The sequence below is a fragment of the Nansenia antarctica genome, assembly GCF_963989245.1.
Source record: "Nansenia antarctica genome assembly, chromosome: 6".
NCBI lineage: Eukaryota > Metazoa > Chordata > Actinopteri > Argentiniformes > Microstomatidae > Nansenia > Nansenia antarctica.
In genome coordinates this window covers 41,056,519-41,128,607 of record NC_137676.1, presented here as the reverse complement: position 1 = coordinate 41,128,607, position 72,089 = coordinate 41,056,519, and the positions used below count along the sequence as shown (strand labels likewise).

The 72,089-nt window shown below is 44.4% G+C and overlaps 3 protein-coding genes across 3 annotated transcripts; 2 read left to right on the top strand and 1 right to left on the bottom strand.

The window, feature by feature from the left end:
- Nucleotides 1-27,481: 27,481 nt before the first annotated feature.
- On the top strand, nucleotides 27,482-28,165 carry LOC308160543 (UBX domain-containing protein 10-like; the record flags this gene model as incomplete). Its single annotated transcript, XM_080534484.1, has 1 exon — nucleotides 27,482-28,165. One exon carries the CDS (start codon nucleotides 27,482-27,484, stop codon nucleotides 28,163-28,165), a length of 684 nt encoding a protein of 227 aa, XP_080390610.1.
- A 676-nt stretch (nucleotides 28,166-28,841) lies between these two features.
- LOC308160542 (ATP-dependent RNA helicase DDX19A-like) lies at nucleotides 28,842-31,691 on the bottom strand (the record flags this gene model as incomplete). The annotated part of the gene is made up of 9 exons (XM_080534483.1): nucleotides 31,561-31,691; nucleotides 31,343-31,435; nucleotides 30,896-30,998; nucleotides 30,551-30,665; nucleotides 30,125-30,302; nucleotides 29,647-29,884; nucleotides 29,344-29,506; nucleotides 29,008-29,199; nucleotides 28,842-28,903 (listed from the first exon to the last, which is right to left on the bottom strand). The coding sequence occupies exons 2-9, from the start codon at nucleotides 31,402-31,404 to the stop codon at nucleotides 28,842-28,844; spliced, it is 1,113 nt and encodes a 370-aa protein (XP_080390609.1). The 5' UTR covers nucleotides 31,405-31,435; nucleotides 31,561-31,691.
- Nucleotides 31,692-43,810: 12,119 nt separating this feature from the next.
- LOC308160541 (UBX domain-containing protein 10-like) lies at nucleotides 43,811-44,494 on the top strand (the record flags this gene model as incomplete). The annotated part of the gene is made up of 1 exon (XM_080534482.1): nucleotides 43,811-44,494. One exon carries the CDS (start codon nucleotides 43,811-43,813, stop codon nucleotides 44,492-44,494), a length of 684 nt encoding a protein of 227 aa, XP_080390608.1.
- Nucleotides 44,495-72,089: the final 27,595 nt, after the last annotated feature.

Below are 72,089 nucleotides of genomic sequence, written 5' to 3'. Positions count from 1 at the left end.
CGGTTCCATCATACAAAGTACATTATATGTCATTATAACAATGTCTGGAAGTAGATCTTCAATCAAAGGAACGGCCTTGTGTTTCTGGTAACAAGGAGTGCTATTTGATTCTTTGATGGTCATCAGTCTTGCACGTGTTCTTGCCTCTGTTCACAGCGTTAATAGGTTTTATTAACTTAAGACAATTTTAGCATTATCATTACACTACACCCCTCCTTTTCTTGACTTAAGTCTATAAAATCTTAGGCTCTCCATCAATGGCTTGTGGAATTAACCTGCTCAGAAACAGTTGGAAACAAAAATACAGATGTTAAGCATAAGTTTGTTAATTGGGTTATCTGGACTGTTGTTCCCGTCCCTTAGAATTCCTAGAAGAAAGTTTGTAAGTTCGTGCCATGAATTCAGCTGTTTACTGCTGATGACACTGTTAGTTGTGTGCGTCAGAACAATTGAACAATTACGACTACATAAAAGTATGTGTAAGTCTCTCTTGTCATCATCATGTCTCTGTCTTAAATCATAAGAATTAACATTTCCATTGTTTGTCACATTGAAATGTCATTAGTTTGTCTCATTTCTCATGTTTCATCCGGCAATAGCTTCCTTCAGCATCTGCAACTTTCTCTCCCCACTTCTGCAATGGTTAACTTAGACCAGATCTTAACAGCATCTCGGTCTCTGAGTCCTTCGCTCAATGTCTCTTGATTTCCTTGATTCTGTCAGGAAATAGAATCGACAGGCATTGTCAGAATACATTCCAGGTCTTTCTTGCTGAATTGTGTTTTCTCCATCAGAAATGTCCTCCTTTGATGTTTCATAGAGTCTTAGAGTCTTAATGCGTATTTCCCTGTTCACTAAATCAATCAAAATGTTATATGTCTACTGAATTAATACAGATTTGCATGATAATTTCAATATGAGACAAATATGTCTATCTATGTATGTGTATGTGTGTGTGTGTGTGTGTGTGTGTTTGGTTACAGGAGCAGTCTCCGTTCTATTAATAGCCTAGGGTCAGAGTTTTAACACTCTCGCCCTGTTGTGATGCTTGGTTCACAAATGTGGTTGTTATTCATTTCATTCTTAATGATAACATTCTGCATGCCATTCATACTAGTTTGCTTCCCATGATGTTAATAGACATGCGGTTTTAGTAATCAATTATGTTGATTGAAACTTCTCTTAGAGTCTTTTAAATATTATGGCCAAATCTTTTCAAACTTAGTTTTCCTCAAAGTGCTGTGTTTTCAATCACGTATTTAAGGTCTTGTCCCTAACTTAATACACAATAAATATCTCAGTCTGTACTGTTTGTCCACAGTATTTCCATTACACAATAGACTTCTGCTTTGTTTCTCTACAAAGTTCAGAATCTCAATAAATCCTAACTCTCAGTGTTTTGACCACCGTCTTTGACTATACAGCGCCTTCTATTCAAACTATATTTTAATTTAGTACTTTCCAATATCAATACATCTCCTTTTTGAAAAAATTTGAGATTCGTTCTAGAACAGCAATTCAGGTTAAAGCAAATAATCACATTGTGTTATCATGCCTTACCTGTTTCGCTGAATCTAGCATCCTGTTCGTTAGAAGCCATCTGATATATGGAGAACTTTCTTGGTCAGGTGGCCGGAAATGAGATATTGATGACTCAGAGAGAAGGTTGAATTGTAATCATTGTATTAGGCAGATCTGGGTTGCATTCTCTTGTACAGATGTTTCCAAGGCAGCATGCTCTGTTAAGTCCAAGCTTCAAGCATGGCTACGACATAGGAGATGTCGAGCTTGGCTACGGCTGGTGCCGAGCCTGGCTGTGGCATAAAGAGATGCCAAGCAAAGTACTGATGTTTGTTACAGCTTATATACAGTTCTCAGAGAGGGAAATAGCTTTTACCTCGTAACTTACAATACTGACATTAGTTCCCATACATGGCTATCCTGTGTTCATGCTGTTCTGCTCTGCTGACCACTGGCGTAAGGCTCCTATGTCCTTAGAGTTAAACTGGTCTCACTGTTACTTGATATGGTATATGCCTGCTCCTAAGAATGTTGTTTACTACTGAGAGTGGGCACACTTAAAGTATGTTTAAGGTTAAACAATGAGTATTGCAATATTCGATAGGCACACAAGTTTGGCATGTAGTCACACAAAAACGCATCATTACAGTCACGATCCAACTGTTCCTAGTTGTCATGGTAAGCTCAGGGGGTGTTGATTGGCTACCCAGGGTACATGGGGGAGTGGCCTGCCTGTTGGCGGGTCTCTCGAAAGGTATATGACAGGTGCTCATATGTTACCTGAGAGTCGAGAGAGTCGAGAGAGTTGAGAGTGGAGTTACCGGAGAAGAGAAATACTGATTGAGACACCTTACCTAGAAGAGAACCCCTTGGACAATTATTATCAAGACTATTACTGTGTGGAATAGTGGATTACCCCCGAGGTCGTGTTGTGTCGTGTCCGGTTTTGTTTGTTATGTTATATGTCAATACTGAATGGGAAGGAACACCCGACTGAACGAACGTGCGGGCTGTTCAGTATCCCCGCGGACAACGCCACGATACATCGGAGCCAGGTAAGCCATTTCCCCTTAACATCTACCTGGGTGCTGTCAGCTAACCCTGAGCTAAGCTATACACAGGGGTGCACATAACTGGTGCGCCAGTGCGCATGCGTCGCCAAAATGCATGCTGCGCGGTAGATCAGCCGCATAAAGGCGCTCTTGCGCACCAACAGCTGGAACCGCTGGGAGAGGAATTTACTTCCTCAAAATCCAACTGCTGATTGCTGACTGCTGCATCACTGCAAGCCCCACTAAGTAACTATTTGCCGTTCCCTCAGCCGAAGGCCCGACGAGTAATCCATCACAACAGTCGACCGACGATGACCACAGCGACTCCCCTCACGAAAACATTCGGAAAGTATCGTAACTCGTACTTTCATTCCGCGTATCGCGTATCGCACGGTTATCACACCGCCACGTGAAAATTCAGTCCCGAACGACTCGTCGCAAAAAGGAAAAACAACACCAAGGGACACGTTTCTTTTCTCTGAAGCTTTCAAACGTTCAGACGTTTGTTTTACAGCTTCATTATCGCACCTCGACCCCTGACCCAGGGAATATGGTTGGGAATTCTATTAGAAAAAATATATATACTTTGTTGCACAATCAAAATAATGACCTATTTAAAGTGATAGCCTACAATATCCTCTACCATGGTTGAAATTGAGACAGTGATAACAGCAGTCAAGAGAGCAGTGATGATGATGATTAAGCTTGTAGCATAAATAAATGCTTAGGCTGTAACTTTTTGTTGAAAAGTTGAGGTCAGTGTTTACAGAACAGAGCAGTGCTTAAAGAGATGTCCGTTTATTTCAGTGTGTTTAAAGAATAGACATTCAGTTAGTGCTTAAAGAGATGTCAGTTGATTTCATTGTGTTTAAAGGAGTCTGACAGACTTTCATGCTTAAAGAGCAGTCATTTGATTTTGCATTTGTTTATTTTGTTTTGCACACAATCATTTGTTCGTTCATCTTTATTTATTAATAAATGTCGTTTTGCTAATATAAGTTATCCATGTATCCCTTTTTTATCCATCCTGTGGGACGGGTCGTGACTCGCGAGCTCGGGGAGCACCAAGCAGCATCCCTAGGTGCTCCTCTGAGGACTGGCCCCAAAAAGTTATGTGCACCCCTGGCTATACACCTGTGTCCGGCCTCGGCCCTGTGTGGGAACGAGCCCATTGACTATCAATGTACGCACATTGCTGTTGGGTCGTGACAGTAGTAAAAAAACTAAATTATAAAGAAATAAGTGCAGGTGCAAAAATAAGTGATACCCAGGTTGCATTGGTTAACACTTAATCAGCTTGTGAGTAAAATAAATGTTTATATCTTTGCACTCCATCATATTTCAGGACCCTCCTTTCATGACTTTCCCTAGATATGTGAGTTCTACCACCCAGTATCCTTACATTTTCAATATCACTTTCAATATCACTTCAATATCACTTCAGGATAAGCTAGCTATTTTGCAGTTTTTCTGTGTAGGAAGCAGGCTAATTTACAAGCGGCCAACTAGTGGTCGTTGTGTGTAAATAGCAGGATAGCATTTTAAAGAGGCGGTTCTTCATTAAGCAGGTAAAAAGGCACGGCTGTTCTAGTGTTAAATCAAGTAGGTAAGTAGAATCTGGTGGGTAAATAATTGGGTACCAAATGAACCAGTTGAAGGAGAGATCTTTAGGAAAGAGTTTGGGTGGGACTCTTATAGAGATAAGAAACCTGGTCAGTTTTGTGTTATCCATACAGGCAAAACACACCATGCCGAGAGGAAAGGAGATCTCAGAGGACATCAGGAAGAGGTTAGAACGAGCACATCAGTCTGCGGAAAGCTATATAAGATATGAACTCCATATCTGTGAGGCAAATCCACTGTGAGGCAAATCATTTACAAATGGGGAGCATTTAACATGACAGCAACTCGGCCTAGAAGTGGACACCCTTCCAAAATATCCCCAAGAGCCACAAAACCCCCCCCAAAATCTGGTAAAAACCAACCCAAACATAATATTTTGCTGCATCTCAGGTAACTGTGCATGCTTAACACTACACAGTAAATTCCCCAGTGTTAAATATGCAGTGTAAAAATACATTGACTCTTTCCGAGATATTACAACAACAGCTAGAGTAATATTCCCTCCAGTGTTGGTGATAATTCAAAGAGTTAATTGACACGGTGTTAGACGTACTCTGGAAAGCCCCGCCCATCATTTTTCAATCAGTTCCACGTGGTTTCTTCAAGCCGAGCAGAATTTTCACAGCGCCAATTCACTGAATGCCATTTTCGAGTGACTTCGAACAACTGCGGTAAGTGTCTCCTAATCATCTATTAATTAAACGGATACTTTGGCATTTCAATAGAAGCAGCATTTTAGAATAACTTTATATTGTTGTTCACCATACACTCCAGCTGATCTTATATCTTAAAATACTGGTTTCCAAAGGGCTGACGTCACCGACCATGTGCGAGTGTTCACATTAAGATAATTAAGGCAAGTTAGCTAACGTCTAACTAGACAATGTCAGTAGAGGTAAAGTTAACGTTCTTAACAGAGTGTAGAGGGGTGATTGTGTTGTCTTTTTTGTAATGTCTCTCGATTCCAGTAAAATACGTTAACAACGTGCACATGTGGGGAGTTGGCTTTAATGTTTGTCACAGCTTTCCTGAAATTTGGAATCCCAGTTACCAGTTTATCAGATGCAAAGCTGTATGATGGATCTGGAACTGAAGTTGATGGGGATGTGTTTGAGGAGGTGGTGAAAGAGCCAGATCTTGGTGTGTTCAAGCTCACACTGGGCAATGAAGGCATGTGCTGGTCTGATAGAGGTGAGTCTGGAGTCAGTCTTTACCTCAGTCTGGTAGGGGTTAGAGTCAGTCTGATAGGGGTTAGTCTGGAGTCAGTCTTTACCTCAGTCTGGTAGGGGTTAGTCTGGAGTCAGTCTTTATCAGTCTGATAGGGGTTAGTCTGGAGTCAGTCTTTACCTCAGTCTGGTAGGGGTTAGAGTCAGTCTGATAGGGGTTAGTCTGGAGTCAGTCTTTACCTCAGTCTGGTAGGGGTTAGAGTCAGTCTTTATCAGTCTGATAGGGGTTAAGTCTGGAGTCAGTCTTTACCTCAGTCTGGTAGGGGTTAGAGTCAGTCTTTATCAGTCTGATAGGGGTTAAGTCTGGAGTCAGTCTTTACCTCAGTCTGAACCACCAGGGGACGACTCAGTCTTATCGTGCGTATGAAGGCAGCGATGCCCACCTTCCTCTCCCTGTCTAGCTTCTGCAGCATCACGTCCAGGGCTATGGTGGTGCCGGTTCAGTGTAGTGTGTGAAGTTCAAACTGCATAAATGTATGAACTGTAAAATCAGGATATAGTGGTTGGAACTATAGGGTGGGAACCATCTATGTTTTCAAGTCTTGGTCACTTGTGGCATTACTTTCAATATAACATTTGTGTGTATTGTGTATTTTAGCATCTCCCCTGATGAGTCCTTCCTCTGCCGGTTCTGAGATGAATGCCTCAGGCCTTGAGTCGGATGATACAATCATTTTGAGCGAGGATGGAAGCCCTTCAAGAAAAGGTCAAAGATGTCGAAGCAAAAAACGTATGTTTGTAATTCATTCTGCAATTCATGTGCCAGAAAATGGATTTTAAAGGGTTAGTTCACTATTTTGAACATTAGACCCTATTTGCGGTTCTTCTACCATGAACCTGAAACATAGAGACCATCATTTCACTGATCGCTCCATTATTGAGCTAGCAACAGCTTTTCTGCAGGGCTACAATAGAAGTCAATGGTACCAGTAGCAGCCACTACCAAACTCAAAATTAAACTCTCGTTTTCAAAGTCACGAAACTCAGAGTGGTCACTGGTGTCCGTTGATGTCCTGACAAAAAAGATCTCCGCAAAGTATGCTTCTTATCAGGTTTTATGTATCATTTAGCATGGAACTATTTTCAGTGGAAGCATATGGCTGTACTGCGACTGAATGCTAAATGATACATAAAACCTGATAAGAAGCATACTTTTTTGGTCAGAACATCAACGGACACCAGTGACCACTCGGTGAGTTTCCTGACATGGCTGCTACTGCTACCATTGACTTCTATTGTAGCCCTGCAGAAAAGCTCTCTTTGTTTCAGGTTCATAGAGGGACCGCAAATGGGGTCTAACGTTCAAAATAGTAAACTAACCCTTCAACACTGCTGTTTTCTTACAGCTGATAGAGAGCATACTCAATAAGAAACCTGGTGGAGAGGTTGTCATCAAGGAATACTCCAAATCTAAAAGCCTCACTGACAGCACCAGACGAAGGATGATCAACATTCTTGTTTCAGAGATGACAGAGACTCATGGGTAAGTTTAAAGGAAAGATTCATAATGAAAATTGTAGAGCAGTACTTGCTCTGCTGTTTGTTAAGAATGATTTCTGTATCAGTATCTCAGTCAAATAATTGGTTAGGCTACTGCTGGCCATCCACTGCTATTGGGAGAAGATTTCTCTTGTATCAAACTCGATTGGCATGATACAGCTTCTAAAATCACTCCTGATATTTAGCTGACAGAGTAGGAATGCTGCTTGTGTATATTTATTTCAGGACAGCACCACCGCGCAGTGTGAGGGAAACGTTTGCACGAGGCATCGTCTCCTTGTTCCCATACTTGAAGGATCCCTACACCGAAAATGGATATGTAAGTATATATTACAACTGATAAAGAGCATCTGTGTTTAATTTGTCTGGTATGGTATCTGAGCAAATGAGACTTGGTTAACTTTTTCTTTAAGATTAGTAACCACGTTCATCTTCTTAAGGAACATTATTTCGACCCCAAGAGTGGAGATGGATACCTCGCAAATAGAATCAAAACCATTCAGAGGAAATCGGCTTCATCTGAGAAACGACCCACTCAACCATACTCCGGAGGGCCAACTGCTGAAAGGGAGTCCAGTCCATCCACTTCGGTTACCCTGAGTGAAGACCAGTGCAGAGAGGCCATTTCTCTTATGAAGCATTCTTCTGATGAAGAAACGGTCAAACAGAAGATGAAATCGACCTTTGAGTACAGGAAGAAGATGACCCACGACCCGATTAAATGCTCCACCATCCTAACCGAATTTCCACGCTTTCTGGATGTGAAGGGCTTGGTAAGACTTTTTTAAATTGTATACATTGCGTTTAATCTCTAGATGCCAATTCAGGTTGGCCAGTAAATGTAAACAAAATAATAGTAGTAATAGTAATTGTTCGATTCATGTGAATCCTGGTGATTGGCCTCCAAAACGGTGTTTGAGAAAAAGTAAAATATTTTGTGAGAAAGAAATTGACTTGAAACTCAAAACGAATGTTTTGTTTGTTGTCTTGTCTTATTTTTATGCGGTGCAGCTGCTTCTATACGTGTCATGTGTCCATCTCTGTCCGTTCGTAGCATGGCAATACTGTTGCAGAACAGCAGAAGGCGAGTAGAGCCTGTACTGCTTACTTCACCACCTGATTTTTTTCAGATTGAACAGGATTTTTTAATATTTATTTTTATTTTGTGCTGCTGTTTGGAGAGGAGACATCAGCCAAGTTTTTGGAGAGGTGGCCAACTACATTCAAGCAAAAGATCATCACGCTAAGCAAGACCCTTGCCAGTCAGGGAGCTGAACTTCAGGAGCTGATCGAGATGGCTGAATCTACAGTTGATGAGGGAGCTGACACAAATGCTGATGGTTAGATGATAAAAAATTATCATTTATATTATTATTTAAAATGACTCTGAAATGTTAATGTTAATGTCACTGATGATGGGAATGAACCATTTTACTCAGGATATCTTCTTTGTTTAGGATGGGACGGTGACCTTTCCTCTATCCTTCTCCTGCTCCATTTGATTCCTCCTGCATCACAAGGCCGCAAAAGACCAGGAAAGATGTCTGCATCCCAAGCTGAGCAGCATCTTGTAAAATTCCAAAAGGTTTGTGTTGCCATTCTTATAGATAGATAGATAGATAGGTCGTGCTGCTGCCGTTATTATGAACTAATGATGGTCTTCATGTTTGTCATCTTCAGGCAGGAACCAGTATCCAGCAGCACCTTGATGCGATTGACCAGAGCCAACAACCATTATCTTCTAGCAGTGGGGACCAGGAGGAGCATCATCCATGCGTACTTCATCATCCTGGACAAGCGAGCCTTACCGTGCAAGTCAACAAGTGCTCTTGGTGCCTTTGATGAGCTGTTCAAGACTCACTTCGTTTTTTGTACTGCTTACAATACATCTCTGTGCAGCATGTACACCTTTATCCAGACAACTGTGTACAACAGGGGTCCCCAAACTACGGCCCGCGGGCCGAACACGGCCCACCCCCACACTTGGACCGGCCCTTTTAACAACGTCAATTTTCTACAAGCGTTGCACTCGGTGGATTTCTGTCATTTCTGACTGCAATAGCGGCACTGCGCCGACGTGGTGGCGGGGGCGCTGTTTCGCAAATAAGTTATCTTTCGTTTTTGCTAGTGAAATAGCTGATAGTTGATGTTGACTGCTCAAGGAGAATACATATTTGAAAGTACAGAATGCCTGAGAGCCTTATATTGCATTATATTACATTATATTTTGATCATCTGGTGCCTGAATATTGTGTTTTCCTTTGCATAAATAATGACATTTCCACCATAAATTGATGCAGAAAGGTCACAAATTGGTGCATATCAATTCACCAGAATGGTAGAAATTAAGTGTTTGATGCTCGTTTAAGGACCCCCAGACAGCCCTGCTTCATGGGTCCCCCCGTGTATGATGAGGGTCCTCCCTCATGTATCAGACTGTAAAACTGATTATATTTCATTGACATATCACTATAGGTATATGTTATGAAGGCCCACAATTTAGAGCCAGTTTAGTTTCCCCAAATCAGCCCTATTTTGCCCTGTTATTTCCTTTATTATTTTCTATACTATTCCTGTACGTTTATGAAGGTGTATGTATTGTTATTGTAATGTTTATGTATATGTTTAATGACGTGGTATATCCGGGGTGTGTCCGTGACCCGGATGCTAGGTTCGGTGGTGTATATATAGGGACGGAAGTGCTCTGTGAGTCAGTGTGACGAGAATCAGAGTGATGAGAGTAACGAGAGAGAGTAACGAGAGAGAAGTAACGAGAAGTCGACCTAAGATGGCGGAGTCAGTAAAACGCACACCATGCTGAAGCTGAAGACGCCAAGTGATTATTGAGTTCACAACTGTGATAGCCCGTTTAGCTGTGTCCCCGTTAGCTAGCCTTGCCAGCAGCCGGCTGCGAACGTTGGACCAAGCGAGACCCAAGCTGGACAGAGCCGTCGCCTCCACGAGTGGATTGCGACCGACCGTGGACCACCGGACCTGAGCCATTAGCACCTCGTCGTGGACTAGGAAGAAGGCCCTTTCCCTTCGCGTTGCTACGTCACCCCCCCCTTTGTCTGCTGCCTTCCTCGAAGCACATGCGAGCTCCAACCAGGCCTCAACGCGCTCCTTGCAGTCCGGGACTTTAAGCCTTTTCCAGGCTAGGTACTGTGAGTGAGTGATTGAGTGTGTGTGTGGCCGGCGGGGAGGGAGTATATATATGGGGATGTATATATCCTTTGTGTAAATAAATGTGTTTGTTCATATGGGATACCGTTGCTGTGTGTTTAGTTGTTTGTTAGCTAACGCTAATGCTAATGCTAATGCTAATGCTAATGCTAATCCTACTGCTAATGCTAACGATAGTACTGCTAGTCTAACGGTTTGCTGGCGCCCCCTGCCTGTATCCTCCTACACTGCCTATTTAGCTCAGAGTTAGTTAGATAACCAGCCCTTCCTAAATTCTACAGTCCTTTTAGCTACTCCCTGGTTACATTTGGTCCTTCGAGCCGGATAGGTTGTGTAGTGATAGCATGGCTGAGCGCAGCCAACCAGACAAGACAGTTACCCCCCCTTCTCCGCCCCCTGAGCCAGAGCCACGACCACAGAGAGTCCCGCGGTTGCCTCCGAGGTTACAGGAGTATGAGCTTGAGCTCGAAAGCTCACTGAGTGGTAGTGAGGAGCGCACTCCACGGGATACAGTGGTCGGAGAGGCCGAGGTGTCCGCCGGCGCGCGGGTGGCTAACACCGAGACAGCCATCAAAGAGCACCAGCCTGAGGATGAGATGGCAGAACAGCAGGGTTTTGCCGTAGAAACGGAAGAGCAGGAAGGAGAGGCCCGGTCCGACAGCGCCTGCGGGCGGAAGAGGGAGGGCCTCAGCCTTAACGATCTGCCTCCCAGTACGGCGCGCTCGAGACCTAGCTCCTGCCGTTCAGTGGCTTCCTCCCGGTCCAGGGTTTCCGTGGGCAGTTCTGCCTCTGGGGCGGATAGCCTGCACTCCAGAGGGAGTAGATTCCGCGCTGTCAGAATGTATGCGCCAACAGGCCGAGATGGCGTTAGAGCGGGAACGCCTCCAGTTCGAGCGTGAACGCCTCCAGATGGAGGGGGCGGAACGCGCGGCGGAGAGGCAGCGCCAGGAGGCGCTAGAACGTGAACGCCTCCAGATGAACGGAGCGGAACGTGCGGCGGAGAGACAGCGCCAGGAGGCGTTAGAGAGGGAACGTGCGGCGGAGAGACAGGCCGAGATGGCGTTAGAGCGGGAACGCCTCCAGTTCGAGCGTGAACGCCTCCAGATGGAGGGGGCGGAACGCGCGGCGGAGAGGCAGCGCCAGGAGGCGCTAGAACGTGAACGCCTCCAGATGAACGGAGCGGAACGCGCGGCGGAGAGGCAGATGGCGAGAGAGCAACTGCACGCGGAGAAGATGGAGGAAATGATGCAGACCATGCGCGACGTGTGCATCAGCAGAGCTCCGTCGGCCCGTAGCTCCAGAGCATCATCCGCACGGCCCTCTCGAGTGCCATCTCCTGAACCCCCCGCCGATGGCTCCATGACCCCCGCCATGACTGTCCAACTACAGGCCCAGCTGACCACCTGGAAAGAAGAGGACCAGGGACCCGACCGCTACGCGGCCCAGAGGGAGCCAGCGTCGCTGCCCGGGAGGGGAGCCATTCCCCAAGAGCGTAGCACACCCCTAGGTCCTCCAGTGAACCAAGAGGCATGCAGGCCGGACACCCAGACCGTCACTCCAGCCCCGATCATCCACTACAGGATGTTTCCCCAGGTGGAGGGACCCAAGTTCCCCTTCTTCAAGGACGAGGACAGGAGCCAGTATGTGGAACTACGCATCTGCCTAGACACGCTCTTGGACGACTCCTGCTCAGAGTCCTACAAATATGCGATTCTCCTTCAGCATGTGAGGAACCCCAGAGCCCACAACATGGTTCTGGCCCATGCCTCCGCACCGACACCTTACACCAGAGCGCTCGCCGACTTGGATGCCCGCTACGGTCGTCCCTGGAACCACGCCCTTGCTGAACTGCAAGCCCTCGAACAGCAGGCCCCCATCAAGGATGAACGGGCGCTAGATGACTTCGCGCTCCGCGTGCACACCTTGGTTGGAATGCTGAAGACGCAGGGCCCAGCTGGCGCCAGCGAGATCAACAGCACCTCCAACGTAGAGCGGCTGCTCCGCAAGATCCCACGCTTCCGGCAGGAGAGGTTCCGGCGACAGCAGCGCGTTCGTAACCCCGGGAAGTTGGGTCTGAGCATGGCTGCCTTCGCGGAGTTCCTACTGGAGGAAGTGCATGACACCAACGTAGACGCCATGGGTTACGCGGAGCCGAAGAAGGAGAGGGAGAAGGGAGACCGCTGGGACAGGCCGAGCTCGAACAGAGGACGCCCAGTAGGAGTGCTGCACACGGAGGAGGAGCCTCGGAGAGAGAGGAAAGCCCGACCTGAGGGAAAGGATTCCTCTCAACCCCCTCAAAGGGGACGGAGAGGTCCACCGCCATGTCCGTACTGCACCAGCGAGCACTGGTTCAATGAGTGCAGTGACTTCAACAACCTGAGTACCGAGGCCAAGCAGAGGTGGCTCGAGGAGAACAAGAGGTGCTGGAACTGTGGGCGCGACCATCTGGCTAAGAACTGCACCTTGAGGAGAAAGTGCAACCGCTGTGAGGAGGTCCACCTCAACATCCTACACGAGGTCTCCCTCGCCAGGTCCACGGAGGGCACCAGAAGCCCTAGGTCCGGTAGCGCACCGGAAGAGGAAACACCTGTCTACTATCTAGACCCAACCCAGAGCAGCGGCTCCAAGGTCCTACTGAAGGTGGTGAAGGTCCGACTGCACCACAACAACGCTGTGTACGACACGTACGCCGTTCTAGACGACGGGTCGGAACGGACCATCCTCCTCCAGGAGGCAGTGCGCCAGTTGGGGCTCCACGGGACTGAGGAGAAGCTGACTCTGCGCACGATACGTCGCGACCTTAAAGAGGTCACCGGGGCGAGAATCAACTTCTCTATCTCCCCGGCGGGGCGGCCGTCGGATAGATATCGGCTTCAGGATGTCTTCACCGCAGACCAGCTAGCGCTCTCCCGCTACGACTACCCCCTGGAGAGATTACGCGCAAGATATTCCCACCTACGGCGAGTAGACCTACATCCGATAGAAGGAGCGGAGCCAACCCTTCTCATCGGCTCGGACAACGCTGCACTGATCGTGTCGCTCCGTCCTCCGCTGAGAGGACCACGAGGCTGCCCGATGGCTGTTAAGACTGCGCTTGGGTGGGCCCTCCAAGGCGCTACCGAGTGGAGAGATAGAGACGGGAGAGCTACGTCATCCCTCCATGTCCGCACCGAAGAAATGCAGACCATCAACTGCCTTCACACCAGTGTGGACTCCATGAATGCGGCGCTACTAGACAACGTCCAGAAGCTGTGGACGCTAGACGTTGCGCCCTACAAGAATGAGAAGCTCTACGTACGGTCAAAGGAGGACGTCTACGCCATAGACCTCCTTAAAGCAAAGACAGTGCGTATCGAAGTCCAGGGCGTGAAGAGATACGTCACACCACTACTCCGAAGAGAACCCATGCCAGAGTTTCGAGTATCCCCTCGAACCGTCCTACAGTGTCTGACCAGCACTGAGAAGCGTATGAGGAAGGACGAGGTCCTTGCTGCTTCTTACAGAACTGAGATGAAGAAACTGACGGAGTCCGGTCTGGTGAAGAAGCTTGAGCCAGCCGAGGCGAACCAGAGTGCCGAGTCTTGGTACCTCCCGCACCACAATGTTCACCACAACGGGAAGAACCGAGTGGTCTTCAACTGTAGCTACCAGGTGGGGAAGCTCAACCTCAACCACTATCTTCTCCCTGGTCCAACCTTGACCCCAGCCCTCTTGGGAGTTCTGGTGCGCTTCCGTCAGCAGCCGATCGCAGTCAGTGGTGACATTAAGCGAATGTTTCACCAGGTCAGGATGTTGGAGGAAGACAAGCCACTCATGAGGTTTCTCTGGAGAGAGGACCCGAGCGACCCCGACCCCTCTATCTACCAGTGGGAGGTGCTACCCTTCGGGACAACCTGCAGCCCCTGTTGCGCCACCTATGCGCTACAGACTCACGCCGCGCAGGAGACGGCACCTCCTGGAGTGTTTGACGCCGTCCATAAGAGCTTTTACGTGGACAACTGCCTCCACAGTTCGAAGACAGCCACGGAAGCCCGTCAGCTAGTCCAGGACCTGCGTGCTCATCTCCAGGAGGGTGGATTTGAGATCTGCCAGTGGGCCAGCAACGACCCGCAAGTCATCAGAGACCTCCCGAAGGAGGCCACCTCGACCAGCAGCGAGGCTTGGGTCTCTCACTCACCAGATGATGCTCAGGAGATGACGCTCGGACTTATCTGGCAGTTCCAGACCGACACTCTACGCTATCGCAATAAGCCTGCCAAGCCCCAACGCGTCACGATGAGAACGATATACAGCACTCTAGCGAGCCAGTACGACCCACTGGGATATATCGCTCCCTTCACGACGATGGCCAAGGTGCTTGTCCGGGAGCTGTGGGCCCAAGAACGAGGATGGGACGATCCTCTGCCTCGTCACCTAGAAGAGAAGTGGAAGGCCTGGGAGCAGGAACTTCCCACTCTCCAGCACATCAAGCTGCAGCGGAGCTACTTCCCTCCCTCCACGGACCTAGAGAGGAGTGTCCTCACGCTACATGTATTCTGCGACGCCTCGGAGATGGCGTACGGGTCCGTGGCATACGTCAGAGCGGCAGAGCTTGGAGGTGAAGTCCACGTCTCGTTTGTCCTGGCACGTTCCCGAGTGGCGCCGAAAAAGCAACAGTCCATCCCAAGACTGGAGCTGTGTGCTGCCCTGAACGGCGCGCAACTGGGAAGGTTCCTGCTCGACGAGCTCCAGCTACCTCTGATGAGCGTCACCATGTGGTCAGACTCAACTACCGTCCTCCAGTGGTTGAAGTCCAGCTCATGTCGGTATAAGGTGTTCGTGGGCACCCGAGTCGCAGAGATTCTGGAGTTGACTGAGGTGAACTGCTGGCGTTATGTAGACACCAAGAGGAACCCTGCTGACGTCATCACGAGAGGGGCAACTCTCCAGGATCTGGCTGAGCCCCACCTGTATCACACGGGACCAGACTTCCTACAGGAGCGGGAGTCAGAGTGGCCAGCCACGCCGGCGTTAGCCGAAGACAGAGAGGACAAAGAGCTGCGTAAGACGTTGTTCTGCGGAGTCACCCAGGTCGTAGACCCTGAGACTACTCCAGGAGAGGAGTGTGAGACGCTCGAAGAGCTGCAGAAGAGGATGTTCTGCTCCAAGGCCGGTCTACCCCTAGATACTACGCTCAGCGCCGAAGATTACACCGCGGCGGAGCTCCTGGTGCTGCAGAGTGCCCAACAGGATGCCTTCTCCCGAGAGCGGGAGTGTCTCGAGAAAGGGAAGCCGATCCCCTCGGACAGTAGACTCCGCGGCTTAGCTCCAGAGCTCGACGGTGTTCTCATTCGCGTGGGTGGCAGACTGCGCCGCGCTCAAGATCTAGACCTAGACACGAAGCATCCCATCGTGCTTCCCACTAAGCATCAGGTCACCAGATTGGTCATCAAGCACCATGATGACAAAGTGCAGCACGCGGGTGGAGAGCGTGTCTTCGCGGAGGTACGACGGAGATTCTGGATACTCCATGGACGGGAGGCGGTACGGAGATATCAAAGGTCCTGCTCGGACTGCCAGAGGTGGCGAGCCACGCCGCCGCAGCCCATGATGTCCGATCTGCCCGAGGACCGGCTGCGACTGAGACAGGCTCCGTTCCACTCTACTGGGGTCGACTGTTTCGGGCCACTCCTAGTCCGAAACCGGCGAGCCTCCGAAAAGCGGTGGGGCATCATCTACACGTGCCTGACGACGAGAGCAATGCACCTGGAAGTTCTGCACCAGCTCACAAGCGACAGCTTCCTCATGTCCTTCAAGAGGTTCACCTCCAGGCGAGGGACCCCTAAGACCCTCCGGTCGGACAGAGGCACCAACTTCGTCGGTGGTGAGGCCGAGCTGAGGGCGAGCTACGCTGCGATGACTGAGGAGGCCCGTGACCGACTCGCCTCCCAGCAAGTGAAGTTTGAGTTCAACCCCCCAAATGCTCCACACTTCGGGGGAGCCTGGGAGCGGGAGATTCGCTCAGTAAAGAACGTCCTACGTACCATTCTCGGACAGAAGGTGCCTACCGATGAGGTGCTCGGGACTGTACTAGCAGAGATTGAGGGCATCTTGAACTCCCGGCCCCTAGGCTATACCTCCAGTGATGTAGCAGATCTGGATCCCATTACGCCCAACTTCTTGCTGATGGGGCGGCGAGACTCTGCACTGCCTCAGGTAGTCTACGACCCTGCAGAGCTCACCGGAAGAAGATGGTGGAGGCACAGCCAGGTGCTCGCGGACCAGTTTTGGAGGCAGTTCATACTGCACTACCTGCCGACCCTGCAAGTCAGGCAGAAGTGGACGAGGGAGAGAGACAACTTGTCCGAAGGTGCCGTGGTACTGGTGATCGACCAGTCCCTTCCACGCGCCGCCTGGCAGACAGGCAGAGTGACCAAGGTCCTGCCGGGTCCGGATGGAAGGGTGCGGACGGCCATCGTGGACGTTGGTGGTCGCACTTACACCCGACCTGTGGCACGCCTGATTGAGCTCCCTCAAATTACGAAGGACACTATCACCTCCTACCTCACGCTGCTAGAGCAGCCTAGCCAGTGTGCCTTCCCTAGTTAACTGAAACCGAGGGTTTCATGGGGCGGCTGTTATGAAGGCCCACAATTTAGAGCCAGTTTAGTTTCCCCAAATCAGCCCTATTTTGCCCTGTTATTTCCTTTATTATTTTCTATACTATTCCTGTACGTTTATGAAGGTGTATGTATTGTTATTGTAATGTTTATGTATATGTTTAATGACGTGGTATATCCGGGGTGTGTCCGTGACCCGGATGCTAGGTTCGGTGGTGTATATATAGGGACGGAAGTGCTCTGTGAGTCAGTGTGACGAGAATCAGAGTGATGAGAGTAACGAGAGAGAGTAACGAGAGAGAAGTAACGAGAAGTCGACCTAAGATGGCGGAGTCAGTAAAACGCACACCGTGCTGAAGCTGAAGACGCCAAGTGATTATTGAGTTCACAACTGTGATAGCCCGTTTAGCTGTGTCCCCGTTAGCTAGCCTTGCCAGCAGCCGGCTGCGAACGTTGGACCAAGCGAGACCCAAGCTGGACAGAGCCGTCGCCTCCACGAGTGGATTGCGACCGACCGTGGACCACCGGACCTGAGCCATTAGCACCTCGTCGTGGACTAGGAAGAAGGCCCTTTCCCTTCGCGTTGCTACGTCACCCCCCCCTTTGTCTGCTGCCTTCCTCGAAGCACATGCGAGCTCCAACCAGGCCTCAACGCGCTCCTTGCAGTCCGGGACTTTAAGCCTTTTCCAGGCTAGGTACTGTGAGTGAGTGATTGAGTGTGTGTGTGGCCGGCGGGGAGGGAGTATATATATGGGGATGTATATATCCTTTGTGTAAATAAATGTGTTTGTTCATATGGGATACCGTTGCTGTGTGTTTAGTTGTTTGTTAGCTAACGCTAATGCTAATGCTAATGCTAATGCTAATGCTAATGCTAATCCTACTGCTAATGCTAACGATAGTACTGCTAGTCTAACGGTTTGCTGGCGCCCCCTGCCTGTATCCTCCTACACTGCCTATTTAGCTCAGAGTTAGTTAGATAACCAGCCCTTCCTAAATTCTACAGTCCTTTTAGCTACTCCCTGGTTACAGTATAAATTCCATCCAAATTCAACTGTTTAGACTTTGTTTGCATCCACCAGTGCTCTCCTGCGCGCAATTGCTTTGCGCAACCGCCTCCATTTCACTCCGTTCCATATTATTTTATGTTAGAGACCGACCCAGGCCCCCCATCACAGAAAGGAAAAATGATGTGGCCCTCACAGAAAAAAGTTTGGGGACCCCTGGTGTACAACATAGACATAGGGAAGGTGAAGGAAACTCCAAGGGTTGCTGAGCTTAGAGCCAAACTCCTGCACTAATGCCTTAGAGGTAAACTGCACTGATGCCTGTTATATGTTTTATTTGCCATGCTACTCATGGAAGTACCAACTTGCTTGTGAGGCATCTCAAGTTGGTACATGGAATGTGCCCTGGTAGAACTCTTAGACTAAAATGTGGTCAAGCAGAATAGTTGTCGTGTATTTGGTACCTTTTCAGGCTTTAGGAAGCATTTGAACAAGACACATGCAGGAGACTGTCCAATTTTTCTCCTGTTCTAACAGAGGGTATGACTATCTATCTTAAACACTTAATAGCTGAACATCATAGGCTTTTCAAGTATTTGTTTCCTGATAGAAATCTCTTATAGAAACACCACTTCATGATACATTATCCTCGTTGTATAAGGAATATTGGGCCCATTCTTCACTCATGGTGTATGCACTATGAGGCTAAACACTATTTCTTTAAAAAGCAACTGAAGAGTTTTAAGAATGTCACTATGACCTTAGCCAACAAACACCAAAATTACATGGCATATAATTGGGAAACATTCAGCCAGGATAGATTAACTATAGGTCCAGGAAAGATGTCAAGGGTCAATGACCCGATTGCTGTCAAGTTGAATGTCTCTGAATGTGCACACACATGTTTTGTCAGTTAAATGGGTGAAGTACCATGGTACAGAATATCGTCTTGATTTGGTCATATGTGGTGAATTTGTCAGTGAAATGCCAGTATTTTACAAAATTAAGGATATTGTTGTGAAAGAGGAGACTGTTTTTTTGGTTGGGTCAGCTCTTGAAACCATATGTTTTGATGATCATATGCATGCATTTAAAGTTGTTTTGAAGCAAAGTCCACCATGCAAGGTATTTCATGTGAGTGACATCATGTACCACAAACCTTTTGATCTGCTCATGTCATATGGAGCAAGGCATTCTTTTGACTACATTGTCCCCTACTGTCAGTTGATAACAGTTTAAAGGTTAAACAGTCTCCTGTATGTGTCTTGTTCAAGTAAAAGGTAGACATCCTGTGTTTCAGCCCTGACTAAAAGCTGTAGGTCTACTATGGACAAATTCTTTCTTTTATTTATTTTTTTGTCTGTCCATAGAAACCAAAATTGTTATTTTATTTACTTTTAAATTGGTCGGTGCGATTTGTATAGGTCAAATGTTATGTTTGAATTGTTTGTTCTTAAATAAACATTTTAAGAACATATGTTCATGTTTTAAACATTTTTCTTGAATGTATTGTGAATTCCAAGTGCTTTGATTTCCATTTACAAGGGAGATAGTAATTACATTGTAATTTACTACACTGGACAGAGTTAAAACACATGTTTACACTAATAAGAGTCACCCCAGATCAACACTAGTGAGTAATTACATTAACACTGGACAGAGTTAAAAACCCATTTTTACACTAATAAGAGTCGCCCCAGATCAGCACTAGTGAGTAATTACATTAACACTGGACAGAGTTAAACCCATTTTTACACTAGTAAGAGTCACCTCAGATCAGCACTAGTGAGTGTCAATATAACACTCTAAAGTGTTGATTACCCCTTTGTGTTAAATGTGATCAACACCGGCCAGTGTAGTGCAGTGTATTTTTTTTTTTGCACTATTTGGTGTTAAATCAACACTAGAAATGTAACACTTTGATCAGTGTACTTTTTACACTGTGTAGGGTGGGACCATATGTACTCGCTGTCAGTGTTAAATGTAACACTTAAAGTGTTGATTTAACACTTTCAAATTTACTGTGTACCCACTGAGCACTCGGGAACAGTGAATCAGGAACGGTGCTCAACTTGTCCAGCCTCGCGCTATGTGCAATGAATATGAATATAAAAAGTTAATATATTTGCATGAATATCTATATACGAACAAAGATATATGTAGGTTACATTGTGATGTGTACAGGACAAGGGAGAATAATATACAATATGTGCAGTGTGCACATATATTCTTTGTGTGCACTCACATAATATGTGAGGTAATATTTCGATTTATGTTGGTGGAAATGGTATCCATTTCAAAGCGTTTCTCCTGTTTCATCCTTCTGCCAGCGGAGTCGCAGTTGACATTTCTCGAGTTTCTATGCGTACGCATGGATCACAGTGTGCGTAGCCTAGAGGTGCGCACAGTTTTTATGAATCCCAGAATTGCGGGAAAATCTGCTTACGCACCTTAGTGTGCGTACGCAAGCTTTATAAATGAGGCCCCAGGTCTCATCAGTCATATTTTAAAGAGATAAGACCTTCAGCCCTAATTGATGTCACTTAGACACACACACACACACACACACACACACACACACACACACACACACACACATAGGACTTTGGACACACAGAGGACTTACACGTATTAGTGTTCTCTTTCACTTTCTTGCCGTAAGATGCTATTTTTTGGCATCAACCTAGTCTATGTTACTAATGAGATGAAAGATTGGCCGTTCAATGTTATCTGTCATCTATATACACAATCTCTCCTCTCATACACAGTGTTTTAGGAGTTATGGGGCCCTATTATGCACTTCATAAGTCTTAAGCAATAAGACGAGGCGGTAGATCTAAACGTAAGACGTGGAGGCGTGGTCAAGGCCACTTTGCTATTATGCTTGCGGTAGTGGGCGCCTAAAACCCGGCGCTAAGCAAAGAAATTAGTCATGGGTGTGTTTTGGGCGTCTTCTCAATCAACCCAATCAGCGTGCCAGGTGCCATTCCCTTTAAGAACCGGCTGCGTTGAGTAATTAGCGCTATGCTATTATGGAAGTCCTAAGAAGGAGGTCAGCGCGCTTCTCTGCCTCTCCCTTCTGAAATAAAGCATTTATACTGTGACCGTAATTGACGTCTTGCCGTGGAGCCACGTGCGTGTTCATGTGTGCCCACATGCATGCGCAAACCGCGGAGGCGCGCTCGTGTTTCAAAACGTGCATGAAGTCTAAACTTAAGAACTTTTCAAACCACTTCTTAGCGCTAGGAGCAAAGTCAGATCGCATAATAGCAGGGGCGCCTAGTGCACTTCATTAACATATGAACACTCCCACAATGAGTAATATATGCACGGGAGTATTACGTCTTATGTGTGGGCGCCTATCGACACCGGCTTAATAGCAGTAGCGCGTATGAAGCGCATAATAAGGGTGGCGGTAGGTCTTAACCTGGCGGTGCGTCTTAATTAAGACTTAAGACGGCAAGTTAAGAAGTGCATAATAGGGCCCATGGTGTCTTACCAATTCCATTGATTAAAGATAGGCTTATCATGTAAACGTGTTACTTTGTTTTGTAACGCTTGTTTCTTTCACAGAGCTCCAAGAAGAGTCAGACGGAGGACAGCCCGGCCCCAGAGGAAGAAGAGGAGCCCAAGGCTGGAGGCTGCTTCTGTAAGTCTGCTGACAGGAAGACCCTTCTTCTGTAGGGTTGATACTGCATGAACCAGCTAATCCTCAACATTACTACAAGCATCAATACACTAGTAGTCCAGTCAATCTGTGGTTTAACCCAGGGGAAATTGCAATAGTAATCATTCAAGTTTTTTTGTGATCCCTAGGGACAACCAAATAACATATTAAAAGTCTTAGTCTTAATATTTATTGGATCAAGGTAAATTCAGGGGTCGAAAATGTGTTTTTTTGTGCCAGGCGCAACACAGCCAGTTAATAGGATAACAAATTTAACTAATAGATATCACCATGAAACTTCCCCAGTTAATCACTTACATTAAGACTACTATTTTTTGTATTACAAGTTTTCTGAAATATTATGTTTAAATATGCAAATTAGGCATTATCTAATGAAATATGTGCTAATTTGCATAACATTCAAGATCAGAAATCTGAACATTGGATAAAGCCAGGTTAAAAATTCTTGTTTCATCTTGTTGTCATATTAGAGTCACGGTCCTCTATAACAGGGAATTTGGAATTTGGAACGTTCCATGGCCATCAATTGTTCGGATATTATGGTCAGCATTATCAGCAACATATTGTATGAAGTGCCCAGGTGTGAGTCCACGTACCTCAAGTTTCTCAGCTACTGCAGCACTTCTTTCATACATCTGTACCTCTGGATATGAACAGCCAAACCCAAGGTGATACAGACTGTCAACTAGAAATGTTGATGCAAAGTGGTGATGCATTTGTACACCAACCCCAAGCTGAAGTGGTGGAAGTAGAGCTCTTGGTCTGGTAGCTTGCATCATGGCTTGGCCGATGGAACAAACTTTTAATTCCTTTTCTTTCCCAACAAATAGTGTGCGCAGGAAGAGTTGCAGAGACTGTGGAACATATAGCAGTGTCTTCATCACTGATGACATTTCTAGACTTGTTGGATAGGAACTATTTCCCTGCACAACAGACCTAATGTCAGATTTCAAGACTTCTGCTGCAGCCATAATAAGCCTCTCCTTGTCATTATCATTGCTCTTGGATCCTTCAAAAAAGTCATGGAGAATTGCTGAAGCCGTCCTTCGGAATGTCACCACATTCTGTTTTCCTTTTACCTCACTGAGCAAAATGTCACAACCAAAGTGACTCTGAAGTTGTTCTTTCATGTGGCGAAAGCTGTATGGCTCCTCATCATCTCCTAAGTAGTCCTTCATCCTGATGATGAGGTCATTTATTGTCGTCTGCTCCTCATCACTATGGCGCAGATAGTCTGCCACTTTCAAAAAAGCATCACCACGAGAAAGGGACCGGGGCCTCCCAGATTTACGCCTTTTTGAGCCATCTTGAAAACACTTGGGAACTTGTCTTCCAGTTCTGAAGCTGCCGTTGCAAGACTTGTGGTATACTGTGTCAGCAGCGTGAAGGTCATTCACATATAGCAATCTTCCTCTCACTATATCAGACCAATGGTCCGAACGCTTAGTGCAACATTCAAGTAATTTGGTCTGGAAGTCTTTGGTCCTGACAGGAATCAGTTTGAACTCTTTTAACTTGACTGAATATCTGTCATGCACCCCACAAAACAAACAGTGATCTTTGTATGAAAATGAGGGGCCAGATGATCTGCGCTTACAACCAACTACCCCTGCTTCAATATCTTGCTGCTGTTTCTTCTGTTTTTCTATGTCCTGTGGGTTGGTAAATTTCCTCCGGCATTCTACATGAACCACTTGGCCAGGGACTACGGTTATGCCTACATTGCATTGTTCATTGGCTCTGACAATACCATCACATCCCTTCTGGGTTAACTTGACAGTCGGCACGTCATCAGATGTTTGGTTCCCACAGAATACACACTCATCCGTCTCCATCTGGAACAAAGTTATTAAACAAGGCACACTTTTAAACTTCTGATATATTTTGCTCTGCTAACGAACACTATCACCTTGCCAGCTGTGGCTAGCTAGCAAATGTCAGCTAACCACTAGCTAACATGACGAGTAACCTGTAATTCAATGCAGCAAAAATGAAGACTGTTGACAATTATAAACATGTTTTATTGTATTGAGTCGTAGAATTAAAGGAATGTCTAATCCTTTGTTTGAACTAGGCTACTTACCAGTGACAGCTGTACACACACTGTGGCTAGCTAGCAAACGTCAGCTAACCGCTAGCGAAGATTAACCTGTAATTCAATGCAGCAAACGCCCGTTTTTTTTTAAACCGGGCGTTTTTCTACCCGGTTTTGCCTTCCATCCACACGCACCCGGCGTTCGCGGTTACTGAAACCGTGCTTTCTTGAGAACTCCGGCCAGGGTGAACTTTTGTAGAAACTCCGGTTTCAGCGGAGAGGTGTATACGAGAAAACCGGGGTTTTCGGCTTGAACGTCAATTGTGCGACATCTATGACGTCAGAATATATGCGGCATTAGGCATTAGGCTACTTGTAAACAAAGAAGAAGAAGCAGAAGAAGAAGAGGCTACATGTGCTAAGATGGACGTAAGGAAGATCCTGCTGATTTTAAACATGCTAACAGGAGTAGTTTCTTGTATGCAGAATAAAATCCAGTTAATCGCCGAGTTACTGGAGCAACAGAGGCACCGGAATATGCAACGGAGAATGCTGCTAGAACCAGCTGTCTTCTTTTAAAGTAACATAAACAAACTGTACAATAAAAATGTAAAAATGTAAAATAAAGTCTCTTGTTATTTACAAGGTAATATTAATTGAGCTGCCTTTTCAGTAAAAAAAAAAAAACTTAAAGGTGTAGGCCTACATACAACATTGGTTACATGGTTACACTACACACTTACACGCGTTTTTGTGTGGATGGTGTTTTTTTATAACTGTGATTGTGTGGACGCGTTACAACAAAAACGGTGTAGGCCTAGCTAGCAGCGTTTGTTGTGGTTTCATCAGTGACTTTTCTCCCATTCTGTGTTTGAGGTGCACCAACATTCAAATACTCGTGTCGTCTTCAATTTCTGTCCGATTTCAATGTGTGACACATCATTTGAAAGCTTACAATCTGTATTTTCAGAATATGTAAAAAACTGAAAGTGTATGTTGGCAACTGATTGATGAAAACATTGTCTGGCGTCACATTTGGCAAATAAGTGGGTGTTGGGGTAGTTGTACCCCTAATACAGGTATAAGACTTAAGAATATCCTCTGAAAAAGTGTTTTATTGGAAAGATTGACCCCCAAAACATAGGAAAAGACACCAAATATGTTGGATAGGTATACATAGGCCCTCCGATATTAACACCATTTTACCCAGATGGCGTCACTCAAAAACACTGTTTAACCTCTTTTGACCTTGAAAAAAGTATGATCCAATAAATTAATTAATTAAGACTTTTAGTATATGATGCAGGAGGATATTAGGAACAATAAAAACTATGAAACATTACTATTGCAATTTCTCCTGGGTTGGGCCTTTTTTTAAGTTAGATTGACTGGACTATAGGAGACTAAATGTAATCCTTGAAAAACCAAGAATTCTGTGACAAGTTAATGTCTCTCTCTCTGTGTCTCTCTGTCTCTCTCTCTGTCTGTCTCTTTGTCTCTCTCTGTCTCTCTCTGTCTCTCTCTCTCTCTCTCTCTCTCTCTCTCTGTCTTTTGCTCTCACGTTATCTCTTTCTCTCTCTCTCTCTCACGTTTTCTCTCTCTCTCTCACGTTTTCTCTCTCTCTCTCTCTCTCTCACATTATCTCTCTCTCTCTCTTGTCTCTAGCGGCCGTCTGCAAGGGCCTGTGTAAGCCCTTCAAGAAGGCCTCAAGAAAGACCACACCTGAATCTATCTCTGCATCTATCTAATTAACTAAATGTGTTTCTTGCATTCAACCTATTGTATTCCTTGTCTTTTGTCATTCCACAGTTGGATTTAATCATCCACATTACCAGAGTGATTCATTGACACCGAATAGGAAATTCTCCTACATTTCAGCAAACACAGCATGAACATTCTCAACAGAATCGAAAAACATTTCAGTATGTTTGTTTCTTTGTCTAGATTGAGCACTCAAGATTTGACATATTGATGCATCCAAAAGAGAGGGTTCACACTAACTGTTTACACTTTTCCCCCTCCATAGACAAGAAAATAGAGAAGCTTGACGCTGAGGATCTTGAGCAATTCGAGAAAAATCACAACTGAAGTGGCTCCAAACATTAAACACTCATCATTTCATTATTTATGAGGATTATATGTTTGCTGTGTTGATTTAAAACCCTTTATCATATAGAATGATAAGAATGGAAAGATATGTAAGACGACATTGGGTAACTTAAATGGTCAACCACACTGGAGAATTGTCTTATGTTAAGTAACAATAAGGCAATTGACCATTATCTAGTCGCTAGACTAACAATCCTCAAGTGATTAACCAAAGAATTTCAGGATCACAAAACACTAAATACATTCTTGATAGTTGGATATGTTTAATGATAATCCAATTGTATTGTGTGAATACTGTGAAGATAGAGCTGTTGCTCTATAATTTTGTTTTTGTTTTCGCTGCTAGTGCTTTGCTAATATCATATTTGATGAGAGGTTGTTTCTCACTCACAGTGAAAGTATGTTCAGTCACATTCAATAAGCTTGACACTGACAAGAAGGTTTGAGTCAAAATAGGAAAATCTTTCCAATCAACCATCTTATTCTGTTAACTGACAGAAGACACTTTTACCAAGTAAAAATAAGATTGTAAGAAATGTACCTAAATTGTTAGGAATAAGATATATTTGAGAAAAGCTTTATTGACCAAAATACTATATTGTTTTGTTGTACCACAGTGAATATGCAATATTTTGGACCGTGCTTGAACTAAACTAGTCGAAGGGAGTTATTGGCTATGAAACAAATAAATAGTAGCTCCTGAAACTATTCACTTACATTCTGTACTTTTTTGTTTTATAGTTCTTTGCTAATGGTACTTGTTATAATAAAGATTGACTACTATCTCTGCCTTTTGTATAGTTTTCTTTACCCTTTGTTGGTTTCAATAAAAAGAAATAACAGAGACAACAGGTTTAGTTATTATTTACCACAAAAAAAGCGAAAAGAGAATGTAGACCTATTTGATACCAACCTATAGTACAGTACAGTACGGTATGTGGGAAATGCTTACAGAACAGTAATATTCAAGTAAAAAGCTTACAGTGATATTGGTGATCAAATGTCAACTAAACCCTGTAGTACAGTTAAAGGATTAATTAGGCAAAACACACATTCCCACTGTTGATTGAGTCAGATTTGTCTTGAACAATGAAAACATTGTTATTTTCTATTCTAGATTGCAAAAAAGAATAAATGTTTAATATACATATTTTTTCAGCAAAATAGAATTTAGAATAAAATGTTTAATGTCAGACTGATTATGTCATTTGTAATGTTCATTAATATGCATTGTCCCTCTACACATAAAATAAATAAATAAACAGCTCGAAATGTAATGGATGCTGCAGGCTCCTCCGTGCACCTTGCAGCAGGCGGCGCGCTCTCCCTGTCTCCACCTTTTGGCGCGCGAGCCTGGTTGTCAAGGGAACGCAGCTGCGTTGGTTACGTCACTTCACAGACGCTGAGATACATTCCGCTTGAATATTGAAACTGAAATGGAAAATTGATAATTTGCTGTTTTTCCTCTAAATGCAAGCAAGGTATGCGGGATGTAACGTCAGCATGGACATCTTGGGCATCATTGCTGGCCAATAGTGGCAACTTGACTATATTAGATGCTTTTTGCTTTTCTGAATTTTGCTTTTCTGCTTTTCTGAATCCAGAATCCAGAATTCCAGAATAATTTCTAAACAGTTGGGTCTTTTTGATGAATTATAAGGTTTGATTTGATTTAAAGAAGTAAGTGTGACTCACTGACCAGGTCTGAAATAATGTCACAGGTAAACCCATTTCTATTTCTCTAAATGTTTATACCCCATCTTTAGATTGAGAGGAATAATCTGGACTCTGCCTTGACAACGGCTAAAGACCTACGAGATTAGAGTTCAGTGGAGAAGCATGCATTTGACCAGGCCAAAATCCTCTAAACGGCGTAATCGTAGTAAACCCACCCACAACCTGCATATGGATGCCTCCCAAAATAGACCGGTGACCCCTATGCCTCCCAGGATGATGGGTTATGACAGGTCAGACCGCTGTCTCCACTCCCACACTCTCCTCAGACAGAACAGCCAGCTGAGTGCAGACCAAGTCACAGATCTCCTGCAGTCTGTTCCTGCAGTACCTTCACTGTCATTGAATAAGTACAAGCCCCTCCCCTCCATTGAGAAGAAGCCATCAAAGGATGACTCCTCGAGAGGCATGGAGGAGAAGACTTCCAAGCTCAGTCTGTCTGACAACCTCATTGTTCAGGCTCGGCATGAACACTGTCTCTCCTCCGTGAGTCTCCAGCCAGCGTTCCGTAGCAATCCTGAGATGGATAATGTGTCTGAGGTCCACTGCACGGTCTGCCCCAAACCTCTAGACCCAGGTGTGGCGATCAGAGAGACAGAGAACCCTTCTGTGTTCCGCCCTGGCGGTCAGCCAGGTTTGCTTCTTGCCATCCGAGTCCCATGTGGGAGGAGGTTTCAGCAAGACTTCCTACCTACAGACACCTTACTGACGGTGAGAGCCACTGCAGAGGCCAGATTTGGGACACTGTATGAGCATGGTATCATTGAAACTATGGATGTCCCCCGCAGGACCTTCAAAGACCTGAACCTGACTTTGGCCCAATGTGATATCTTGAACAGGTCATTACTGTGCGTCTCTCAAGAGGACAGCTCAATGGATTCTACTTAAACTCGGATGGATGACATAATCAGTCTGACATTAAACATTTTATTCTAAATTCTATTTTGCTGAAAAATATGTATATTAAACATGTATTCTTTTTTGCAATCTAGAAAATAACAATGTTTTCATTGTTCAAGATAAATCTGACTCAATCAACAGTGGGAATGTGTGTTTTGCCTAATTAATCCTTTTAACTGTACTACCACAGTATCTCAGGGTTTAGTTGACATTTGATCACCAATATCACTGTAAGCTTTTTACTTGAATATTACTGTTCTGTAAGCATTTCCCACATACCATACTGTACTGTACTATCGGTTGGTATCAAATAGGTCTACATTCTCTTTTCGCTTTTTTGTGGTAAATAATAACTAAATCTGTTGTCTCTGTTATTTCTTTTTATTGAAACCAACAAAGGGTAAAGAAAACTATACAAGAGGCAGAGATAGTAGTAGTAAGTACCATTAGCAAACAAAAAAGTGCAGAATGTAAGTGAATAGTTTCAGGAGCTACTATTTATTTGTTTCATAGCCAATAACTCCCTTCGACTAGTTTAGTTCAAGCACGGTCCAAAATATTGCATATTCACTGTGGTACAACAAAACAATATAGTATTTTGGTCAATAAAGCATATAATCCTCATAAATAATGAAATGATGAGTGTTTCATGTTTGGAGCCACTTCAGTTGTGATTTTTCTCGAATTGCTCAAGATCCTCAGCGTCAAGCTTCTCTATTTTCTTGTCTATGGAGGGGGAAAAGTGTAAACAGTTAGTGTGAACCCTGTCTTTTGGATGCATCAATATGTCAAATCTCGAGTGCTCAATCTAGACAAAGAAACAAACATACTGAAATGTTTTTCGATTCTGTTGAGAATCTTCATGCTGTGTTTGCTGTCAACCATATTGACTGCAAGCCCCCTCTTGCCAAAACGTCCCGTGCGACCAATCCGGTGAAGGTATGTCTCATTGTCAGGGTTCCCGTCTTTGTCCACAGGAAGGTCAAAGTTGATCACCATGGACACTTGTTCCACATCAATGCCTGCATTATAAATAAAATAAATGCAAAAATAAAACAAAACATGAAAACTCTTCAAAGTTTAAGTAAGTGAACACAAAACAATAATCTTCCTAACTGAAATGGTTACATTAATATGACTTTCAAATGTTAGCATTTTGTAATTACCTCTGGCGCATACATTAGTAGTCACCAGAACTTTCTCCTTGCCCTCCCTGAAGCGTTCGATGACAGCAGCTCTCTGCTCCACTGTCATCTCCCCACTCAGGAGTGCCACCTGGTGGCCCTCTTTGGACAGTGCTGCTGACAGCCAACCTGCAGTCTTTCGAGTCTGAAGAGGAGGCAAAAGTCTTTGACAGTCAATCAAAAAGTCCACACAGATGAGACTCAACCTAATTGTGCATTATACCTATCAAATAAACATAATAATTTCAAGAGATACATGTAACTTAGGATAGGATGAGGACTCACACGGCAGAAGATCATAGCCTGTGCAATAGTGATGACTCCGTATATATTACAGAGTGCTGAGAACTTCTCCTCCTCATTGTTGCATAGCATGTAGTACTGCTTGATGGTGTCCAGAGTCTCCTCCTCACGCTTCAGCTTGATGGTGTTGGGGTTTGGCACAACCCTCTCAGCAAACTTCCAAACTGAGTCCTCGAATGTGGCCGAGAACAGCAGCATCTGACATTCTTTTGGCAACATTCTGCATGGATGGAGTAATAGACATACTTGGACACAGGAGGACAAACAAAGCTAGAGATAGCTAACTGTCTGGGTTTGGGTAGCAACAGAGAAAGCTGTAAACACCCTCCTATAGTGTAAAAAGAACAATCCAACTGCAGGTGTCTGTCATCAGAGTGAATGTGATTCATGTAACCTACTAGTTGGGTAAGAGTAATGACAAAGTTTAGTTTTTATTATGTTTATTTCAAGGGGAGCTCACCTTTGGATCCGAATGCTTTGGTCCTGATGGCCCTGTGTGGCGATCATGACATCTGCCTCATCCAAGACAAAGATTTTGATCTTCTTGGGGTCAATGAACTTCAGCTTGAGGCACCAGTCCAGGACTGTGCCAGGTGTTCCGATGATGATCTGCTCCTGAATCTTGGTCCCCCGCTCCACTGCGTAGAGTAGGACACGGAGCCACATAACAGGCAGCTTTCAAGCATTTAAATTCTACAATACAGCATGTTGTGAAAAATGTAATATTTGTGTCATTCTCATGTTTTCTGGGTTAGAGAACACCTGCACTAATTACAATCATTACCCAGATTTTGAAGCAGTTTCTTACAGCAACATTGGAAAGCATATGCCAGAAAAATTATAAATCAACATTTAATGTGAAGGAATAAAACTCTTTGACACTTACATTTATGGCCGCGAATGGCGTATGCTAATTTGACCTCAGGATAGAATTTCCCCATCTGTTCAATGACTTTACCAGTCTGCAAAGCTAGCTCGTATGTTGGGGAAATGCAAAGACACTAAGGGGGGGCAAAAAAAGATGTATTTCAGTTTGGCTCACTTAACCAGAAGCTACTGTACCTAATGTTTCTCTTTACCGTATACTCTGCAGCTAATCAACAACAACAACAACAACAACAACATCCCCCATCATAAATCCTCTGTATAACAAAGTCTGGACCTGTGGGTGACCTATGCAGAGGTCTAACGGCTAAAGCTAAGCCCCATATGAGTGGAGATGTTCACTTACCTGAGTCCATTTCTTAGCTGGGTCAACATGGCTGAGCATGGCCAGCACGAAGGCAGCGGTTTTACCTGTGCCGGACTGTGATTGCGCAATCAGGTTCTGAGGTCTGGAACCAAAGGGAACATACACGCTGAAGAGAGAATAATTGGGGACTATCGGGTTGGCATGTGACAAAAGTAGATCATTTTACTGAATTTAGTGTGAAAGCAAACAAGCCAGTGATGGTATACGTGAGTAGAACTAATTTGAGATTAATATTAGGCTAAACAAAGGTTTGATTATTCATCTATTGCTCTAGGGCTTATAAACAGTATCAATAAATAAATCAATACCTTTATTGTCCCCAAAGAGACATTTGTACGGATGAATTACTTTGTTGATCAATATCACATTGAGGCTAAACACTAACATTTAGCTCAATAAAAATTTATAAATAAATGAGGTACTCACGGCTCTGCCAGCATCATGGGCAAGGCATTCTCCTGGATTTTAGAGGGTCTGTTGAAGCCCATGGCATACACTCCCTGAAGCAGCTGAGGTTTCCTATCTCACACACACACCACCAACAACAACAACAACAACGACAACAACAATATTAACAACAACAACAACAACAACAACAACAAACATACAAGTCTAAATTGAATTGATACCATGGGAGGACTTACAGTCTCAACTCTTCAAATGTCTTGACCGAGTAAAGAGGGGAGTTAGGATCTCTCTGAAGAACCTCTACTTGGTTGGTGGTGTTCACCAGATTGCTGCGTATCAGTTTGTTCAACAACGACTGGGCTGATCGATCCTCTGTAAGACAAGATGAAAACCGTGACAAACCTGCTAGATACTAGATACTGTATAAACCCAGAGAATTCACACCTTTATCTTTGTCGTCTGCCTTGTTACCATTTTCCACTTGTCCTACTTTTGCAGTGCCTGGAGGAACTAAAACAACAAAACTGTCACCTAACACATCAATGACAGTGGCATATTAATGCAGTGGAGTAGTTTTTAAACCCATGTTAACTGTTATTAGTTCTTCATAACAAAATCCCTGGTTTTACCATTTGTTTCCTTCCTTGATGCAGCATCACCTCTATCTCTTATCCCCAAGGAGCCAAACTGAACAAAGAAATAAACACGTTTTGTTTGAATTAGAAGTATTGACAGATATGTAATCGTTCCCAGAGAGTGGGCAGTTCTTATTCACTGATCAATCTTTTGCAACCACGTGTATGGAGCTATTTTAGTGCCATCAGAAATTGAATTGTATTTGACAGATTGAATTGAATCTGAGCACAAACTGAATTGTATTCAACAGATTGAATTGTATTCAATTCAGTTTTCATTATTTTCATTCAGTTTTCAAATTCAGTTTCTCTAAATACAATTCGTTTTTTCTCAAAATACAATTCAGTTCTCTAAATACATATCAGTTTTACTCAAAATACAATTCAGTTCTCAAAATACAATTCAGTTTTTCTCAAAATACGAGTTCAGTTTTAGAGGCACTCATCCGGGGACTCTGGGCTAGGTAGAATAATAGAGCACCGATTCTAACTCCCATCCCTCCCATCCGACGTCGTTATATGGAGAAAAGTAATGAAATAGGCAATGTGTGTCCTTTCAGTCTGCCTGAGGTGTTGTAGGGGGGTATTTAGTATAACAGGCTAATGGGTTTATTGTGAGTTTACTTTGATTGTTTGTTTATTGCCTTGATCACCGTATTGAGAAGTCATATGGTTATGGGGGGTGATATTGCAAGGTAATTTAAGCACCTGCGCATCTTGCATGGCGGTAGTGGAGAGAGAGGGGAGCGATGTATTTTTGTTGACCGCATTATACGCATATTCTATAGGCTACGCATTGTTTGTTATTTTTCTGGTTATGGATTATTTTTGTACGTCGCCAAGTTTGATTGTTCTATTCAATAAATGATCTCGCTACAGGTGTCATATAACCCTAACCCATATCCTGTCATATAAAAGTACCTTATTGAATCTCCAGGTAATGTATTTCTGACATCCATCACTTTTGCTGTCGTTAAGATCAGGGATCTCAAGTCTCACGCATTGGGCGTAAGACACACGCGGCGTGTGAGCGTGTGAACGACTTGAGAGCCCTGAGTTAAGATACTTTATTTTTCTGTTTGGTAGTCTGTCCAATGTGACACTTGCCTGTTACGTCTGTGTTTACGACAGTTTGGGCTTTACGACATGTGCCGTATTACGTTGTGTGTGACACTCGTGTTTGATTAAATGGAGTACACGTTCCAACTTGAAGCTCTGAGTTCAGTCTCCATTATTGAACATAACATTGGCGACGAGCGATGGCTGATTGTTCTCTACCAACACCCCCTCCTTTCCTAGCAGTCCCGGCAGAACCACCGATTCCGTGGGGCCGCTGGATTTCCTCTTTCGAAACATACATCCTGGCTGCCGGCTTGGAGGATGTATCAGACAAGAGGAAATATGCGCTGTTGCGGCATTGCCTGGGAACGGAGGGTCAGCGCGTGTTTGAAACTCTTGGCCCTGCGGCGAGATACACAGACGCTGTGGAACTATTGAAGCAACACTTTGCCCCTCCACAAAGCGCTCTTCTCCGCCGCGTCATATTCGGACGAAGACACCAACGAACAGGTGAGACAGTGACACAGTATGTGGCTGATCTGCGGGGCTTGGCGAGCTTATGCAAGTTCGGGGCATTGCAGAACGAGATGATAAGAGACCAACTCATCTTACACACGAACTGTGACAAGATTAGGGAAAAACTGTTACTGGAAAATGATGAACTTACATTATCAGCAGCTCTGAACATGGCGGTCCAGGTTGAAACAGCTTTAGAATGTGCAGTTAGTTTTTCAGCCTCTCCCAGCTCACCGGCAGAGGGCGCGCACAGCCTACAGGTGCCCCTCCTCCACGTGAGTGCAACCAGCGGCGGGGAGAGCATTTTACTGGCCTCTCGGTCACGCGACCAGCCACACCAGCCGTGTGGGAATTGCGGCTCTTCTGCACACAATTCAAGAGCTCAGACATGCCCAGCCCGTGGTAAAACCTGCTCCAACTGCGGGAGACTAAACCACTTTCACAAGGTCTGCAGGTCTGCCCCAGCTAGAGCTTCCCAGTCACCTACCACAGTCATCCATAATGTCAGCTCAGGACGAGCGCCATTCAAAACATGCTCGTTGATGGTTGGTGATGTCACTCTGCCGCTCCTCCTAGACACTGGAGCCACAGTGTCCCTTGTGAACTTGACGACCTATACACAGTTCTTCTCCCATGTGCCCCTGGGGTTGCCCTCCACCACCCTGCGTGGCTATGCCAACTCTAAGATTGACATTGTGGGCTCTTTTCAGCTGCCTGTGAAGTACGGGGAGAGGACACTGACGGCTTTCAGGTTCAACGTTGCACGCCACGGGACCAACTTGTTAGGCCTCGACCTGTTCAACGCCCTCGGTTTCACCCTGCTAGACACAGCTGGCTCAGAGATTCACACCGTTTCCATCCCCTGGCAGCAACAGTGGCCTGCGCTGTTCAGCGGTGTAGGCTGCCTCGACACTTTTGCCCACCAGCCTCTGTTAGATCCTACAGTGATGCCTGTTATACAGCCCCTCCGCCGCTCCCCCCTGGCTCTCCGCGATGACATCTCCTCTCAACTACAGAGCATGCTCGATAGCGACATCATTGAGCAGGTGAATGCATCGCCTTGGATCTCCAACCTGGTGGTGGCGAAGAAGAAGTCTGGGGGGCTGCGCATCTGCGTGGATCTGAGAGCGGTAAACAAGGCCATCATCCCTGACAAATACCCCTTGCCAACGATAGAGGAGCTCACCGCCCAGTTCTACGGGTCCAGCGTGTTCTCTAAACTGGACCTCCGTCAGGGTTACCTCCAAGTGCCACTACACCCCGAGAGCCGCAACCTCACAGCGTTCATCACTCACAGAGGGGTTTTCCGCTACAAACGCATGGCTTTCGGTTTAAGCTCCGCCCCCAGCTGCTTCCAAAAGATCATGGCCTCCATCTTCGCTGGGATCCCAGGTGTGGCCATCTATCTTGATGACATAGTGGTTCACGGGGCCACCGTCGAGAGCCACGACGAGCGTCTCCACAGTGTGTTCAGTGCATTGGCCAAGCATCACCTCACACTCAATGGTGAGAAGTGTGTATTCGCCGCCCCAGCCATTGACTTTGTGGGGTTCCGCCTCTCAGCTGATGGCACGTACCCGCTGCACTCGAACACCGAGGCCATCCATCATGTCCCGGAGCCCACCACAGCCGCTCAGGTGGCCTCCTTTCTAGGCATGACGGCATACTACCTCCGTTTCCTGCCACAGTACTCGGCCACAACCACACCGCTGCGGAAGCTGTTGAAGCATGACGAGCCCTGGCTCTGGACGTCTGCCTGCTCAGACGCCGTACGCCTCCTGAAGGCCCAACTCACCTCGCCACCGATCCTGGCGCATTTCGACCTGGCCAGCCCCACTCTTGTCACGTGCGACGCCTCTGCCACAGCCATTGGTGCGGTGATGTCCCAGCTGCAAGGGGGGGTGGAGAGACCGATCGCCTTCGCCTCCCGTGCTCTCAGCCCCACGGAACAGAAGTACTCGGTGGGGGAGCGGGAGGCCCTAGCATGCCTCTGGGCATGTGAGCGCTGGCACATGTACCTCTATGGACGGCTATTCACACTGAGGACAGACCACCAGGCCCTCATCACCCTCCTGGCCACGTCTGGCACCGGTCACAAGCCACTCCGCCTCCACCGCTGGGCCGACCGCCTGCAACAGTACAACTATCGGCTACAGTTCACGCCAGGACGAGACAACGTGGTAGCCGACTTGCTATCACGCGCAATCCCCAGCCCACCCACAGCCCCAACCTTGACCCCCGGACTGGACCAGGCTGAGCATGACCTCGTCCAGCTCCTCCACACACCCCTTCAGGAGACGGTGTCGCTGAAGGAGCTCCGGGATGCCTCAGCCGATGACCCCACCCTCTCTACACTCTCAACCTACATCACGCAGGGGTGGCCGGTAAGAGTACCTGACGAGCTACTCACTTACTCCAGGATCAGGGAGGAGTTGTCGGTTTGGAATGACACCTGTGTCGCTCGCGGGTTCTGCACTGTGGTCCCAGGTGTCCTTCGGGCGCGTATCCTTGCTATGGCGCACGAGGGTCACCTGGGCATAGTCAGGCTCAAACAGCGCTGTCGTGAGGTTGTGTGGTGGCCAGGCATCGACAGGGAACTCGAAACCCTGGTCAAGGATTGCACTGCCTGTCTCCTTAGTGGTAAGACCAGGGCTCCAGCTCCACCCCCGCCCATGCAGCCGTTGGACTGGCCATCTCAACCCTGGGAGCACCTGCAACTGGATATCTGCGGCGAGCTGCATGGGGTACCACATCACCAGCGTTTTCTCGTTGTGACCTACGACCTCCACTCTAAGTGGCCAGAGGTGACACCTGTGGGCTCGGTCACAGCAAAGGTGCTGATCGACATTCTCGACGCTCTGTTTGCGCGTTGGGGCCTGCCCAAGAGGATCACTACTGACAACGGTCCTCAAATGGTTTCCCATGAACTGTCCTCCTATCTAGTGGGTAAAGGGATCCACCACATCCGCACAGCGTTCTACCACCCTGCTGCGAACGGGGGGGTGGAACGGCTGAACCAAACACTGAAGAATGGCATCAGGGCCCACCTGGCACAAGGGTGCACGCTCACCACCAGCCTCCTCCAGACGCTGTTGCATTATCGGGCCACGCGACACGCCACTACAGGAGTCTCCCCAGCCTCCCTCATGCTGGGGCGGGAGCTCCAGCTGCCTCTCGATAGGCTCCGCCCTATACTAGCTCAGCCCCCGGTCCATCCAGTTCAAGCCACAGTCACCAAACACCAGCGCTTGATGAAGGATCGTTTCGACAGGGTCAGACGTGCTAGGCCACCTGTCATCGCTGTGTCTGACTGGGTCAGGATCCGACGACCTCATCGGGACAACAAACTCCAGTCGTTTTGGTCTGACCCTGTCCAGGTCAGCAAACAGCTTGGCCCGGCCTCGTTTAGGCTCGCCGACGGCACTCGCTGGCATGCTACCCGCCTGCGTAAGGTGCAGCCTCCCCCTGGCCCAGCGCTGAGTGTGGCCTCTTCCACAGTCTTGCCAGCCGCACGGTTGGATGAAGCAGCAACCCCGGCCTACCAGGCTCAGCCCCAAGGCGTGGAGCCGCCACCAGTGGCTGTGGCTGCACCAGAGCCACGTCTGGTTCGAGCACGCAACAGGCCCGAGCACTTGCGTGATTACATGACTGAGTATCACACCTAGGTTGTGTGAGGGGGGGGGAAATGTTACGTCTGTGTTTACGACAGTTTGGGCTTTACGACATGTGCCGTATTACGTTGTGTGTGACACTCGTGTTTGATTAAATGGAGTACACGTTCCAACTTGAAGCTCTGAGTTCAGTCTCCATTATTGAACATAACATTGCCCTCCTCCACCGGCCCTAGTTTTGGATCTAGCTTGCTGTTCATTATTTTCATGATAAATCGTAGCTAGCTAGCTATAACATCTTCATATACACCATACAGGCTAAATACTGATTAACAGTAATCACCCTAACCCTACTTTGGCAAATGCCCATTGAACAGATTTATTCATTATCCTATCTTAAGAAAACGAATGTAACACTCTCATCTGGGGATTTACACGGCAAATCAAATGAAAAACTACACATCCCTGATGACAGGGAGATGACGTATGACTGCTCTGATGAATCAACCCCTATTTCATTAATTTTCTCTATATAACGACGTCGATCATTGATCGGCAACGACACTATATAATAGTTTGCCTAACTGGCCATCGGATTTGGGCTCCTAATATCTAAAAAGCACTACGGTTTTCTTATTTTATCGGATTAAAGTAGCAAAGACCAGACATTTCCATTGACCGCCAGTCAAACTTCTACACTTCTATCACCCAAAAAGGGGCGTGGACATGACGGGAGAGCAAAGTACCCGGATGCGTTGCTCTTATGAATTCGGATGGGAGGGATTAGAATCGGTGCTCTATTATTCTACCTAGCCCAGAGTCCCCGGATGAGTGCCTCTAAAACTGAACTCGTATTTTGAGAAAAACTGAATTGTATTTTGAGTAAAACTGAATTGTATTTAAAGAAAAACTGAATTGTATTTTGAGTAAAACTGAATTGTATTTAGAGAACTGAATTGTATTTAGAGAAACTGAATTTGAAAACTGAATGAAAATAATGAAAACTGAATTGAATACAATTCAATCTGTCGAATACAATTCAGTTTGTGCTCAGATTCAATTCAATCTGTCAAATACAATTCAGATCTGTGAAATACAATTCAATTTGTGCTCATATTCAATTCAATCTGTCAAATACAATTCAATTTCTGATGGCACTAAAATAGCTCCATACACGAGTTACTGAGGTGCCACATCTACTAATGGAACAGTATCTAAAATGCTAATGCAGTTTTGGCATGACATGCGTCAATACAGCTAATAGCCAACAGTAGACATGTATAACAGCAAAGACCTGTTGTTGGACATCGGATCAGTCACATGATCATCAGCCCATGATGGGAAAGGTTTGAGTGCAGCAACAGTAGCTTAGCAAGGTGGCTAGCTAACTAGCAAGCTAGCAGATGAAGTGTGATGGTATTCGCCACCATGCATGTCAATCGACCAGAGAGGAACAAGGCAAGCTAAAAGTTACAAAAACACTAAATTAAACTTACAGATTCAGTCGTAGCCTCCTGCTCATCAGCTGCCAACGCCCAAGGGTAAGTAGCCATAATGTATTGTTGGGAGTGTATGTTACTCTTGTCTAACGGGACTAATGTTTCAGAAGTTTTAATTAGGCCGTCGAAAGGGATATGCTCTGTCTCCACCTTTTGGCGCGCGAGCCGGGTTGTCAAGGGAACGCAGCTGCGTTGGTTACGTCACTTCGCATATCTCACAGTAAGTAAATCCATCGTTTCTGTGTTTGATCTCGTTGTACAATGTAGCGGGAAATGACATTGAGTTTCTAGGGGGGTAGGGGACTAGAGGACGAGAGGACTAGGGGACGAGAGGACTAAGCAGCAGCAGCAGTCATCATGAGTAGTCGCATCTATCAGCGCTCGGGCGCAACGGCGAGGATTATACCACATTTTCTTCTGTTCCTTCTATGGATTACGGATTTGTACATCAAATCACCACAGAACTTGCATCTTATGGAGAAGGAGTCAAACTTTGTTGGAAAAGGTGAGACCCATAGCGATTTTTATCTCCACGCCGCAAAGAAATGTTTGGGCTTCGGAGCAACAACCATCCACACGACGCTGACTGCGGACCGGACGAGAAGGAACAAACCCCCGGCAGGTAGAATGGACCGAAGGACCGTGATATGGCTCTATCTACTGCTCTCGGGAGACATTCAGCTGAATCCCGGACCAGTCTCAACCAGGCAAGCTTCACGTTTAGCCAGAGAACAACTAGACCTTTCCCAGGCAAATATTACTAGCATAGACATTGACGCCATTGTCGACAAACCGGTTAATTTGCCGGCAGCAGCAGACTTCCAGGATTCAGACGTGGCTAGCAAAACAATGGGTAGCTATGCTAATAACATTATCCCCCCACCTAACTTCCAACAGCTATCCAGTGAACACAGAGGCCTCCCCCACCCGGTGACGAACCCCCCCCTCCCCCCTCCCTCCCCCACCCGACGACGACCCCCCCCTTCTCCACCAGGAGACTCTCCAACGAAACCGTTGAACAATGGGCGCCCCCCCCCATCCCCAAATCCTCAACGTGACGATGACCTGAATGGTGGTGACTATTTCCAAGTCAAGGACATAAACTCTCTATTTGGACACAGCAGTAAGCCTGCATATTGTTCACCTTAATGTGAACAGTCTTGTGCCTAAACTGGACCAAATCAGAGAAATGTTCCATGACAGCAAGGTTCACATATTGAGCTTCTCTGAGACCAAGTTTGATGAATCCATCAAAGACCCAGAGATTGAAATAGTTAACTACACAGTCATCAGAAACGACAGAAACAGGTATGGGGGTGGTGTCTGCATGTACATTCACAACGATATTATCTTTAACACCCGTGATGACCTGAATCGTGACAAATTAGAATCTGTTTGGGTTGAAATTATCTTTAACAAAGCAAAACCGGTGCTGGTTGGTACTATCTACAGACCTCCCGATCAGAATGATTTCTATGATATTCTTGAGGGGTGCTTGGATGACGTTGACTGTGTGGAAAAGATTCTTATTGGAGATTTGAACACGGACATGCTCAGAAATGAAGCATCCGTTTTCAAATCCTTCACTAGGTTTTCTGAATTACACGGTCTCCGTCAACAAATTACCAAACCCACTAGGGTGTGTATTTCTACTCAAACCACCATAGATCTCATTCTAACATCGGATGAGTCCAAAATCTCCAAGAGTGGGGTTATTGTATGTGGGCTAAGTGATCATTACATGATCTTTTGCACTCGTAAAAAACATAAACCCAAGGCTGGCGGTCATAAAACTGTAACCACTAGATCCCTTAAATCCTATTCTAGTGAGGCCTTAAACCACAAACTGGAGAATCAAGACTGGTTAGATGAACTAAAATGCACACAGGTTGAAGAGGCATGGCTAGGTTTCAAAACCAAATTCCTAAATATTATTGACAGTATAGCCCCCATGAGAACCACCAGGGTTAAAACCCGATCGGAACCATGGATGAATTCGGACATTCTAAATGCTATGAAAGTCAGAGACCTAAAATGCTCTGAAGTCCAAAAATGCAAATCAAAATTAGTGAAACACTTAAACGAAGATCACAAAACCCACTTTGAGAAAATTAAAAAACAATGCAACAAACTATGCAATCAGGTAATTACCATGACCAAATCTGCTAAGAAAGAATACCTCGATAACAAAATCGAAGAAAACTTAAACAAACCACGTGACCTTTGGAAGCTACTTAATAGCCAACTAGGTTGCAGTCAAAAACTCAAAACCAGGTCTACAAACATCAGCATAAAATCTGGTGATTCTCTCCTTACAGACAAGCTGGATGTGGCTAAGTGCTTAAACACTTTCTTTACAACCATAGCCACTAAATTAGTTAACAATCTACCACCCCACTCAGGGCGTTATGGTGTAGAGCACATCCGTGCGTTCTACAATAAACTGGGTGTACGCAATGATGATTTTAAACTCTCCATGGTGTCAAACGATGAGGTGTTTAAAAAGCTAGGCGCTCTACACTCAGAAAAGGCCACGGGCCATGACAATATTCCAGCCAGATTTCTAAAAGACTCAGCTGCCTCCATTACCCCAATCATCACCCACATAATAAACCTCTCCATCAAACAGGGACACGTCCCCCTTGACTTTAAAATAGCAAGGGTAACCCCACTGTATAAAAAAGGAAGCAAATTAGACCCAGGCAACTACCGACCTGTTTCTATTCTTAATTCCATCTCGAAACTTATGGAAAAAATAGTTTATGAACAGGTCGATAGGTACCTTACCGAAAAAAATCTGATGTATGAATTTCAATCAGGATTCAGAACATCCCATTCCACGGACACATGCCTTCTCTATTTGAACGACCACATCAACCATGAGGTGGACTCGGGCAAGTACTGCGGCATGGTCATGCTGGACCTCCAGAAGGCCTTCGACACAGTAGATCACCACATATTGTTAGATAAACTGAAAGCAATTGGGTTCGATAGAACATCGGTGAGCTGGATGCAATCCTACTTAGAGGGGAGGGAACAGGTGGTTAGTGTGAACGGAACACTGTCCCCCCCCCTCCCAGTGACCTGCGGCGTTCCACAAGGAAGCATATTGGGACCTTTACTGTTCCTAATATATGTGAATGACATGTCATCAGCATGTAATTGCAATTTGTTCCTGTTCGCGGATGACTCGGCTCTGCTGGTCTCTGACAGGGACATATTGCAGGTGGAAAAAGCGCTAAGCACTGAACTGAGTAGAATCTGCATCTGGCTAGCTGACAATAAACTATCAATACACCTAGGTAAAACTGAAACCATCCTATACGGATCCCCATCTAAACTCAGAAAGGCTGTAAATTTTAAAATAAAAGTGGGTAACATTAATATCACAAGAAAAGAGGATATTACATACCTGGGCTCCATCTTAGAGGCAAATCTTTCCGGAGATAAAATGGCAGCAAAAGTAATCAAAAAAGTGAACCATAAAACTAGATTTTTGTACAGGATATCCTCACTTGTCAGTAAAAACACACTGAGGACCCTATCAGGAGCTCTCATTCAATGTCACTTCGACTATGCCGTAACATCATGGTACTATAGAACCACAAAGGCCCATAAAACAAGACTCCAGACAGCCCAAAATAAACTGATTAGGCTTCTGCTAGGCCTCAACCCTAGGACACATCTAACCGCTGCACATTTTTTGAGCCTTGATTGGCTACGAGTAGTTGACAGAGTGCAGCAGCTTGCACTGGGCCTAGTCTTCAAGATACGCTACACCACAAAGACACCCAAGTACCTGTCAACATACTTCCAAAAAGTGAACAACGTCCACACTTACAACACCAGAGGAAGCTCCACGAACCACGTTCAACCGCGTTGCACCACAAACAAGGGTTTAAACTCGTTTGCAAACTATGCAGTAAAGATGTGGAACGCCCTTCCTATAATCTTAAAGGAGTGCAAAACACTGCCCACCTTCAAAACCACTCTCAAAAAACATTTACAGGAGGCTGCAATCCGTAACTGGACCCTCTAAAACAAAAATCAGATTAAAAGACCTGAACTACCCACTGTACATACTTTGTGTTTTGTCCCCCGCCCCCACCTGTGGTGTATGCCCCCACCTGTCCTACCCGCTGTACATACCTTATGTTTTGTTGTATTGTTCTTCCCATGATGGATGTACGTTTATCTTGTAGATAGTAATAGTTATTTGTCTGTATTATCATGTAGATAGTACTAGTTCTTTTCTTATGTCTGTCTTACATGTAACGATGAATTGAAAATCAAGGACCCCAATTGAAATAAGCCAGTGGCTTTCTTGGGTTTTTATCCTCTTAGTTTGACCTTGTATGTAATATGTACTTTCATGTACCTACCTCTGCAAACATTCTAATAAAGTTTTCAATCAATCAATCAATCAATCAAACAGACGCTGAGATACATTCTGCTTGAATATTGAAACTGAAATGGAAAATTGATAATTAGCTGTTTTTCCTCTAAATGCAAGCAAGGTATGCGGGATGTTTCAGTTTGTTAGAGTTCTTATCTTGCAAGATTGGTATTTTTATTGGCAAAAATGTTCAGTTTAGCTGGCTGTTTTAACCACGAATCAACAACAAGTGAGGATCGGAGGGGTAACTACTGTACTAGCTAGCATGGCTCTAGACTAGCCAAGGATGTAATAAGATACTCATAATAATGTCATCGTATTACATTCCTTGGCTTTAGCCAACAACTCTGTCAACAGCTGTAAAGTAACGTCAGCATGACATCTTGGGCATCATTGCTGGCCATTAGTGGCAACTTGACTATATTAGATGCTTTTTGCTTTTCTGAATTTTGCTTTTCTGCTTTTCTGAATCCAGAATCCAGAATTCCAGAATAATTTCTAAACAGTTGGGTCTTTTTGATGAATTATAAGGTTTGATTTGATTTAAAGAAGTAAGTGTGACTCACTGACCAGGTCTGAATGTTTATACCCCATCTTTAGATTGAGAGGAATAATCTGGACTCTGCCTTGACAATGGCTAAAGACCTACGAGATTAGAGTTCAGTGGAGAAGCATGCATTTGACCAGGCCAATCCTCTAAACGGCGTAACCGTAGTAAACCCACCCCCGACCTGCATATGGATGCCTCCCAAAATAGACCGGTGACCCCTATGCCTCCCAGGATGATGGGTTATGACAGGTCAGACCGCTGTCTCCGCTCCCACACTCTCCTCAGACAGAACAGCCAGCTGAGTGCAGACCAAGTCACAGATCTCCTGCAGACTGTTCCTGCAGTACCTTCACTGTCATTGAATAAGTACAAGCCCCTCCCCTCCATTGAGAAGAAGCCATCAAAGGATGACTCCTCGAGAGGCATGGAGGAGAAGACTTCCAAGCTCAGTCTGTCTGACAACCTCATTGTTCAGGCTCGGCGTGAACACTGTCTCTCCTCCGTGAGTCTCCAGCCAGCGTCCCGTAGCAATCCTGAGATGGATAATGTGTCTGAGGTCCACTGCACGGTCTGCCCCAAACCTCTAGACCCAGGTGTGACGATCAGAGAGACAGAGAACCCTTCTGTGTTCCCCCCTGGCGGTCAGCCAGGTTTGCTTCTTGCCATCCGAGTCCCATGTGGGAGGAGGTTTCAGCAAGACGTCCTACCTACAGACACCTTACTGACGGTGAGAGCCACTGCAGAGGCCAGATTTGGGACACTGTATGAGCATGGTATCATTGAAACTATGGATGTCCCCCGCAGGACCTTCAAAGACCTGAACCTGACTTTGGCCCAATGTGATATCTTGAACAGGTCATTACTGTGCGTCTCTCAAGAGGACAGCTCAATGGATTCTACTTAAACTCAGATGGATGACATAATCAGTCTGACATTAAACATTTTATTCTAAATTCTATTTTGCTGAAAAAATATGTATATTAAACATTTATTCTTTTTTGCAATCTAGAAAATAACAATGTTTTCATTGTTCAAGACAAATCTGACTCAATCAACAGTGGAAATGTGTGTTTTGCCTAATTAATCCTTTTAACTGTACTACCACAGTATCTCAGGGTTTAGTTGACATTTGATCACCAATATCACTGTAAGCTTTTTACTTGAATATTACTGTTCTGTAAGCATTTCCCACATACCGTACTGTACTGTACTATAGGTTGGTATCAAATAAGTCTACATTCTGTTTTCGCTTTTTTTGTGGTAAATAATAACTAAACCTGTTGTCTCTGTTATTTCTTTTTATTGAAACCAACAAAGGGTAAAGAAAACTATACAAGAGGCAGAGATAGTAGTCAATCTTTATTATAACAAGTACCATTAGCAAAGAACTATAAAACAAAAAAGTGCAGAATGTAAGTGAATAGTTTCAGGAGCTACTATTTATTTGTTTCATAGCCAATAACTCCCTTCGACTAGTTTAGTTCAAGCACGGTCCAAAATATTGCATATTCACTGTGGTACAACAAAACAATATAGTATTTTGGTCAATAAAGCTTTTCTCAAATATATCTTATTCCTAACAATTTAGGTACATTTCTTACAATCTTATTTTTACTTGGTAAAATTGTCTTCTGTCAGTTAACAGAATAAGATGGTTGATTGGAAAGATTTTCCTATTTTGACTCAAACCTTCTTGTCAGTGTCAAGCTTATTGAATGTGACTGAACATACTTTCACTGTGAGTGAGAAACAACCTCTCATCAAATATGATATTAGCAAAGCACAAGCAGCGAAAACAAAAACAAAATTATAGAGCAACAGCTCTATCTTCACAGTATTCACACAATACAATTGGATTATCATTAAACATATCCAACTATCAAGAATGTATTAAGTGTTTTGTGATCTTGAAATTCTTTGGTTAATCACTTGAGGATTGTTAGTCTAGCGACTAGATAATGGTCAATTGTTACTTAACATAAGACAATTCTCCAGTGTGGTTGACCATTTAAGTTACCCAATGTCGTCTTACATATCTTTCCATTCTTATCATTCTATATGATAAAGGGTTTTAAATCAACACAGCAAACATATAATCCTCATAAATAATGAAATGATGAGTGTTTAATGTTTGGAGCCACTTCAGTTGTGATTTTTCTCGAATTGCTCAAGATCCTCAGCGTCAAGCTTCTCTATTTTCTTGTCTATGGAGGGGGAAAAGTGTAAACAGTTAGTGTGAACCCTCTCTTTTGGATGCATCAATATGTCAAATCTTGAGTGCTCAATCTAGACAAAGAAACAAACATACTGAAATGTTTTTCGATTCTGTTGAGAATGTTCATGCTGTGTTTGCTGAAATGTAGGAGAATTTCCTATTCGGTGTCAATGAATCACTCTGGTAATGTGGATGATTAAATCCAACTGTGGAATGACAAAAGACAAGGAATACAATAGGTTGAATGCAAGAAACACATTTAGTTAATTAGATAGATGCAGAGATAGATTCAGGTGTGGTCTTTCTTGAGGCCTTCTTGGAGGGCATACACAGGCCCTTGCAGACGGCCGCTAGAGACAAGAGAGAGAGAGAGAGAGAGATAATGTGAGAGAGAGAGAGAAAACGTGAGAGAGAGAGAGAGAGAAAACGTGAGAGAGAGAGAGAGAAAGAGATAACGTGAGAGCGAAAGACAGAGAGAGGGAGACAGAGAGAGAGAGAGAGAGAGAGAGAGAGACAGAGAGAGACAGAGAGAGACAGAGAGAAGAGACAGACAGAGAGAGAGACAGAGAGAGAGACAGAGAAAGACAGAGACAGAGAGAGACAGAGAGAGACAGAGAGAGAGACAGACAGAGAGAGAGACAGAGAGACACAGAGAGAGAGACATTAACTTGTCACAGAATTCTTGGTTTTTCAAGGATTAAATTTAGTCTCCTAGTGTATTCATAGCTTTCATGTGACGTCACAGCATAGTGGAAACGCCCACCTGACGGGCAAAATGCACTTTTTGCGGGCAAACCCCACTTTTTGCGGGTTAATAACTTTGATTTCCCGTGGGTTAGGAAAATAATTCCAACGTGTCCGGAAAGAGGAGAAGCCAGGGAATCCAAAAGTTTTTGAATGGAGTCGATCCTCCACTCCTATCACCGTGGACACAGCAAGGAGCGAATTCCCGGATATAAATATTCCCTCGCCCCGCTAACAGCGGGAGTTGGGAGTTTCGTCCAGCAGCGGTAGAACTCCCGGTTGATCGAGTTTCATATTAAAAGTATATCTTCTACCCCCGCGGTGGTGTAGCGGTCTAAGCACTAGCCACTAGTGCATGCTGCCCACCGGGGCCGGGGTTCGTATCCCGGCTCGCCAGACCCGGATATGGCCAGGGCACACACGGGGAACGGCATATTGGGCGGCCGCTCCCGAGGGGGGTATAGGAGTAGTTCCGGACAAGGATCCGTCGCGCAACAGCGCCCCCGTCTGGTGCTGGAATAACGGTGCTGGGCTCGAGGAGCCAGTCAGCTAGTCTGCCTGGCGGCCTCCTCTGGGACTGCCGGCCGCGGGGTCGTGCGGCGGATCCCTCGCAATAGGCAGGGGATAATTGGATGCTAGGTTGGGTTCAATTGGCTACCAAATTGGGTGAAAAAAAGGGATAAAATCTGAAAAAAAAAAAAAAAAAAAGTATATCTTCTCGGGGTGTCAGCGAGGTGGTTAAGGGCTCAAAATGACCGTATACTGATGGTGAATTTAGCAATAATAGTCTTCTGTTTGTACCACCTCCATAACCGGTGTTATTCACGGACAAAGCCGGTCAAGGAAGCACCTTTTGCGGGTTAATAACTTTGATTCTCCGGGGGTTAGGAAAATAATTCCAACGTGTCCGGATAGAGGAGAAGCCAGGGAATTCAAAACCATTTGAATGGTGTCAATCCTACTCTCCTATCACCGTCGTGTATCTTGATAGTTCTTCATGGGTGAGGTGGTCTAAATAGTAGGCAGCCGGTAAATTGCGTCCACTCGCCATTTTGAGCGATGTTGCTATGATACTTTTTGCCCGTCAGGTTGGTGGTTGCTAGGGAAGAAACCACGTGACTGAAAGTAATGTTGAGGATTAGCTGGTTCATGCAGTATCAACCATACAGCAGAAGGGTCTTCCTGTCAGCAGACTTACAGAAGCAGCCTCCAGCCTTGGGCTCCTCTTCTTCCTCTGGGGCCAGGCTGTCCTCCGTCTGACTCTTCTTGGAGCTCTGTGAAAGAAACAAGCTTTACAAAACAAAGTAACACGTTTACATGATAAGCCTATCTTTAATCAATGGAATTGGTAAGACACCATAACTCCTAAAACACTGTGTATGAGAGGAGAGATTGTGTATATAGATGACAGATAACATTGAACGGCCAATCTTTCATCTCATTAGTAACATAGACTAGGTCGATGCCAAAAAATAGCATCTTACGGCAAGAAAGTGAAAGAGAACACTAATACGTGTAAGTCCTCTGTGTGTCCAAAGTCCTATGTGTGTGTGTGTGTGTGTGTGTCTTTGTGTGTGTCTAAGTGACATCAATTAGGGCTGAAGGTCTTATCTCTTTAAAATATGACTGATGAGACCTGGGGCCTCATTTATAAAGCTTGCGTACACTAAGGTGCGTAAGCAAATTTTCCCACAATTCTGGGATTCATAAAAACTGTGCGCACCTCTAGGCTACGCACACTGTGATCCATGCGTACGCATAGAAACTCGAGAAATGTCAACTGCGACTCCACTGGCAGAAGGATGAAACAGGAGAAACGCTTTGAAATGGATACCATTTCCACCAACATAAATCGAAATATTACCTCACATATTATGTGAGAGCACACAAAGAATATATGTGCACACTGCACATATATTATTCTCCCTTGTCCTGTACCCATCACAATGTAACCTACATATATCTTTGTTCGTATATAGATATTCATGCAAATATATTAACTTTTTATATTCATATTCATTGCACATAGCGCGAGGCTGGACAAGTTGAGCACCGTTCCTGATTCACTGTTCCCGAGTGCTCAGTGGGTACACAGTAAATTTGAAAGTGTTAAATCAACACTTTAAGTGTTACATTTAACACTGACAGCGAGTACATATGGTCCCACCCTACACAGTGTAAAAAGTACACTGATCAAAGTGTTACATTTCTAGTGTTGATTTAACACCAAATAGTGCAAAAAAATTACACTGCACTACACTGGCCGGTGTTGATCACATTTAACACTAAGGGTGTGGTATTCTGTAGTGAAGAAGGTAGTTAGGAAAAAGGAGACCGGGAGAAGCGCAGCTGCTGTTCACCTCGCACGTTTATTCGACCTCTTCTTCACATCCGTAACTGCATACATCACTTCCGTAACTGCATACATCACTAGCATACTAGCGCCCACTGGCGGTATAAACAGGACACAACATTTCCCCCTTTCTTAAAGGAATTACAGTACTCAAAGAATGCAACATTCTGTAGACTGGTGTCAGTACAATTGAAATAAAATGAAAACGAAGGAAATGAAAATGAATGAATCAGCAGAATGAATAACAACAATAAACAGTTTATGACAGTGAAACATGAAATGAACATTCACTTTTGTCATTGCATTGTAGGACCTTTTTGTACTAAGTTAGAACCGTGTTCTTATCCTACCCTTTTAGTACGTTCTCTACGGCACAAAGTCTACCAGCCACCTAGGTGGGTTTCTGACTCTAAGGTTCCTTCTTGGACCTGGTTCATTAAACACATTCTCTGTCTCGGGCACCATGAACTCCTCTAGCTCAATCTCCTTTTCACCACTGGTGCCAGACAGAGCATCCTTTGGGAAGCGTGTAAGCTTGGATGCATTCCATTTTCGACCATCACTGAGCAGGTATGTATTCTGTCCTGCTTTACTAACTACTGTCAGCGGTTCTGTGAATCTTGATGATCCCTTTTTTACATGCTCCGGTCTGCGGACACATACGGTGTCATTCACTTGGAACATGGGCACTTTCGCTCCCCTCATTCTGTCTGTGTACTCCTTACTCTCCTGTTGCTTGCGTCTCACTGTCTCCTGCACTTTCTCATGTGACTTAGTTTGGTGTGAGACAGGGAGGACATTTAGTTTTGTACGCATCTTTCTGTTCCTCAGCAACTCAAAGGGAGTAGATCCTGTAGTAGCATGCGGCGTAGCGCGATAGTTCAGTAAGAACTCTGTTACTGCATGTTTCCATGGCTTGTGCATTCTCTCAGCCGTCTGAATACACTCTTTGAGAACTCGATTAAATCTCTCAATAGCCCCGTTGTCTCTTGGATAATAAACACTGGAACGCAGGTGCTTTATCTCTCTCTCTCCCAGAAAGCTTGCAAAAGCATGGGAGGTAAACTGACATCCGCTGTCAGAGACCAGGAAGGAAGGGTTACCTTCCCGACTAAACACTGTAGTCAAGAAGCTAATAACCGCCTCTGTAGTTACAGTAGAGACAAACGCCACCTCTGGCCACTTACTGTAATAGTCTGTGAGTGTAATAGCATAACGGCAGTCCCATGTCGCACAGTCAAAGGGACCAACAATGTCAATGGCCACCTTCTCCCATGGTCCACCTGGCAGTTCCACTGGGGTAAGTGGTGCAGGCGCAGTTTTGGCTGTTTTGTCATTGTATTGAAAGGGTACACATGAGCCTACTAATGTCTGGACACATCTGTCCATTTGCGGCCACCAATATAGCTCTCGTAGTCTCTGTTTAGTACGCACTATTCCCTGATGCGCTTCATGAGCTAAGTTTACAACTTTAGACCGTAGTGTAGTAGGAACAACCACACGGTCGGGGCCTCTCATGACAAGTAGTTCATCCACAGCCAGTTCATCTCTCACTCTAAAATATGGAGCAAGTTCCTTTGTCACATTCTTACTGCATTTTGGCCAACCTTTCTGTATCTGCTGTCTCAGTTGAGTCAGTTCAGGACAGGCCTCACAGGCAGCAGTGAACTCGGTCACAGATATGGCATGTGAGGAACCTGTGAACACAGTAGCCACCATGTCTGGCTCCTCCTCCACCTCTCCTGTCGAAGGCAGAGGGAGTCTGGACAAGCAGTCAGCAGTCACATTACGTTTCCCTGGATGGTAAGTGACATCATAAGTAAAGCATAGTAGACGTGCAGACCATCTCGCTATTCTCAGACCTGCGCGACCCGTACCCCTGGAAGTGAGTAGGGTTGTCAACGCTTGGTGGTCTGTGCGTAGGACAAAACGATGTCCCCACAGGTAGGTTCTCCACCTTTCCACCGCCCAAACGCATGCCAGCGCCTCACGCTCGACGGTAGAGTACTTTCTCTCTGCAGGAGAAAGTGTCCTGGACGCAAAAGCTATGGTTCTCTCTGTATTGTCTGGGTGAATCTGGCTCATTACAGCCCCCAATCCATAGTTAGAAGCATCGGTAGTGACATAAGTAGGTAACTCAGGATCATATAATGCTAAGGTAGGACTCTCAGTAATCAGTCTCTTAACCTCAGTAAAACTGGACTCTGCATCCGCTGTCCATTCAAACTTAGTGTCAGTAGATTCCCTGAGTGTAGCACGTAGCGGTTCCACCACAGTAGAGAAGTCAGGTATGAATATACTGTACCACGATGCAAGTCCTAGGAAGGACCGCAGGGAGGATGTGTCGTGCGGGGCAGGCGCGTTCGCCACAGCACTGACCCCGTCTTGGTCAGGATGAAGACCATCTTTGGACACAGTGTGGCCCAGGAAGCGCAGAGCTTTCTGGTTGAACTTACACTTGTGCATGTTCAGTTTAAGTCCCACTTAATTTAGAGCATGTAGCACTCTCCGTAGGCTGACATCGTGATCCTGCTGTGTGACGCCGTAGCAAATCACATCATCCAGGTAGGCCTGTACGCCTGGCAGGCCTGTCAGTACAGTCGACATCATTTTCTGAAAAGCTGAAGGAGCAGAAGCGAGGCCAAATGGCACTCGGCAGAAACGAAAGAGACCCTCATGCGTGATAAACGCAGTTAAATCACGGCTATCTGGATGCAATGGCAACTGGTGATAAGCAGAGGCTAAGTCTATAGTAGAAAAGACTGTGGCTCCACGGAGCTCAGCGAACAGTTCATCCATGTGCGGTAAGGGATGACAGTCACTGATGATTGCCTTATTAGGTTCTCTGAGGTCAACACACAGGCGAGGCTTTCCTCCCTCCTTTCTCTGGGTCACAACTATAGGGGAAACCCATGGAGATGCGTCTATACGTTCTATAACGCCTTTTTCCTGTAGATCTGCGAGCTCATCGGTCACAGCCTGCCTCACTGAGAACGGAAGCCTCCTCAGTTTCTGCTGTACTGGCACAGCATCTGGTTTAACCTGTATTTTGTGCATAAAACCTTTTGCACACCCTAACTCCTGTACTAGAACCTCTGGTTCGGTCTGTGGAGTGGTACTCTGTACAGTAGGTGCTCGGATCACAGTAGGAGAGCTAGCAGGGCTAACAGTAATAATTTTGTTACCCTCAATGCACATCTGCAATGCTACAAATAAATCTAGTCCCAGCAATGCATTTCCTGATTCAACCACTATCAATGAACCTGTAACTGAATGTCCATTATGAACAACTGTAGCATGCATGCAACCTTTAACAGGAATTTTCTCTCTGGAGTAAGTAAGCAGATTCACTGTAGGCTCAGCAAGGACACATGTATGGAAAAGTGTCTGGTAAGTACTCTCTGGAATAATAGAAACAGATGAGCCTGTATCCACTATCAGCTCAACATCATGGGAATGATAATTTGCATCAACTCGTACAGTACACAGAATTTTATCATTCACGACGGCCCCCTGCATGTAAAGCACAGTAACGTCATTCACCACTACCTCACGCACCTCTTTTTGAGCCGATCTACACACCTTGGAAAAATGTCCAACTTTTCCGCATGTATTGCAAGTCACCTTAACCGCCGGGCATGTAGGCTTGTTAGCTAAGTGTCCTGTGGATCCGCATCGGAAGCAGGCGCGCTGATTCCCAGTTGTAGCTGGCTGGCTGTGGACCGTGGCAGGTGCAGTCGTCGTCGGAGCTTTCTTCTTGCCCTTGTCGAACCTCCTCCTCGTCGGCTGTTTCTCGATGGCTCTCACCGAAGCTGTAGCTCCAGAGAGAACGTTGGAGTTCCGTAGTCCAGCCTCGATTTGTAAGGCCATTGAAGTAGCTTTGTCCAGAGACAAGTCCGATTCAAGCAAAAGTCTGTCTCGTATGCGTGTATTAGCAACACGCTCAATCAGTTGATCACGAATCATTTGTTCCTCCATGACGCCAAATTCACAAGCTGCAGCTAGCTCGCGTAATGAAGCAAGGAACTGATTAACCGTCTCGTCAGGACCCTGAGCTCTCTGTCGAAATTTGTGACGTTCAGCAATCACATTCACCTTAGGAACAAAGTACTTTTTCAGTCCATCCACGGCAGAAGTGTAGGTAACACCCGTATCCTTTAGAGTGTAGAACAGTCTTTGTCCTTCGGTCCCAAGTGCATGGAGAAGAACCGCGCGCTTTCTTTCATCAGGCCATTTTTCTCCGGTAGCATCAATAACGAGCATGTAATTTTCAAACATTCTCAACCAAGTAGGAAAAGAAATAGCAGGTTCGCCTGGCACAGGCATGAACGGTGTAGGTAAGGGTACGGAAATAGCCATCCTCGTCGCCAAAAATTTGGTATTCTGTAGTGAAGAAGGTAGTTAGGAAAAAGGAGACCGGGAGAAGCGCAGCTGCTGTTCACCTCGCACGTTTATTCGACCTCTTCTTCACATCCGTAACTGCATACATCACTTCCGTAACTGCATACATCACTAGCATACTAGCGCCCACTGGCGGTATAAACAGGACACAACAAAGGGGTAATCAACACTTTAGAGTGTTATATTGACACTCACTAGTGCTGATCTGAGGTGACTCTTACTAGTGTAAAAATGGGTTTAACTCTGTCCAGTGTTAATGTAATTACTCACTAGTGCTGATCTGGGGCGACTCTTATTAGTGTAAAAATTGGTTTTTAACTCTGTCCAGTGTTAATGTAATTACTCACTAGTGTTGATCTGGGGTGACTCTTATTAGTGTAAACATGTGTTTTAACTCTGTCCAGTGTTGTAAATTACAATGTAATTATTATCTCCCTTGTAAATGGAAATCAAAGCACTTGGAATTCACAATACATTCAAGAAAAATGTTTAAAACATTAAAATATGTTCTTAAAATGTTTATTTAAGAACAAACAATTCAAACATAACATTTGACCTATACAAATCGCACCGACCAATTTAAAAGTAAATAAAATAACAATTTTGGTTTCTATGGACAGACAAAAAAAAAAGTAAAAGAAAGAATTTGTCCATAGTAGACCTACAGCTTTTAGCCAGGGCTGAAACACAGGATGTCTACCTTTTACTTGAACAAGACACATGCAGGAGACTGTTTAACCTTTAAACTGTTATCAACTGACAGTAGGGGACAATGTAGTCAAAAGAATGCCTTGCTCCATATGACATGAGCAGATCAAAAGGTTTGTGGTACATGATGTCACTCACATGAAATACCTTGCATGGTGGACTTTGCTTCAAAACAACTTTAAATGCATGCATATTATCATCAAAACATCTGGTTTCAAGAGCTGACCCAACCAAAAAAACTGTCTCCTCTTTCACAACAATATCCTTAATTTTGTAAAATACTGGCATTTCACTGACAAATTCACCACATATGACCAAATCAAGACGATATTCTGTACCATGGTACTTCACCCATTTAACTGACAAAACATGTGTGTGCACTGAGACATTCAACTTGACAGCAATCGGGTCATTGACCCTTGACATCTTTCCTGGACCTATAGTTAATCTATCCTGGCTGAATGTTTCCCAATTATATGCCATGTAATTTTGGTGTTTGTTGGCTAAGGTCATAGTGACATTCTTAAAACTCTTCAGTTGCTTTTTAAAGAAATAGTGTTTAGCCTCATAGCGCATACACCATGAGTGAAGAATGGGCCCAATATTACGTATACAACGAGGATAATGTATCATGAAGTGGTGTTTCTGTAAGAGATTTCTATCAGGAAACAAATACTTGAAAAGCCTATGATGTTCAGCTATTAAGTGTTTAAGATAGATAGTCATACCCTCTGTTAGAACAGGAGAAAAATTGGACAGTCTCCTGCATGTGTCTTGTTCAAATGCTTCCTAAAGCCTGAAAAGGTACCAAATACACGACAACTATTCTGCTTGACCACATTTTAGTCTAAGAGTTCTACCAGGGCACATTCCATGTACCAACTTGAGATGCCTCACAAGCAAGTTGGTACTTCCATGAGTAGCATGGCAAATAAAACATATAACAGGCATCAGTGCAGTTTACCTCTAAGGCATTAGTGCAGGAGTTTGGCTCTAAGCTCAGCAACCCTTGGAGTTTCCTTCACCTTCCCTATGTCTATGTTGTACACAGTTGTCTGGATAAAGGTGTACATGCTGCACAGAGATGTATTGTAAGCAGTACAAAAAACGAAGTGAGTCTTGAACAGCTCATCAAAGGCACCAAGAGCACTTGTTGACTTGCACGGCAAGGCTCGCTTGTCCAGGATGATGAAGTACGCATGGATGATGCTCCTCCTGGTCCCCACTGCTAGAAGATATGGTTGTTGGCTCTGGTCAATCGCATCAAGGTGCTGCTGGATACTGGTTCCTGCCTGAAGATGACAAACATGAAGACCATCATTAGTTCATAATAACGGCAGCAGCACGACCTATCTATCTATAAGAATGGCAACACAAACCTTTTGGAATTTTACAAGATGCTGCTCAGCTTGGGATGCAGACATCTTTCCTGGTCTTTTGCGGCCTTGTGATGCAGGAGGAATCAAATGGAGCAGGAGAAGGATAGAGGAAAGGTCACCGTCCCATCCTAAACAAAGAAGATATCCTGAGTAAAATGGTTAATTCCCATCATCAGTGACATTAACATTAACATTTCAGAGTCATTTTAAATAATAATATAAATGATAATTTTTTATCATCTAACCATCAGCATTTGTGTCAGCTCCCTCATCAACTGTAGATTCAGCCATCTCGATCAGCTCCTGAAGTTCAGCTCCCTGACTGGCAAGGGTCTTGCTTAGCGTGATGATCTTTTGCTTGAATGTAGTTGGCCACTGTAAGAGCAAATTATTCAATAATGGCAGCCTGTTTCGTTTCAAGATGTATAAGAAAAGATATTTAATATTCTTCTGCAGAAGGAGGAAGTTTACAGGTTCGTCAGACGCATCTGAACGATTCAAAGTTCCTCTCAAAAAGTCCAGATCATTCAAATCATCTCAGTATTTATGCACTCAGATACTCAAAGAAAAGAAATCCGCCCTCGGGTGTGGTCTAGACCAATCATGAGCAATGGGTGTGGATCTGTACATTGAAGAAGATGATGGGGGATGAAGGTTAAGGGGGAAACGGCCCCCACTTTCTCCTAGGGACACAAAGGTGAAAAAGGAACACAATAGCCACAAACTGGTTTAGTCTGGTCTTAGAGTATTGGGTCTGGGGAAACACAAAAGTCCAAAACTGTTCTAGATGGCTTAGTCCATTCCGGGAGAAAAGAGGGCAATCAGGTCTTTGTAATCATTTAAATGTGTCTGTTGTCTAGCCAATGTCAAGCTTCAAGTAGAGAAACTGGTTTCATTGTGTGGTTACAAACAGGAAATCAGCTTCTATAGCTTTGCCCTAGATATCCAAAGTTTGAATCTTAAATGTAGAAAAATGCCTTTTACATATAATAATTTTCTCTCACACCACCTCTCCAAAAACTTGGCTGATGTCTCCTCTCCAAACAGCAGCACAAAATCCTGTTCAATCTGAAAAAAATCAGGTGGTGAAGTAAGCAGTACAGGCTCTACTCGCCTTCTGCTGTTCTGCAACAGTATTGCCATGCTACGAACGGACAGAGATGGACACATGACACGTATAGAAGCAGCTGCACCGCATAAAAATAAGACAAGACAAAAGTTTCTTTCTCACAAAATATTTAACTTTTTCTCAAACACCGTTTTGGAGGCCAATCACCAGGATACACATGAATCGAACAACTACTATTACATAAGTATTGTTTTTGTTTACATTTACTGGCCAACCTGAATTGGCATCTAGAGATTAAACGCAATGTATACAATTTAAAACTGTTATTTTTAAAAAGTCTTACCAAGCCCTTCACATCCAGAAAGCGTGGAAATTCGGTTAGGATGGTGGAGCATTTAATCGGGTCGTGGGTCATCTTCTTCCTGTACTCAAAGGTCGATTTCATCTTCTGTTTGACCGTTTCTTCATCAGAAGAATGCTTCATAAGAGAAATGGCCTCTCGGCACTGGTCTTCACTCAGGGTAACCGAAGTGGATGGACTAGACTCCCTCTCAGCAGTTGGCCCTCCAGAGTATAGTTGAGTGGGTCGTTTCTCAGATGAAGCCGATTTCCTCTGAATGGTTTTGATTCTATTTGCGCAGTGGTGTGCCGTCAGGGCCAGCAAGGCGTTCTCTGCTGGCCTAAACATCATCAGAATATACATTTTATTTTAATATATTTTTTCCACAAATATGTATTAATGATTCCCCATAGTCTATTCTCTTCATTTCATAGCTTTCCTCTTGGTTGCGCTGCTTCCAGTCTCCGATTGAGATTTGGAGGGCTGGCCTTTATGTTAGAGCTTTTATCCAATCAAAATGTGTTGCTAGGGGGCTCAAAAATCTGCCCGCCTGCACGATAAACGGTGCCGCGAATACGACCTGTAACTTAACTTGGAACGAGAAAACCTGTGGCGTACCTAGTAAACCTACGTAGATGCGAGCAAAAGCAACAACGGCGCCTGCTGTAAGGCTCAATGATGTCAGCACCCAGCACGTCTTTTGATTGGATACGCACTATTGATACGCACTATTGATATTCACTATTGAGATGCGTAACTATGCCGGTAGATGTGAAACTTTTGAAAGTGCGCAGGGAAACGGAGCTCCACAACGAAAGCTTTCGTTGACTGATCGATAATACTGATCGATTGTGTCCTGTTTTTGGGTAAACAATAACTTTCATTTAGGGGACACGATAAAAGCGCAGAGTCCACAAACAAAGGAAACTACGTTGAGCTTCTTTCTTTTCTGGCTGAAAACAACCCAGATTTACATTACCACCTGTCCACAAACAAAGTGTTTACTGGGACGTCAGGCAAAATACAAAACGACCTGATTTTTGCTATTGCTGAAGTGATGGGAGAAGAGATCAAAATGGAGATTAAAAAGGCACCCTTTGTCGCTGTTATGGTGGACGAGACGACAGACGTGGGTAATGTAGCGATCTTAAAGATGTTAGTTTAACACTCTTCATTGTAAATGCGGATTTATTGATTAAAAATGCTTCGGAAATATTAATATAACTCTGTTGTACTTGTCTGACTATGTTAAGGTGATGCAACGCCCGGTTATACTGTGTTTCTGTCTAGTTTCTAGAGCCATGGCGTCATAACGATGGTATTAAGAGGTAGAATAATTCAGGTAGGAATGTGTCGGACATCACTGAAGGCCTAGGTGTGAAATGCACCGCCCGCCACTGTATTTGCGAGGTATCCATCTCCACTCTTGGGGTCGAAATAATGTTCCTTAAGAAGATGAACGTGGTTACTAATCTTAAAGAAAAAGTTAACCAAGTCTCATTTGCTCAGATACCATACCAGACAAATTAAACACAGATGCTCTTTATCAGTTGTAATATATACTTACATATCCATTTTCGGTGTAGGGATCCTTCAAGTATGGGAACAAGGAGACGATGCCTCGTGCAAACGTTTCCCTCACACTGCGCGGTGGTGCTGTCCTGAAATGAATAAACACAAGCAGCATTCCTACTCTGTCAGCTAAATATCAGGAGTGATTTTAGAAGCTGTATCATGCCAATCGAGTTTGATACAAGAGAAATCTTCTCCCAATAGCAGTGGATGGCCAGCAGTAGCCTAACCAATTATTTGACTGAGATACTGATACATAAATCATTCTTAACAAACAGCAGAGCAAGTACTGCTCTACAATTTTCATTATGAATCTTTCCTTTAAACTTACCATGAGTCTCTGTCATCTCTGAAACAAGAATGTTGATCATCCTTCGTCTGGTGCTGTCAGTGAGGCTTTTAGATTTGGAGTATTCCTTGATGACAACCTCTCCACCAGGTTTCTTATTGAGTATGCTCTCTATCAGCTGTAAGAAAACAGCAGTGTTGAAGGGTTAGTTTACTATTTTGAACGTTAGACCCCATTTGCGGTCCCTCTATGAACCTGAAACAAAGAGAGCTTTTCTGCAGGGCTACAATAGAAGTCAATGGTAGCAGTAGCAGCCATGTCAGGAAACTCACCGAGTGGTCACTGGTGTCCGTTGATGTTCTGACCAAAAAAGTATGCTTCTTATCAGGTTTTATGTATCATTTAGCATTCAGTCGCAGTACAGCCATATGCTTCCACTGAAAATAGTTCCATGCTAAATGATACATAAAACCTGATAAGAAGCATACTTTGCGGAGATCTTTTTTGTCAGGACATCAACGGACACCAGTGACCACTCTGAGTTTCGTGACTTTGAAAACGAGAGTTTAATTTTGAGTTTGGTAGTGGCTGCTACTGGTACCATTGACTTCTATTGTAGCCCTGCAGAAAAGCTGTTGCTAGCTCAATAATGGAGCGATCAGTGAAATGATGGTCTCTATGTTTCAGGTTCATGGTAGAGGAACCGCAAATAGGGTCTAATGTTCAAAATAGTGAACTAACCCTTTAAAATCCATTTTCTGGCACATGAATTGCAGAATGAATTACAAACATACGTTTTTTGCTTCGACATCAAATCTTTGACCTTTTCTTGAAGGGCTTCCATCCTCGCTCAAAATGATTGTATCATCTGACTCAAGGCCGGAGGCATTCATCTCAGAACCGGCAGAGGAAGGACTCATCAGGGGAGATGCTAAAATACACAATACACACAAATGTTATATTGAAAGTAATGCCACAAGTGACCAAGACTTGAAAACATAGATGGTTCCCACCCTATAGTTCCAACCACTATATCCTGATTTTACAGTTCATACATTTATGCAGTTTGAACTTCACACACTACACTGAACCGGCACCACCATAGCCCTGGACGTGATGCTGCAGAAGCTAGAGAGGGAGAGGAAGGTGGGCATCGCTGCCTTCATACGCACGATAAGACTGAGTCGTCCCCTGGTGGTTCAGACTGAGGTAAAGACTGACTCCAGACTTAACCCCTATCAGACTGATAAAGACTGACTCTAACCCCTACCAGACTGAGGTAAAGACTGACTCCAGACTAACCCCTATCAGACTGACTCTAACCCCTACCAGACTGAGGTAAAGACTGACTCCAGACTAACCCCTATCAGACTGACTCTAACCCCTACCAGACTGAGGAAAAGACTGACTCCAGACTAACCCCTATCAGACTGGTAAAGACTGACTCCAGACTAACCCCTACCAGACTGAGGTAAAGACTGACTCCAGACTAACCCCTATCAGACTGGTAAAGACTGACTCCAGACTAACCCCTATCAGACTGACTCTAACCCCTACCAGACTGAGGTAAAGACTGACTCCAGACTCACCTCTATCCATAGGTGAAAGTGGGCCGGAACGGTCCGGTGCTGCGTTCCGGCAAGACATTCTGTGCCGGAACGCCGTTGGGGGAAGAGATGCAGCTGCCTGTCAATAAAAATCCGATTGCTGCAGAGTGCAGAAGCAATCACGATTCACGATCCATAATTTCCAACAAGGAAACACATGGATTTATTATTTTTTGTCTGAAAGAATGCATGCAAAAGTGGAACATGCAAATGCGATCTCAAATTGCATTAACATTTGAATTTAGTCCACTATATGCTTCCATAAGCAAGCCGTGTTGCCAGATTGGGCTACTTTTGGTCACACTGGACGGGTGGATTCGGCAGCTTTTAGACTGGTTGGGCTGGAAATGGTCAATTCCATCCGGCAACCCTGGTAGCAAAATATGTGCATACGTATCTGGTAGCCTACTGGTACTTTCAAATCGCATCGTATTATTATTATTATTATTATTAATAATTACAATTTACAATACAAATACAACAATTGGGGTCCCTCAAAGAAAATTTGGGCGCACTGCGCGCGCACAACATCAACCTCCAAGGCTTGATTCTGACCCAGGAAAAACCCTGGTATGTAGCCTACTGTATAACATGATAGCCATCTATGAGCAATGCACTGTATATAAGATGATGACCAAGGGTCTTTCTGCTGCTGACCAAGGGGTTGAGTTCACTTGATGAGGCCCAATTTTGTTTTAGACTGTGTAGGCTACTGTATTTGTTTATTAAGACTTAAGATATATTATCTGAATTTCTCTTGTTTTATCAAATGTTCCAATTATTTTCATTTCTTGTGCTGGTTTAAAATTGCAGGAAACTAGCACAAATAATTGTGTGGGAGAGAGGGGCCGCCGCTACCAAAACGTGCACAGTTTTGGGTCGCTCCACCACCAAAAACTCTCACTCCAAACTTTTGGTGAAACTTGGCAGCCCTAAAGTGTTTCTAATTTCGACACCAACACCACGATGTGTGTGTTCAGGGATGCATGAAGCTGGGGGCAGGAGGAGAACTATATGAAACGATGAAGGTTGGTGTAGTAGCCTATAGTTCCTGTAAGAAACTCAAACCACTTTCACCCCTGCCTCTATCAGACCAGCACATGCCTTCATTGCCCAGTGTGAGCTTGAACACACCCAGATCTGGCTCTTTCACCACCTCCTCAAACACATCCCCATCAACTTGAGTTCCAGATCCATCATACAGCTTTGCATCTGATAAACTGGTAACTGGGATTCCAAATTTCAGGAAAGCTGTGACAAACATTAAAGCCAACTCCCCACACGTGCACGTTGTTAACGTATCGAGAGACATTACAAAAAAGACAACACAATCACCCCTCTACACTCTGTTAAGAACGTTAACTTTACCTCTACTGACATTGTCTAGTTAGACACAGGGCCGTTTGGGAGATATGCGAGGCCCTGTGCGAAGTCAGATTTGCGAGGTCTTTTATAATGATGTAGGCTACTATTCTAACCGCGCGACACGCACGCACCAATATATTGCAAGAAATGCGCTCACATGCTGTGCTGATAGACAATAGAATATCTACTTATTTAGACAGTTTACAACCATGTTTGTTTCATTTCAAACCTTTTATACTCGTAAAGGATTAGGATTTAGGATAAAGCAGTCATCATACCCAACATTAAATACGCACAAGCCATTATTGACATGAATAGAGATGTAGGCCTCACCACCATGTAGGCCTATCCTTTATGTTGAAAAGCTTACAGCAAAAGCAAAAAGACATGTCCCGTTTTTGAGAGTACACAAGCCACTTTCTTTCTATTTTTTCCCCATTTGGTAGTTTTCGGAGAAATAAAGTTTCACTAAAGTTTCTGTTCTCATTATTTTTAGGATAACTAAATCCAGGTTTCATCTTTGGGGGACCTCTTCTAATGATCACTTCTGTAACTGTAGAGTCCATATGTACCGGCCAATTTACCAGGATCATCATACACGACATATCTGACACCGTAGGCTCGTCTTGCGTTCCATCACTCTCAGCCCTGCTGCTGCTCTGAGTAGCTCCATCTTCCGCCTCCGTATCCTCTACTTCGCCACTCCTGACCATCATCACCTGGGGCTGGGCAGCCCTCCTGACCATCATCACCTGGGGCTGGGCAGCCCTCCTGACCATCATCACCTGGGGCTGGGCAGCCCTCCTGACCATCATCACCTGGGGCTGGGCAGCCCTCCTGACCATCATCACCTGGGGCTGGGCAGCCCTCCTGACCATCATCACCTGGGGCTGGGCAGCCCTCCTGACCATCATCACCTGGGGCTGGGCAGCCCTCCTGACCATCATCACCTGGGGCTGGGCAGCCCTCCTGACCATCATCACCTGGGGCTGGGCAGCCCTCCTGACCATCATCACCTGGGGCTGGGCAGCCTGTAGCTGTTGTCCTCCTCCACCTCCGAGACATCATCTTTGCCTCTCAGGGGGGGCTGTGCCGTGCTACTACTAGCATTGGTAGTGCTAGCAGTAACGTTAGCTTCTTCGGTGCTAACGGGAGCCTCACTTGTTTTTAGAAATGTTTCGAACGAACCTCTAAGCGAGGCCCTGAAGCCTTTTATTTTTATTTATTTTTTCAGCACCCGATTAACATTTTCTTCCTCGGTCTCGTTCCCTCTGCATTTTGTCCGTTGCACTAAGCAGTCACTATGCACAACAAGTGTCAACGCGCGCCCACAATTCACGTTTGACGTAAGGTGTCATAGGGGGAAATTACTTTTTTCTGTTGCTAAGAATCTCCCTGTCCTACAGGTATGCTAGATTTTAGATATATGATTGACTATGATTATCACATGTGTGAACATTTAGAAATGTATTAAAGGCAAAAATAATAATATGGTCCCTTGCCTGGCGCTTTGGAGGGCCTCGCCAGCCAGGGTACCAAAAACATTATATATATTTTTTTTTATTATTTTATTTTTTATTTTTACCCTGCCTCACGCGAGGCCCTGTGCCACCGCCCCAGCTAGCCCCCCCTTAAAGCGGCCCTGGTTAGACATTAGCTAACTTGCCTTAATTATCTTAATGTGAACACTCGCACATGGTCGGTGACGTCAGCCCTTTGGAAACCAGTATTTTAAGATATAAGATCAGCTGGAGTGTATGGTGAACAACAATATAAAGTTATTCTAAAATGCTGCTTCTATTGAAATGCCAAAGTATCCGTTTAATTAATAGATGATTAGGAGACACTTACCGCAGTTGTTCGAAGTCACTCGAAAATGGCATTCAGTGAATTGGCGCTGTGAAAATTCTGCTCGGCTTGAAGAAACCACGTGGAACTGATTGAAAAATGATGGGCGGGGCTTTCAAGAGTACGTCTAACAGCGTGTCAATTAACTCCTTGAATTATCACCAACACTGAAGGGAATATTACTCTAGCTGTTGTTGTAATATCTCGGAAAGTGTTAGTGAGGTTATGGGAAAGGACTGTATAAGGTGAATAGTTCAATGAGAGTATGCTCCATTCGCCCCCGGGGCGTCGATCAGGACACACATGACAGGAGATTGACTTTGTGTTCAGGTTTCTTTAGTGGGTTCAGGCAGGGTACAGTTCAGGCATGGGTAGAATGATTGCAAACACTACAATGGGTGTATGTGTGGTTCTGCAATAAACAGAAAGAGGTATTACAGTACACATGTTGTTACTAATAATACAGTACTGATCTACAATATCAAAATGCATTCTACAATACAAAAGTACATGTAACTTAACCATACACATTAGGCTACTTAACACAGTACACTTTGCCATACAATCTGAATTATAACACCAACTTAAGACAGTACTCAAATAACAATCTCTGCAGCGTGAACTGCGCCAAACGAGCTTCATTGAAGAGCACGCAATAGCGGCGCCCATAGAAAGCACATGGCCAAACTAATTGCTAGTGCTAATAGAGTGCAGAAAACGGCAGTATCCAAATCAACACAGCAAATATGTACAACGTAAATACTGGGTGAAACATAGTACTTACAGTAATTCAGTGACGCACATTGACAGTGTAATGCTGCACAACGATGCTAAATTATTGGAGTTGTAACATGGAACCTTGTGGTAACTTTCAACTTATTCTTCGTTCTGAATCAATGCGGCCCAGAATGCACTGCGCACTTAAGGTGGCAGGTGATATTACGCACAGCTTAGCTCTTAAGGTGGAAATCATAACCAAATATAATAATCATGAACTTAGAATATTGGAACCTTTCTAACAGAAAGAGTCAATGTATTTTTACACTGCATATTTAACACTGGGGAATTTACTGTGTAGTGTTAAGCATGCACAGTTCTCTTTCATAGTATTCGTTTCGTATCTCACTATGGGAACGCCCCCTGCGTGACCTCATCAGAAACTGAATTACACTGATTGGACAAGAGGCATTCCATGAGTGCCGATATACAGTATAACAGCACTGGGACTTTTAACTATATGTATCACTCCGAAATGACAGTTAATACAAAGTAGCTAGCCTGCTTCCGCAGGCTACTTTATCTCCGCTGAGGTAACTATGGTTGGCTACGAGTTAGTTATAACTTACACCACCTTAGGGGTGTATAAATATTTAGTAGTTACTAAGGTCTACGTCATAACTAGTGTGCTTGGTGCAACCCATTCAAGTTTAGTAGTGACTAAATCTTGATTTATACTTACGCTATAACTAGGTTTAGTTTGTACTTAGTAAGACGTGGTGCAACCGGCTGCTTATGTTCAGGTTACTAGGCAACAGTCCAGTTGCGGAACTATTTTTTGTTGACGGAGCCAAAAGAAATGATTAAATAAACAAACGAATCATAATCTGTTGTCACTTATTACTGTTAACTAATACTCGACACACTCGAGGTCGTGCTGTTATATTGAATATCAGCACGGCTGTGATTGTCTTCATACTCTGCTGCGGCATCGTACCTATGACCGAATCACAGCCGTGCTGATATTCAGTATAACAGCACTCCCTCTCATGTGATATTGCTTAATTATCTATCAGATTATCGATGTGTGTTGGTTTCAAACAAAGATGGATATATTTCCAAATATAACATTTGAGTTAAATTATGAATGGTCATCAGAAGAGGGCGAATGTGTTTAGGTCTGAAAGCTCGCAGATGGAGCAATGTACTATCTTGTCAACTGGTCTGAATCGCATTCACACATTCACCACCAAAGCGACTGTCAACCGAGTCATATTTCACTGGTTGCACAATAAATGGAAACGTACAGATAAATGTACACGATACAAAGTAGCTAGCCTGCGGATGTTTGAATACATTACTTGAGAATTTACAAAGCCACTTTACCTAACTAGTTTGCAGTGTAGCTTTATGTTCATTCCATTCGATGTTCACACAAATGTAGCTGTGTTGTACCATTAGATGACGTCATTCTATCTGTTTCTAGGCTTCATGCCTAATCTTCCCATAATGCATTGCACCGTGCTTGCTGCTTACGTCAAAGGCGCAAGCTCAATAAACAAACAAATCATAATCTGTAGTCGCTTATTACTGTTAACTAATAAATGACGCTGCCAGCGGCCTCGCATCTAGGACCGAATCACAGCCGTGCTGATATTCAGTATAACAGCACTCCCTCTCGTGTGATGTGTTAAATAATGACCGTGTAGTCACTAATGCAGCTCCACCTATGAGCGGCTGCTATGGAGTTAATTTTGTGCCACAATTATTTAGAGAAAAAAAATATTTTTCGCAAAAGAAAATACATTTTGCGCAAAAGAAAATACATTTTGCGCAAAGGAAAATCGATTTTGAACAAAGGAAAATCGATTTTGTACTCAATAAAAGTTGTTTATTTGCATGTCTGCTAAAGTCGATAATGCACGCAGCACAGCTGATCGTCAACATTTGCTTGACCGGCAACATTTGATTCTTCTCTCTCTCAAAACATTTTACCCTGCTAGAAATGTGCCAGAATTCTGACTGGACAGTTCTTAAATGTGTTAAAATGTCTGATTGGCTGGCCTGGTTGTCAATCACAACATTTACGGACCAAAGGCAATTGGAGGAGATGAGAAAATTGATGGTTGAAGGTTGAAGAGTGAAGATATAAGATTTAGAGTGAAGAGATATTGAATATTGAACATCCGAAAGTAAGTAAGTTTTGTAATGTATATCTTCACTCTTCACACAATTTTCTCATCTCCTCCAATTGCCTTTGGTCCGTAAATGTTGTGATTGTTGAGAAATGTGACCAGACACTTCCTGCCCTGTCCACTCCCACCACACTCCAATACGCCCTCCAAACCTTCTCTCGTCAGTCCCCATCTGTTCAGTCCCTCCATCATTTCCTGTCTTTCTGACGCATATTTCCTGCAGTTAATAAGAACATGCTCTACTGTTTCTATTACATGACAATAGTCACATAAACCTGTCGGGTGTTTTCCTATATTGTGTAGAGTTCCATTCAGATTACTATGCCCTATTCTTAGTCTGGACATTACCACCTCCTCTTTTCTATTTCCTCCCCTGATTCTCCACCCACTCTGTTTTGTAATGCATATAATTGTCTTCCCCTTGTCTCCTGGTCCCACTGTTGCTGCCACTTTTTATTTGCTTCCCTCCACACAATACTTTTTCCCTCTGATTTTGATATTTGAATGTCTGTGTCTATGTTTCCTTTTGTTACCGCTTGTTTAGCTAGTTTGTCTACTCTTTCGTTTCCCATGATACCCATATGTGCAGGGACCCACATGACCACTACCACCACTCCCTGCTTCACCACCCTTGAATGTACATCCATTATACTGTGCATTAAGTCTTGGCGCTTTTTTGCTGTCCCACGCCTCAAGCTGTACAGACAAGCTGCTGCGTCGCTGCAGATCAGCACTCTGATGGGTTTAGCTTGTACCACCCACTCTAACGCCATCAGAATGGCGTACAGCTCAACTGAATAGACACTTAAGCAGTTTGTGGTCCTTTTACATAACTCGACTCTGCGACTAGGGACTACCACTGCAGAGCCAGTGTTATCTGTTATTGGGTCTTTTGATCCATCCGTAAATATCTGCATATATTCTGTATACTTCTTTTCCGTATACATATAACATTCATGAACCAAATCTACATTTTCTTATCCCGTTCCTTGGTCTCGCGGGAATAGCTGACGTATATCCTATGGCAAGCGGTGAGGTACAATATTATGGTTTATAGTATATCAGATGCATCAGATGTTACAACTCCTTTTAAAAAGTGCTGCCGTACACAATAACAATTAGGCTAACAGTTTTTAAAAATACAAATATAATACACAATAAAATACAAATATGATGCAAATATGATGGAGAGGCCTGGGTGCCATACCTGTTGTGAAGGCAACACTGTTGTTTTTTAAATGTTTCAATAATCTTTAAACACCACCTCAATTACTTGGTGAAATAAAGGCTTAAAGATTAAACGGTTGATGAAGCAACATGGAAAACATGAAGTGTATAGAAATGTATTACGGATATAAGATGGAGTGCTTTCTGTGTTTTTCTTGCTTTGTTTGAATTTAGCACTATCGTAATCACTTTTGTCACACTTGTTTTCTGAATTGCACTATGGCATGTAACACCTCACTTGCACTAACAAACACATACAGTGATGCTTGAAAGTATGTGAACCCCTTGTGCAATTATTCTTTTTTGTTTGTGTTGGAATATTACAATAATATAATAATAATAATAATAATTCATTAAATTTATATAGCGCTTTTCCGAGGCTCAAAGACGCTGACAATATAGGAGAAACGGAAAACACAGAAACAACAAGCAACAGATAACATGGGCACATGGAACACAGAGTTAGCGAACGGGGAGAGGGGGGGGGTGGTAGGGACAGGGGAGATGGTTAGGGGTAGGGGAGGCTGTATGCATGTCAGGGGGGTGGCCGGGATGGGGGAGATGGCTAGGGGTAGGGGAGGCTGTAGGCATGGGAGAACAGGTAGGTTTTGAGGTGGGATTTAAAAGTGAGAAGTGAGGGTGAGTCTCTGAGTGGTTGAGGGAGAGAGTTCCAGAGGCGGGGTGCAGCTCGTGAAAAGGCACGGTGACCGAAGCCTTTGAGTTTTGAGGGTGGGACAGTGAGGGGAACAATGGATGAGGATCGTAGGGTACGGGTAGGGCGGTGGGGGAGAAGGAGGTCAGTCAGGTAAGGGGGGGCCAGGCTATGGAGGGCTTTGTATGTGAGGATGAGGACTTTGAATTGGATACGTTCTTTGATGATTATATATGGTGAAGTCACGTGTTCTCATATATGTTCTCATGTGTGATGTCACCAAGGTGCGACTAATCTATAAATAAGCATGTGCAAATAAAGTAAGCCTCTTTCCGGTGTTAGCTAAACTGAAGTGAGCAGTGTGTGTGTTTTTCCTCCGCGAAATGGTTAGCTGTTGCTGGTGTTCCTGCCCTAATTAACGCAAGCTAGAATGGCAAATCTTACAGTTTGTTTTTACTATGAAATCTTTATTTAATCAGAATTTGTTTTCTGACATAACATGTTTATATTGACCAATTCCATGTTGGTTTAGAGGGGATCATGTGTGTAGTAAAAAAACTAAATTATAAAGAAATAAGTGCAGGTGCAAAAATAAGTGATACCCAGGTTGCATTGGTTAACACTTAATCAGCTTGTGAGTAAATTAAATGTTTATATCTTTGCACTCCATCATATTTCAGGACCCTCCTTTCATGACTTTTCCTAGATATGTGAGTTCTACCACCCAGTATCCTCCTTTACATTTTCAATATCACTTCAGGATAAGCTAGTTTAAAGCTATTTTGCAGTTTTTCTGTGTAGGAAGCAGGCTAATTTACAAGCGGCCAACTAAATAGTGTGTAAATAGCAGGATAGCATTTTAAAGAGGCGGTTCTTTAAGCAGGTAAAAAGGCACGGCTGTTCTAGTGTTAAATCAAGTAGGTAAGTAGAATCTGGTGGGTAAATAATTGGGTACCAAATGAACCAGTTGAAGGAGAGATCTTTAGGAAAGAGTTTGGGTGGGACTCTGATAAATAGAGATAAGAAACCTGGTCAGTTTTGTGTTACCCATACAGTCAAAACACACCATGCCGAGAGGAAAGGAGATCTCAGAGGACATCAGGAAGAGGTTAGAACGAGCACATCAGTCTGCGGAAAGCTATATAAGATATGAACTCCATATCTGTGAGGCAAATCCACTGTGAGGTAAATCATTTACAAATGGGGAGCATTTAACATGACAGCAACTCGGCCTAGAAGTGGACACCCTTCCAAAATATCCCCAAGAGCCACAGAACCCCCAAAAATCTGGTAAAAACCAACCCAAACATTATATTTTGCTGCATCTCAGGTAACTGTGCATGCTTAAACAATGAGAAGAACATGAATCAAAATGGCATTCGTGGGAGGGTTGCTAGGAAGAAGCCTCTGCTGTCAAAAAATAACCAAACTGCCCTTCTTAACTTTGCTCACATCCGGCCCCATGGAGGTCTTGGAGAAGACTCTCCTGGGCCGCGTAAAAGCCCAGCTTCCCCCCGGACTAGGGGCTGTTCCTCCAAGCACGATTAGATCTAAGATGATAATTCGCGATAATTTCAGCTCGAGTTCCGTTCCATGAATGTGGCTCAAATAATTTACTGCTTGGTTGCAACCAATCCTTGAGAACAAACCTGGTAGCGACCAGGTTTTACGGTCTGGTTTAACCTCATAGGAGCCAACGGACCCCCATGGGCATCCGAAGTGATATAAAGAGTTTACCTCGATCAATTCTCTTCAAAGATATCACATTTTTTTCACAACTTTGCATGCTATACGATGCCACCATTTTTTTTTACAGAGTCACATCCAGTTTTCTCCAACTGGAGAATGTGTCATGTCCGGTTTCAACGCCGAATTTCCATACCATTGGTCAGCCAACCCAAAAAAATCCCCCCAAAAAAGAAAAAAAGAAAAGAAATTTGATACATGAGAAAGGTCAAAGGTCAAAGATGGTGCCAACATATCTCCAAATGGTCTAAACATATAGGTGTCCGCCTAAACATACCTGTACTAAAACAGGTACAAAGTTGCATTTGCTCACATTACTAGCATCGACTTTGGCACAAGTACTAATAAGACCCTGGAGTACTGATTCCTAGATGATTTGGGCTTATTCATCAGGTTTCCAAGGTGATATTCACTGTAAAAGCTGGGTTTTTTTTAGGCGGAGACTGAATTTGAGATGTTTTATAATGTTCTAGCTCTATTTGCTCTGACACAGTAACATAGATTTTGATTCTGACACTTCTACAGCCACCCCACAGGTGTTAGCTTTCATTTGATAACAATATCATTATGAAGGCCCTTGTGATTGTGGAGATATTCTATATTCACTGTGGGCATGTCATTTCGAGCAGAAAACCAGAAAAAAGAGGTGGATAAGATGAGGTTAAGTAAGATGTGTGTCAAAAATGTCTCACAGGCGGAAACTACATCCCGAACAACAGTTCTGTCAAGTGTCTTGTTGTTGTTTTTTAATACACACCTTTTTTCATGCAGTTACACGTTTTTCATAGGTGTGACAGGTATAGCACTAGGACCCAGCACCAGTGGTGACTGGAAGGAGATATAGGGGGGTGGGTACCTCAGACTCATTCTCTGCACCTTCTTGTTTGGAAGCCACATGGTCACTGCTTCAAGCATTGTTTCCAGATTATTGCGGTATGTTTTAATCCAAACCTTTCACACAATGTTTGATGACTAGAGGAGGAATCCTGTCTAAAGTGCTAATGTATTTCCCACAGATCTAGTCGTGGTTGGTGAGGAAGGATTCTCTGCACCCATTTGTTTGGAAGCGACATGGTTACTCAGCCAAACTTTTATTGATGCTTCAGGCATAGAGCCTCAGAGTATCAAGGTATGTTTAAATTCAAAGGTATATTTATAGTCCATTGTTATTGTAATATTCTGTGGGTTTAACTAATGTGACTAATGTAATATTATGCTTTCTATAGGAGGTCCACGCTACCTTGTCCTATCCATTGTTTTTTTCCTACCCTTGTGCCATTATGTTTTTAGTCTTGCAGTGGTTTTAGAGCAGTTTGATATTGAACTATCCCTGACCTGTTGGAGTGTAGAGCGGACGTGTTCCCTTATCTACTTTTCCCAGTTTGCTGTGCTTTTATACTAAAGGTTGCTTGTGTGCCGTGATACTTAGAGCCCTCATTTTATGGTTGTCTTTTGAACTCACTGTGTGTCGTGTATTGCCCACTAAGAATTCCTAGCCTACACTATTTGCTGTGTTTGCATGCACCTTTTAAGCAACGGTTCACGTTTGTCTGCCTTTAAGGATAGAGTCCACCCACAGGTCCCCCCCCCCTTCCCCTTTTTAGTAGCCCTGTTTTTATAGGCCTTCACCATTTGAGAGTGATTATTGTGCCTTGGTTTATTGTTATAATCTTGTAATAAACTAATTGTATTTTGGGTACACCAGCCTCTGGTTCAGTTAATTCCGGACCCGTCCTAGTGGGGAACTTGAGGGTCCCTCACCCCTACAGTGTGAGGGTGGCGTTGTCAAACAGTTATTACCGTGTTACGACTAGGTATCTAACATTTCTGTATGCCACATAGGCTAACACGTTTCCTCTAATTACATTTATTTGGGCTGTTACATTTAAGATATTATTTTTTGATTGGCCCCTTCGATACGAAAATAACCCAAAGGAATTAAAGTGAAATTACACCCGCGGCCCCTGGATAGATCTGTCTTTTCACTAGTTGTCAGATCTCAACATGGCAGGTGCTAAATTAAATTCAGAAAACTTGTCAAAACATGAAATTGCCTCATTGTGTTTAACTGG